Below are 60885 nucleotides of genomic sequence, written 5' to 3' on the forward strand. Positions count from 1 at the left end.
CATAGGATGTACAGTATACAGGCCAACTCAGCTACTGCTGCCATAGGATGTATAGTATACAGGCCAACTCAGCTACTGCTGTCATAGGATGTACAGTATACAGGCCAACTCAGCTACTGCTGCCATAAGATGTACAGTATACAGGCCAACTCAGCTACTGCTGCCATAGGATGTACAGTATACAGGCCAACTCAGCTACTGCTGCCATAGGATGTACAGTATACAGGCCAACTCAGCTACTGCTGCCATAGGATGTACAGTATACAGGCCAACTCAGCTACTGCTGCCATAGGATGTACAGTATACAGGCCAACTCAGCTACTGCTGCCATAGGATGTACAGTATACAGGCCAACTCAGCTACTGCTGCCATATGATGTACAGTATACAGGCCAACTCAGCTACTGCTGCCATAGGATGTACAGTATACAGGCCAACTCAGCTACTGCTGCCATAGGATGTACAGTATACAGGCCAACTCAGCTACTGCTGCCATAGGATGTACAGTATACAGGTCAACTCAGCTACTGCTGCCATAGGATGTACAGTATACAGGCCAACTCAGCTACTGCTGCCATAGGATGTACAGTATACAGGTCAACTCAGCTACTGCTGCCATAGGATGTACAGTATACAGGCCAACTCAGCTACTGCTGCCATAGGATGTACAGTATACAGGCCAACTCAGCTACTGCTGCCATAGGATGTACAGTATACAGGCCAACTCAGCTACTGCTGCCATAGGATGTACAGTATACAGGCCAACTCAGCTACTGCTGCCATAGGATGTACAGTATACAGGCCAACTCAGCTACTGCTGCCATAGAATGTACAGTATACAGGCCAACTCAGCTACTGCTGCCATAGGATGTACAGTATACAGGCCAACTCAGCTACTGCTGCCATATGATGTACAGTATACAGGCCAACTCAGCTACTGCTGCCATAGGATGTACAGTATACAGGCCAACTCAGCTACTGCTGCCATAGGATGTACAGTATACAGGCCAACTCAGCTACTGCTGACATAGGATGTACAGTATACAGGCCAACTAAGCTATTGCTGGCATAGGATGTACAGTATACAGGCCAACTCAGCTACTGCTGCCATATGATGTACAGTATACAGGCCAACTCAGCTACTGCTGCCATAGGATGTACAGTATACAGGCCAACTCAGCTACTGCTGCCATAGGATGTACAGTATACAGGCCAACTCAGCTACTGCTGCCATAGGATGTACAGTATACAGGCCAACTCAGCTACTGCTGCCATATGATGTACAGTATACAGGCCAACTCAGCTACTGCTGCCATAGGATGTACAGTATACAGGCCAACTCAGCTACTGCTGCCATAGGATGTACAGTATACAGGCCAACTCAGCTACTGCTGCCATAGGATGTACAGTATACAGGCCAACTCAGCTACTGCTGCCATAGGATGTACAGTATACAGGCCAACTCAGCTACTGCTGCCATAGGATGTACAGTATACAGGCCAACTCAGCTACTGCTGCCATAGGATGTACAGTATACAGGCCAACTCAGCTACTGCTGCCATAGGATGTACCGTATACAGGCCAACTCAGCTACTGCTGCCATAGGATGTACAGTATACAGGCCAACTCAGCTACTGCTGCCATAGGATGTACAGTATACAGGCCAACTCAGCTACTGCTGCCATAGGATGTACAGTATACAGGCCAACTCAGCTACTGCTGCCATAGGATGTACAGTATACAGGCCAACTCAGCTACTGCTGCCATAGGATGTACAGTATACAGGCCAACTCAGCTACTGCTGCCATAGGATGTACAGTATACAGGCCAACTCAGCTACTGCTGCCATAGGATGTACAGTATACAGGCCAACTCAGCTACTGCTGCCATAGGATGTACAGTATACAGGCCAACTCAGCTACTGCTGCCATAGGATGTACAGTATACAGGCCAACTCAGCTACTGCTGCCATAGGATGTACAGTATACAGGCCAACTCAGCTACTGCTGCCATAGGATGTACAGTATACAGGCCAACTCAGCTACTGCTGCCATAGGATGTACAGTATACAGGCCAACTCAGCTACTGCTGCCATAGGATGTACAGTATACAGGCCAACTCAGCTACTGCTGCCATAGGATGTACAGTATACAGGCCAACTCAGCTACTGCTGCCATAGGATGTACAGTATACAGGCCAACTCAGCTACTGCTGCCATAGGATGTACAGTATACAGGCCAACTCAGCTACTGCTGTCATAGGATGTACAGTATACAGGCCAACTCAGCTACTGCTGCCATAGGATGTACAGTATACAGGCCAACTCAGCTACTGCTGCCATAGGATGTACAGTATACAGGCCAACTCAGCTACTGCTGTCATAGAATGTACAGTATACAGGCCAACTCAGCTACTGCTGTCATAGGATGTACAGTATACAGGCCAACTCAGCTACTGCTGCCATAGGATGTACAGTCTACAGGCCAACTCAGCTACTGCTGTCATAGGATGTACAGTATACAGGCCAACTCAGCTACTGCTGCCATAGGATGTACAGTATACAGGCCAACTCAGCTACTGCTGCCATAGGATGTACAGTATACAGGCCAACTCAGCTACTGCTGCCATAGGATGTACAGTATACAGGCCAACTCAGCTACTGCTGCCATAGGATGTACAGTATACAGGCCAACTCAGCTACTGCTGCCATAGGATGTACAGTATACAGGCCAACTCAGCTACTGCTGCCATAGGATGTACAGTATACAGGCCAACTCAGCTACTGCTGCCATAGGATGTACAGTATACAGGCCAACTCAGCTACTGCTGCCATAGGATGTACAGTATACAGGCCAACTCAGCTACTGCTGCCATAGGATGTACAGTATACAGGCCAACTCAGCTACTGCTGCCATAGGATGTACAGTATACAGGCCAACTCAGCTACTGCTGCCATAGGATGTACAGTATACAGGCCAACTCAGCTACTGCTGCCATAGGATGTACAGTATACAGGCCAACTCAGCTACTGCTGCCATAGGATGTACAGTATACAGGCCAACTCAGCTACTGCTGCCATATGATGTACAGTATACAGGCCAACTCAGCTACTGCTGCCATAGGATGTACAGTATACAGGCCAACTCAGCTACTGCTGCCATATGATGTACAGTATACAGGCCAACTCAGCTACTGCTGCCATAGGATGTACAGTATACAGGCCAACTCAGCTACTGCTGCCATAGGATGTACAGTATACAGGCCAACTCAGCTACTGCTGCCATAGGATGTACAGTATACAGGCCATCTCAGCTACTGCTGCCATAGGATGTACAGTATACAGGCCAACTCAGCTACTGCTGCCATAGGATGTACAGTATACAGGCCAACTCAGCTACTGCTGCCATATGATGTACAGTATACAGGCCAACTCAGCTACTGCTGCCATAGGATGTACAGTATACAGGCCAACTCAGCTACTGCTGCCATAGGATGTACAGTATACAGGCCAACTCAGCTACTGCTGCCATAGGATGTACAGTATACAGGCCAACTCAGCTACTGCTGCCATAGAATGTACAGTATACAGGCCAACTCAGCTACTGCTGCCATAGGATGTACAGTATACAGGCCAACTCAGCTACTGCTGCCATAGAATGTACAGTATACAGGCCAACTCAGCTACTGCTGCCATAGGATGTACAGTATACAGGCCAACTCAGCTACTGCTGCCATAGGATGTACAGTATACAGGCCAACTCAGCTACTGCTGCCATAGGATGTACAGTATACAGGCCAACTCAGCTACTGCTGCCATAGGATGTACAGTATACAGGCCAACTCAACTACTGCTGCCATAGGATGTACAGTATACAGGCCAACTCAGCTACTGCTGCCATAGGATGTACAGTATACAGGCCAACTCAGCTACTGCTGCCATAGAATGTACAGTATACAGGCCAACTCAGCTACTGCTGCCATAGGATGTACAGTATACAGGCCATCTCAGCTACTGCTGCCATAGAATGTACAGTCTACAGGCCAACTCAGCTACTGCTGCCATAGAATGTACAGTATACAGGCCAACTCAGCTACTGCTGCCATAGGATGTACAGTATATAGGCCAACTCAGCTACTGCTGCCATAGAATGTACAGTATACAGGCCATCTCAGCTACTGCTGTCATAGAATGTACAGTATACAGGCCATCTCAGCTACTGCTGCCATTCTTTCCTTCATAATAACCCGTATAGCTCACATCCTGCCTGAGCCTTACAGCCAAACAATTCCAACACACCACTCATTCATTCTGTACTGATTGTAGGGACGAGGGAGGGATGGAAGGAGAAGGGGGGGATGGAAGGAGAAGGGGGGGTGGAAGGAGAAGGGGGGGTGGAAGGAGAAGGGGGGATGGAAGGAGAAGGGGGGGATGGAAGGAGAAGGGGGGGATGGAAGGAGAAGGGGGGATGGAAGGAGAAGGGAGGGATGGAAAGAGAAGGGGGAATGGAAGGAGAAGGGGGGATGGAAGGAGAAGGGGGGGATGGAAGGAGAAGGGGGGATGGAAGGAGAAGGGAGGAATGGAAACAGAAGAGGGGGATGGAAACAGAAGAGGGCGATGAAAACAGAAGGGGGATGGAAGGAGAAGGGATGAATGGAAGGAGAAGTGGGGGATGGACTGAGAAGGGGGGATGGAAGGAGAAGGGGGGGTGGAAAGAGAAAGGGGGATGAGTGAAGGAAGAAGTGTGGAATGTGAGGGATGTGAGGGAGGAGGACGGAAGAGGGAGATGAGAGAACGACGGAAGTGAGGGATACAGAGATGAAGAAAGGTTGTGTTGTTTTGATAAAACATGGTCCCCTAAGGAGAGAGAGGAGAGGAAGAAGTGGAAAGGATGAGGAAGAAGGCTTGGTGTGTGTGTGTGTTCAGGGAGTTGTTAAGAGGTTAAATTGGTGATCAGAGGAAAGGTTGATCACTGCTCACTGGGGAAATGGATACACACACACACACACAAGCAGAAGAAGAAGGGAGGGAGAGGAGAAAGAGGTGGAAGGAGAGAAGGGAGAAGTCATATCAGACTACATGTACCGACAAAGCCCCGCGGTGGTGCTGCGATGTCTGGGACCTACCACTGTTACTGGGGAGGGTCAAACATGCATCCCTGCCACGCTTAGATCCAGAGCACAGGGCTTTGATCCCAGAGCTTTGATCCCAGTAACGAGTGCCCGTCTCCCCCTTGTTGAACAGGTGGGTTGCCCCCCCTGGAGCCTTCTGTAGCTAAGAAATCTGATGGAGACTCATGCTGTCATAGGTTATTCAATAATTTGGCTAGGGAGGCATGGGATACATGGATGGGTGAAGTGGGGGGGGGGGGGGTTCTGTGTGTGTGTGTGAGAGAGAGAGAATGATAATAATAATAATAACGATGACTATCAGAAACAAACAAAAGGAATATCAATAGTCTAAATAAAGAGATCGATTAAAAATAAATGAGAGAATGAAAGTGAAGAGAGGATAGATGGAAGGAGGAAGGTGGGAGGGATGGGGGATGAGAGGAGAGGGGAGGGGATGGAGAGAAGGAGGGATGAGAAGAGCAGGAGAAGGGAGGCAGGGATGGGATAAGAGGGGGAAGAAAGGAAAAGAGCAGAGAAGGATGAAGGGAAGGAGATAAGGAGAAAGGAGGAGAGGAAAGGAGAGGTTGTTGACTGCAGACGGCTCACGGAGGGATAGCAGCAGTGATTCATTGGTCATGTGACTCCCCCCCCTCCCTCTGTCCTCCCTCTGTCCTCCATCCCTCCCTTCTCTCCTCTGCTGGGTGAGTCATCCTTCGCTCCTCCATCCTCATGCAGAACCACTGCAGAACCCTCAGGCAGCCACACACACACACAAAGTGCACACAGCATGCGCAGTCAGGCACACACTCACACAGAGACACATACATACTGCAGTCCACTGGTGTGCGTGGCCAAAGAGCTCTATTTTCACGTCATCTGACAATAGCGCCGATTCCAACCGAAGTGCCAATGCCGTTCACCAAACTCCAGGTGGCGGTGGTCAGAGCTCTTTGGCCACGCATTCCAGTGGTGGGTTTAGCGTTGTAAAACAGAAGCATATGCAGAAAACAACCTCACACCTACGGTAAAATATGGTGATGGATCTTTGATTTTATGGGGCTGTTTTGCTGACTGGTCCTGGGGCCCTTGTTACGGTCAAAGGGCGTCATGAACCTTAAGCAGTACCACAAAATCAACATTTTGCAACGGCCATCTCAGTCCCTGAACTTGAAGCCCATTGAAAACCTGTATTCTGAATTAAAGAGGACAGTCCATAAGCGCATATGAAGGATATCAAGGATCTGGAAAGATTCAGTATGGAGGAATGGTCTAAGACCCCTCCCAATGTGGTCTCCAATCTTATGAAATGTTTTGGTAAAAGGCGCAGTGTCATTATCCTTGCAAGGAGAGTGGGCTAGAGTAATGAAAACAGGGGAACCAATAATTGACCACTATCTTGTAAATGTTTTTTTTGGTATTACTTCTTAAACAAAATCTCTTCCTCTTACAATTGTATTAGTATAAAATAGAATTTCCTAATTTTTCCCTCAGTATTTGTATTATGTATTTTATGGTATTTTTTGCTGTAATGTAACAGAGTGGATCCGGTCCAGTCCAACCAGCTACAGATAGTTCATCTGGTATAACCAGCTACAGATAGTTCATCTGGTATAACCAGCTACAGATCGTTCATCTGGTATAACCAGCCACAGATAGTTCATCTGGTATAACCAGCCACAGATAGTTCATCTGGTATAACCAGTCACAGATAGTTCATCTGGTATAACCAGTCACAGATAGTTCATCTGGTATAACCAGCTACAGATAGTTCATCTGGTATAACCAGTCACAGATAGTTCATCTGGTATAACCAGCTACAGATAGTTCATCTGGTTTAACCAGTCACAGATAGTTCATCTGATATAAACAGCCACAGATAGTTCATCTGGTATAACCAGCTAGAGATAGTTCATCTGGTATAACCAGCTACAGATAGTTCATCTGGTATAACCAGCCACAGCCAGGCCATATTAGGACATGATACATACAAATGGAATACACACCCACATAATCAAAAACAGACCCATCTCTCTCTTTCTTTCCCTCTCATGTTTTTTTCTCCTTCAGTCCCTCTCTCTCTCTCTCTCACACACACACACACACACACACACACGGTGCACCCAACGACCTGCATTATTATGTGATATACTCCCAGTCATTTTCCATCTCTGTGTACTGATGATGTATTGATGGTGTGCATCCCAAATGGCACCCTGTTCCCTATGTAGTTCCCGCTAGAGTGCACTACTTTTGACCAGGGCCCATAGGTAAAAGTAGTGCACTATGTAGGGAATAGGGTGCCGTTTGGGACGTAATCAGAAGGAAAACAGAATGGAGCAGAATGTTAAAATGCTATGTTTATTTCAGGGCCCCATACCGTCACCAAGGATAATAGCTTTCTCAAAAAAGGTTTGGGCTAATCACTGCCATTTAGAAGAGAAGGATGGCGGGAGGGCGGGAATCTGCGAAAGAGGTGAGCGAGGAGAGGAAATGAGAAGAGGAAGATGAGGGGAGGTCAGGAGGAGGGGAAGTCAGGAGGAGGAGGGGAGAGTTCACCAACCTCAACATCATAGCAGGAACAGTCTGTGGGAATGCAGTACGACCTCAAATTATCAGCCCGTGTGTGTGTGTGTGGGGGGGGGGGGGGGGTACTGTATTTCCATTGCAAATCTGAGAGCCCTTTCCTGCCTACTCTGATACTAAGCCACCCACACCTTTGGAACTGACACACACACCCCTCTCTCTCCCTCACTAGCGCTCTCTCCAAGCCTTTGTCAGTGACTGTAATGTGGGCTTGCTGAAACAATACAGAGGGTTAGAGAGAGGTATCTGGCTGTGTGGGAACCGAGTAGGACCATGTGAGGTTTAGAGAGAGGTATCTGGCTATGTGGGAGCCCAGTAGGACCATGTGAGGGTTAGAGAGGGGTATCTGGCTGTGTGGGAGCCCAGTAGGACCATGTGAGGGTTAGAGGGGACAAGGGACTGTCCCAAATGTATTTAGGCATATTTTGTACTATTTTAGGAAGTATGCCAGGGAAGTGTGTTCATTGTATACTTGCAAGATCAATATTGATAGGTTGGCGTAGAGCCATATCTCCATCAGCTAGTCAGCCCAAAGCTACTGCTGCGTCCCCATGGTAGCTCAGAGACGGCCATGTCAGTTTGGTGCCAACATGATGCCCTGAATGCCCAATTCATCCTCGATACTTTGTGACTGCTCTGAAAACATTGAATAGTTTGTGGTGGGTTAGGTATTGCCTGAATAAATCCACCTGCACTCCCTGTACTCCTATTCTCTGCCCTTATTTACAGACAGACTGTCCTCCTTTATCTCATCCCTCCATCTCCCTCGGACTCGTGTCTCGCTCTCTCTCCGCTGTATGGCAAGGCTGAGCTTCACTCCAACACGGTCACAAAAGAACGGTGACTCATACACTTAGAGGCTCCATCTCTCTTTCCCCTTCCTTTCTCTCTCCCTATCTTACACAAACAGCTTGGCTTTGGATTCTCTCGGAATTTAAAACAGTAGCTACATCAACAGGTATGCATTTACACCTATAGGAGACTGACATTTCCCACTAACACATGCATCCACTTTAACATATGTCGACACAAAAACACTCCCTTATCTCCCACAAAACAGCTTCCGACACATGAAACGTCTTGAATTTCAAAACAGCAGCTACATCAACTGGTAGCTGTGCATTAAAATCTATAGACTGGGACTTCCTACTATCGGAACCCATTAAAAACATGCATGGGCATTCTGTAGTTAACACAAAATGCTTTAACAAACTATTACTAGCTACAGTTACATTTTACATTTAAAATAAGGACAGACGCTCTTATCCAGGCCGACTTACTGTCAGTACATTCAACTAAGGTAGGTAAAACATTTAAACAATTCAGAAGGCACAAATACACAATACTTTTAAAATGTGATTTTATTGTCATTATAAAATTACATTGCCACATGATTCCCTGTCTGAAAGCCATTGTAAATCGTCATTGCAAATAAGAATTTGTTAACTGACTTGCCTAGTTAAATAAACACATTCAGGGAAGAGGGCACCATGACTGGACCGTAGTTCAGTAGTTATTTATCAGACCTCCTACCCCTAATGCTGGATTACAAAAGGAATAAAACACCACAGAGTCCCTGAAAAACATCAACACCACTCAAAATATCTTCCAATTTCAGGTGCAGTTCCAATAATCCACACTAGACCACTAAGAAGCTCTGTCCCATTGCTCAGATCACTTCATCCCACTTTGAACAGAACACTATATAGGGCAGATGAGATGGAGGATTGAAAAGAAGATTGAGTATGACTTGATCTAATCCATCCTCACCATGAACGCTGTAGACCGGAGGCACTGGTGCTCTCTCCTAGAAGCCTTACGTTACTCCAGACACAAAGAGGATTGGGTAAGTAGGTAAGTAATATATTGGGCATGAATTCTAAGTGGTATGCCAGCGTGGATATTGGAACACAGCCTATGTATTGCTACTACTTGGAGTGAAGCAACGTATTTGGGAATGCACACTAGCAAGTAGTATGTTGGTATGAAGGTTGGAACGTACCTTGTTAAAAGCAAAGGGCTAAAGTCTGGTTACAAGAACACACATTTATAGTCTGAAGCTAAACTCTACTAGTTGCAGTTTCTTCCCTCTTGTTGCAGACAAACAGATGAGGACTCTTTGGAAAGTAGGTATTCCAGAGGCGGAAATTGGGGAGAAATGATCTGCCATGTGATATAGTACTGCATTTAGTGTGTGTGTGTGCGTGTGTGTGTGTGTATATAGGAATGGTAGCTAGGTCCATTTTTTTTGGTGTATTTCTCAAAAAAAAGTCACATGCATCTTAAAGTAGTTCACATTTTTATGCATTGCAGTTCAAAAACAAACTGACACTTTTTTGCCCTGTGTTCGTTTTAACTAAGTTGAATCATCATCATCTTCATCATATACCATCACGTTGCACCCTTTAAACACATTCATGTTAGCACATCCACACAAGGGCTAAAACGGCACAGACTTCTCCATAGGTTAGTTGCTCAACACAAGAGAGCAAGACAGAGAGATGGTCTGAAACAGTTCCGGAATAGAACACAGAACTAGAATTCTAAAGGAACTCTGGATGGAACTGGAATGTTGGGTAGAATCATTTTCAGATGGTTTCCCTTCCTCTTTATATGAATGTCAAGGTTACTTCTTTTTGTTCCCTGACAAGATCCTACTATAGGTTCAACAAAGCTCACCAACGCAGACAATCAATGTGTTCCCTTAAAAACAGCAAACGTATTATATTACTATTATTAATAATAATAATCTCATAACATGTGGTCCATATACAAAACATTTTAAAACAGCCATTTATTTAAAAGCAAATTCATGTCCCCCAAATGGCACCCTATTCCCTATGTAGTGCCCTACTTTTGACCAGAGCCCATATGCACTATATATAGGGAATAGGTTGCCATTTGGCAACGCAACCCTAGTCTGATCAAAAGTAACCTGTTCAGTGATGTTTTGATGTTTAATTGCATCCCCAGCTATAAAAAGGCTTGAGATGTGTTCTGACCTGCCTCTTTTGAGGGAAATGTCAAAGGTCAAATCAGACCTGGGTTCTAAAACCATTTCAAATACTTAAAGTCGAGCTTGATTAAACTTCCTGGCACAATGGAACCAATAGAATGGTCTCCAGGCAGGCCAAAGCAAACGCTGGAAGTACTTGAAGGATTTTCAGATACTATTTGAACCCAAATCTGGGTTACATTACAGTAGTAATAGATAAATCTTCCAGCCAAAAGTGGAATGATTTTCACAGAGCTAATATACATTACGGTTGCAATATTCCGGTAACTTCCCAAAAATTCCCAGGTTATCCTAAAATAGTTGTATAACCCCAGGAATCAGACAGGATTTAACAACAAATCCAGAATCCACCATACAGGATTTCTGGAAAACTTGAGAATTTTGGGAAAGTTCACTTTGCAACCTTAAACCATCATGATAATATACAATTAATGTCAGCAATGCTTTGAATTCAGTAGTACCAGAACGTCAAAGGTGTGAATCTCATCGGACCCCCCCGCTTAACCCAAACCCCTCCATTTACCCCCTCCCCATACACACCCACATCACAAACCCCCTTTCCTCCCCCCTGCACCTGGAACCCAAAGAGTCTTTGTCTGTAGCCTGATAAAGTGTTGTGAGCAGAGTACCCTGCTGTCACTATGCCAGACCCATCTCCTCTAGAACACTCCTGGGAGATTCATCCTCCTGTAGGGGGAGATAGAGAGAAGGGGAACAGCATAGCATTACATTTTACAAGTCTAGAATGTACATTATTACATTATGAGGGTCTATGACCTCATCCCCTCTTGTAATTTAGCAGTATCTCTGTGGAGAACAGATGCTCTGACAGGATAATGATTATCACCACCGTACAACATAAAAAACATAGATCATTCATTCTAAGGTAGAGTCCTAGCAAGTATGGTAGGGAGAACTCCAAAATACACCGATTGAGGTCGAGTGAGACCCAAACGTTGGTTAAAAACAGCCATTCAATAGTTTGAAGTATGAATAACACTGGTTAGCTGGAGTTTCACATTATTTTTAATAAGAGAGATCACTTCTTCTCCCTGTGGTGTGTGTGTGTGTACCTCCTGCAGTAGGTCGGCCTGTTCGATGGCCTTGAGTACACTCTTCTTGGACGTGTCCTGGATCTCTCCCCCGATCAGAAACTCATCCAGTATAAAGTAGGCCTTCTCAAAGTTAAAGATGATGTCCAGCTCACAAACCTGCCAGGGCGCACGCACACACGCAGGAAGGAATCAGAATCACCTTTATTTACTAAGTACACTTACATAAAAACACAGAATTTGAGGGGAGAGAGTGACCATACAGTCCATTCAGACCCCTTCACTCTTTCCCACATTTTTGTTACGTTACAGCCTTATTCTAAAATTGATGAAATACAAATCCTCAGCAATCTACACACAATACCCCATAATGATAAAGCAAAAACAGATTTAGAAATGTTTGCAAATTTATTACGAATAATATACAGAAATACCTTATTTACATACATATTCAGACCCTTTGCTATGAGACTCGAAATTGAGCTCAGGTGCATCCTGTTTTCATTGATCATCCTTGAGATGTTTCTACAACTTGGAGTCCAATTAAACTGATTGGACATGATTTGGAAAGGCACACACCAGTCTATATAAATTCCCACAGTTGACAGTGCATGTCAGAGCCAAAACCAAGCCATGAGGTCGAAGAAATTGTCCGTAGAGCTCCGAGACGGGATTATGTCGAGGCACAGATCTGGGGAAGGGTACCAACAAATGTCTGCAACATTGAAGGTTCCCAAGAACACAGTGGCCTCACTCATTCTTAAAAGGAAGAAGTTTGGAACCTTCCCAGAGCTGGCCACTCAGCCAAACTGAGCAATCGGGGGAGAATGGCCATGGTCAGGGAGGTCACTGACAGAGCTCTAGAGTTCCTCTGTGGAGATGGGAGAACCTTCCAGAAGGACAACCATCTCTGCAGCACTCCACCAATCAGTTCTTTATGGTAGAGTGGCCAGACAGAAGCCACTCGACAGTAAAAGGCAGATGACAACCCACTTGGAGTTTGTCAAAAGGCACCTAAATGACTCTCAGACCATGAAAAACAAGATTCTCAGGTCTGATGAAACCAAGATTGAACTCTTTAGCCTGAATGTCAAGCGTCACGTCTGGAGGAAACCTGGCACCATCCCTACGGTGAAGCATGGTGGTAGCAGCATCATGATGTGGGGATGTTTTTCAGCAGCAGGTACTGGGAGACTAGTCAGGATCGAGGCAAAGAAACAGAGCAAAGTACAGAGTTCCTTGATAAAAACCTGCCCAGAGCACTCAGGAACTCAGATGGAGGTGAAGGTTCACCTTCAAAACAGGACAACGACCCTAAACACACAGCCAAGACAACGCAGGAGTGGCATCAGGACAAGTCTCTGAATGTCCTTGAATGGCCCAGCCAGAGCCCGGACTTGAACTCGATCGAACAGCTCTGGACACACCTGAAAATAGCTGAGCAGTGACGCTCCCCATCCAACCTGGTAGAGCTTGAGAGGATCTGCAGAGAAGAATGGGGCAAACTCCCCAAGTACAGTGTGTTCCAAACTTGTAGCGTCATACGCAAGAAGACTCAAGTCTGTAATCACTGCAAAAGGCGCTTCAACAAAGTACTGAGTAAAGGGCCTGGATACTTATGTAAATGTGATATTGCCATTTTTTTTTGTGGAATAAATTGCAAAAAATTTGAGAAACCTCTTTTGATTTATCATTATGTGGTATTATTTGTAGATTGAGGGGGAGGGGCACAGAGCGAGGGGCACAGAGCGAGGAGAGGGGCACAGAGCCAGGAGATGGGCACAGAGCCAGGAGATGGGCACAGAGCCAGGAGAGGGGCACAGAGCCAGGAGAGACATTTGGCCACAGGAGTGAACAAAAAAAGCGAGAGGGTTGGCTACAGGAGAGGGGAATGAGAGAGAGTTGGCAATAGAATAAAAGATGGTGAAGGAGAGTGAGGGATGAGAAAGAGAGAGAAGAAAGAATAGGAAAATAGAGAGTGATAAAAATATAGAGTAGGAGTGAGAGAGCAAAAGAGAGGGTGGAGAAACAGCGTGAGGGTTGAGAGAGAGAGCTGGAGTGACTCACACTGCCGAAGTACTTATCCAGCAGCTCTACGAAGCGGTGGATGACCTCCAGAGTAATGAGCTCGTTGTCCTGCTCTTCCACCGCACAGCAGAAATACAGACTGGCATACCTGACACACACACCTGTTGTGTTACTGAAGATCAACACACCCAAACTTTAATCGTTGAGGTTAACTAAGGTGTTCCGCAGGAGGGAATAACCGGGGAATCTAGAACCCTCCAACCAGGACTTCTGGAAAACCTGGGAATTCAGGGAAAGTTAACAGAATTTTGCAAACCTAGGTTTAGCTGAGAATAAAAGGTCCTGGGGGAATCTCTGGAGCGCCAGTCCAGTCCGTAACCCAGGAAAACTAAGAACTACTGAAAGCGAATCTTGATATGCTGCTGTTAACCATGCCAATCTATGCAGTGTAGCAGCTAAATCCTCAGCCTTTCTACCAAAACAGTGGCGGGTGGCTCTTTGTTATTGTTTGAATGCAGATTGCCTCTTTAATGACTCAAGTCTATGCAGTGTAGTCAGACAATTCAAGGGGTGTGATATTCAAAATGGCATGTGCCAGTCTTATACACCATAGTGTGTGCATCTGTGGGTTAGAGCATTAGAGAAGTCAGCTCGTTGGCTCCCTCCCCTGGCCAGAAACAGGTACTGCACGACTGTAGCGCACAATGATTAGACGCTTCGACAGAATCACTGAGCGTCAAAGCATCACACACCAAGGATACTGACGGCCGAGAGATACTTAGTACATCTGTCCATTGTCGGCAGTAAATGTTTTGTTCACTCAAATCATTTGCCGTCTGCCTAGATAGCTTAAGAAAGCAACGCTGTTTGGCTTATGCCCACTTCTAAATATGTAGTTAGCTAATGTTGGCTAACTAGCAAGCTGCGCTAATGTTGATAGCTAGCTAAAATGTGTAGTAAGTCCTTGTTGTGGCCATCTGGCTCGTAACAACATTATCATTAAATCAAAGGATTTGTTCTTGCAAGTGCACATTATCAAACCTAACAAAAAAAAGATTTGTGCGCAAAACTCCTAAGCTAAATGTAAAAGACGTAAAAACTTGCTCTAGAAAAACAATTAAGCAGCATACTATCATTTATTTAAGTTAGTCCGGGCTCTCCAATTGGCTCAGCTAAATTGTCGACCACTGACAGGCACGTTCTTTGTTCTAGTAAAAGAAGGAACGGCCTACTACTGTGATAAGTACCTATCGACCCGTCAGGTCTCGGTGTGTCTAACCTCTAAGCTACTGTGGGATCCTATGGGCAGCTTTAACCAAGAGTGCTGTGTGTGGATGCCTTCTGCATGAGTGGTGGAATGAGTGTTAAAACAGAATCACAGAGCATCCGCTGTATTGAAACACACTGTACAATCTAAAACGCTGTCTGCTGTGAGACATCCGTGTTGGGAGAAAACGATACACATGCCTGAAAGACAGCCTGGAGCCTGGGCGATTCACTGTGATCACACACACAGTCATATCACGAGGTGACATTCTGTCTCTTTTAATCCACCCCCCCTCCCCCAGAACCACGTTTTAAGGGCAATTATTAACGTCCCCCCTGGAAACACATTTGAATGGCAATTATTACCAGTAAAGTGGGGCCAGATGTTTTGATGGGGGGGAATGATTAGAACGTAACACCAAACACTGAGTCACTGGTTGACTCATCATTCCAACCATGACAGCTCATTTTTGGAGACAGTTGCCATTTCAGAAGCTCATTCCACAATTAACACTTTCCAGAGGCCCCCTAGAGAGAGTGAGTATGCATCATTTCAGATACTAATGCACATATAGCTCACAGATAGCAGCCCATGGAGCACATGCTCAAGTGTGTGTGTGTGTGTGTGTGAGAACAGTGGGTAGCGCCTACCTGCTGTTCCACACAACCATGAAAACGTAGGTATACAACAAACAGCCTGTCCTTTTAGGGAAGTGTAGGATGTGGTACTGTACATGTAGGAGGTGATTATGTCATGAATATTATGAATGTATATCTACTGTGTGTGTTGAGACAGAGAGACAGAGATATTCCAGTACCTCTTGTAGACGATCTTGAGGTCCCTCCACTCCAGGAAGCTGCTCATTTTGGGTTTGCGGGCCAGGACCACCTGCATCAGTTCCCTGACCATCTTCTTCTTGTCCCTCTCAGCCGTGGCAGTGTACCACTTCTGGAGACGCAGCTTCCCCTGCCGACTGAACAGCAGCATGAAACGCATCTATACAGGGGGAGGAGATAGCAAGAAACTGAAATATATCGGTTGTCCAAGACTAGGTTTAATCTGTGTCTGGGAAACCAGGGAGCGTGGAGGAGGAAGCAGGGGGTATGATAGACAGAGGCTACCAGAAGGGAGATATAGGCATAATAAAGATAAATATTCAGTTGTTGGATCAATACTGGACACACACACCACACACAGTGAGTCTGATACATTAACAGCCTGCACTGGGATGATGGTAGAGCGCAGTGGGAGGGAGGGAGAGGAAGAAATGAGGGAGCGAGAGAGCAAGGTGGGAGGAAGAAATTAGGGAGAGAGGAAGACAGAGAGCAAGGTGGGAGGGAGAGGGAGGAAGAAATGAGGGAGAGAGGAAGACAGAGAGCAAGGTGGGAGGGAGAGAGGAAGACAGATGAGGAAAACCAATGGAGGAAGAGAGAGAGAGAGGAAGACAGACAGAGCCCTTACCTCATGACTCAAGTGCATTATTTTTTCAAAACATTTTCACAGGAGTCTACTGCAGGTATTTCTAAACTGGAGTAATGCTGTCAGTGGTACGCCAAATACAAATGTGATTTAAAAAAAAAAATCCGTTTAAGAAATCATATATTTATTTTTCCCCTTCCCATTTTCAAACAGTACATTTATATTTTCCAATGGGGCTATACATTTGGGTGAGGTTTCTCTCCCCCCCCACCCTCGTTTCACTGCCAAAAATGTAATTAAACCATCTAGTGTTCAGGTAAATAAAAACAATGTCAAATACAGGAAGCCTAGTCAAATAATTAACACCCAATCACATGAACCATTACTCTCTCACGGGAAACCTTCACTCTTGTGCAGACATTTATAAACGAAACATGACAATATGAAAAATAAGCCACGGGAGTTTGAGCGAGAATAAAGATGACTTTCGGGTAGCAAGACATGTATAAAAGCAACAGATACCATTAATAAGAAGGGGCTAGAAGAGTCTTATATGGTGAGCTACCGAGTGGCTTGGACAGGCAAGCCCCATACTATTGTAGAGGAATTAATTATTGCTGCTGCCACAGATATGGCTGGGACAATGTTGGGGGGGGGGATAGCCCCCCCTCCAAGAAAAAAAACTACTATACAAACAATGTCTTCATCAAATACTGTTTCATGACGTACAGCGACATGGCAGGAGATGTTTTTAAACAATTACTGCTTTGCATACAAGCCAGTGAATTCTATGCGTTACAGCTGGATGAGTCAACAGGGCCTGGCACAGCTCCTAGTATATGTCCGTTACGTTCATGGGGGGGTCAATTAAGGAAGACATCCTCTTCTGCAAACCACTGGAAACCAGGACAACAGGAGAGGATATTTTTAAAGTAGTGGACAGCTTTGTGACATCAAATGGACTTTGGTGGTCAAGATGTGTTGGTATCTGTACTGATGGCACAAAAGCCATGACAGGGAGACGTAGTGGAGTGGTAACACGCGTGCAAGCAGTTGCTCCCGACGCTACTTGGGTACACTGCAGCATCCACCGAGAGGCTCTTGCTGCCAAGGGAATGCCTGACAGCTTGAAAGACGTTTTGGACACTACAGTGAAAATTGTTAACTTTGTTAAAGCAAGGCCTCTGAACTCTTGTGTATTTTCTGCATTATGCAATGATATGGGCAGCGACCATGTAATGCTTTTACAACATACAGAAGTGCACTTGTTATCAAGGGGCAAAGTATTGATGTTTTTTTAATTGAGAGACGAGCTTAAAGTTCTTTACGGACCATCATTTTCACTTGTCTGACTGCTTGCATGATGACGAGTTTCTCACACGACTGGCCTGTCTGGGTGATGTTTTTTCCTCACCCAAATGATCTGAATCTAGGATTACAGGGACTCTCCGCAACTATTTCAATGTACGGGGGAAAAAAAATAATGCTATGATTAAGAAGTTGGAGCTCTTTTCTGTCTGCATTAACAAGGACAACTCACAGGTCTTTCCATTTGTATGATTTTGTGTGTGCAAATTAACTCAAGCTTACGGACAATATCAAATGTGATATCGCAAAGCACCTGAGTGAACTGGGTGCACAATTACGCAGGTACTTTCCCGAAATGGAAAATATCCCTTTCATGCCCTGCCTCCAGTCCATTTACCGATATCTGAACAAGAGAACTCATCGAAATTGCAACAAGCGGTTTGGTGAAAATTACATTTAAATCAGAAGCCACCGCCAGATTTCTGGATAGGGCTACGCTCAGAGTTTCTTGCATTGGCAAATAGCACTATTAAGACACTGATGCCCTTTGCAACCACGTACCTACAGTTGAACTCGCAGGTTTTCATACACTTAGGTTGGACTTTTCAAACACTCAACAAATTTCTTGTTAACAAACTATAGTTTTGGCAAGTCGGTTAGGACATCCACTTTGTGCATGGCAAGTCATTTTTCCAAAAACTGTTTACTGACAGATTATTTCAATATCACAAGTTCAGTGGGTCAGAAGTTTACATACACTAAGTTGACTGTGCCTTTAAACAGCTTGGAAAATTCCAGAAAATTATGCCATGGCTTCAGAAGCTTCTGATAAATGATGTCAATTGGAGGTGTACCTGTGGATGTATTTCAAGGCCTACCTTCAAACTCAGTGCCTCTTCGCTTGACATCATGAGAAAATCAAAAGAAATCAGCCAAGACCTCAGAATTTTTTTTTGTAGACCTCCACAAGACTGGTTCACCCTTGGGAGCAATTTCCAAATGCCTGAAGGTACCACGTTCATCTGAACAAACAATAGTAGCAAGTATAAACACCATGGGACCACGCAGCCGTCATACCGCTCAGGGAGAAGACTCGTTCTGTCTCATAGATATGAACGTACTTTGGTGCGAAAAGTGCAAATCAATCCCAGAACAACAGCAAAGGACCTTGTGAAGAGGCTGGAGGAAACAGGTACAAAAGCATCTATATCCACAGTAAAATAAGTACTATATCAACATAACCTGAATGGCCGCTCAGCAAGGAAGAAGCCACTGCTCCAAAACCGTCATAAAAAAGCTAGACTACGGTTTGCAACTGCACATGGGGACAAAGATTGTACTTTTTGGAAAAATGTCCTCTGGTCTGATGAAACAAAAATAGAACTGTTTGGCCATAATAACCATTGTTATGTTTGGAGGAAAAAGGGGGAAGGCTTGCAAGCCGAAGAACACCACCCCAACCGTGAAGCACAGGGGTGGCAGCATCATGTTGTGGGGGGTGCTTTGCTGCCGGGGGGAGAGATCATGAGGGAGGAAAATTATGTGGCTTCAATATATCCACATCTCAAGACATCAGTCAGGAGGTTAAAGCTTGGTCGCAAATGGGTCTTTCAAATGGACAATGACCCCAAGCATACTTCCAAAGTTTTGGCAAAATGGCTTAAGTAGAACAAAGTCAAGGTATTGGAGTGGCCATCACAAAGCCCTGACCTCAATCCTATAGAAGATTTGTGGGCAGAACTGAAAAAGTGTGTGTGAGCAAGGAGGCCTACAAACCTGACTCAGTTACACCAGCTCTGTCAGGAGGAATGGGCCAAAATTCCCCCAACTTATTGTGGGAAGCTTGTGGAAGGGTACCCGATACGATTGACCCAAGTTAAACAATTTAAAGGCAATGCTCCCAAATACAAATGGAGTGTATGCAAACTTCTGACCCACTGGGAATGTGATGAAAGAAATAAAAGCTAAAATAAATTATTCTCTAATATTATTCTGACATTTCACATTCTTAAAATAAAGTAGTGATCCTAACTGACCTAAGACAGGGAATTTTTACTAGGATTAAATGTCAGGAATTGTGAAAAACTGAGTTTAAATGTATTTTGCTAAGGTGTATGTAAACTTCAACTGTATGTGAGAGTGGATTCTCAGCATGCACTAGCATGAAAACTAAACACAGGCACAGACTGTGTGGGAAATGATTTAAGAGACTCTCTCCAATACAACCCAACATTGCAGAGTTATGTGCATCCTTTGAAGCACACCCTTCTCATTAAGCTGTGGTGAGTTATTCACAATTTTTGACGAACAAATAAGGTTTTACATGTAAAATGGCCAAATAAAGTAGAGGTCGGCCGATTAATTGGAATGGCCGATAACTTGAAATCGGCCCTAATTTTTCATAACAATCGGAAATCAGTATTATTGGATTTGGCCATTTTTTTTACACCTTTATTTAATATTTATTTAACTAGGCAAGTCAGTTAAGAACACATTCTTATTTTCAATGACGGCCTAGGAACGGTGGGTTAACTGCCTCGTTCAGCGGCAGATCGACAGATTTTAACCTTGTCAGCCCGGGGGATCCAATCTTGCAACCTTACAGTTAACTAGTCCAACGCTCTAACCACCTGCCTCTCGTTGCACTCCACAAGGAGACTGCCTGACAGACGAATGCAGTAGGCCAAGGTAAGTTGCTAGCTAGCATTAAACTTACCTTATAAAAAACTATCACTCATAATCACTAGTTAACTACACATGGTTGATGATATTACTAGTTTATCTAGCGTGTCCTGCGTTGCATATAATCTGACTGAGCATACAAGTATCTGACTGAGCGGTGGTAGGCAGCAGCAGGCTCGTAAGCATTCATTCAATAAGCACTTTCGTGCGTTTTGCCAGCAGCTCTTCATTGTGCGTCAAGCATTGCACTGTTTATGAGTTCAAGCCTATCAACTCCCGGGATGAGGCTGGTGTAACCGAAGTAAAATGGCTAGCTAGTTAGCGGGGTGCGCGCTAACAGCGTTTCAAACCTCACTCGCTCTGAGCCTTGGAGTGGTTGTTCCCCTTGCGCTGCATGGGTAACGCTGCTTCGAGGGTGGCTGTTGTCGTTGTGTTCCTGGTTCGAGCCCAGGGAGGACAGAAGCTATACTGTTACACTGGCAATACTAAAGTGCCTATAAGAACATCCAATAGTCAAAGGTTAATGAAATACAAATGGTATAGAGTAGAGGTCGACCGATTCTGATTTTTCAATGCCGATACCGATTATTGGAGGACAAAAAAAAGCCGATGCCGATTTAAAAAAAACTGTGTATATATACACACACTTTGTAATAATGACAATTGCAACAATACTGAATGAACAATGTAATTTTAACTTAATATAATACATAAATAAAATACATTTAGTCTCAAATAACATGAGAACATATGTTAAAACGAACCACCAGCTTTCATGGGTCTTCAATGTTCCCAGTTAAGAAGTTTTAGAACACAAAACACAGCTCTGAAGTGACAATGATACTGAAGAGTCTGCTTAGGAGACAAATACTGTCAACTGTTTGAATAAAAATAGAGTTTGAGTTACCTGTGATGAATGTTGAAAACAAAAACTGTAATTTCTATATGCAGGAAATCCTATTTTAATAATGGGCATGGTAAGAATTGACTACCAAAGTGCGAGTCATAATTCCCATGACACCTTCTATCAAAATATGAAAAGCGGTTCCTTCATTCATTTATTCCATAGGATATTTTTAGATTCACTTAAAATAAGGTCTGTGTTTCGTGTAGGCTTACACCACCGTGCCAATGTTATAACTGTGTAGATATCCATAGGACAAGGTAACTCTGATCAATATTGGCTAAATATAAGCGAAGATAAAAAAATTTGTAGAGTGGATTTATGAAAATATGTTGACAAACGTTACCTTTTCCTAGTGAGATTTACATGGGTATCAAAACACAGAGGCGGTTTAAGCCTGAACCCTAACCTGCACCCTAACCTGCACGAAACACAGACCTTATCTGAAGTAGATCAAGACATTCTCTATGGAAGACATGAACAGAGGTGGTTTAAGCCTGCACCCTAACCTGCACGAAACACAGACCTTATATGAAGTAGATCAAGACATTCTCTATGGAAGACATGAACAGAGGCGGTTTAAGTCTGAACCCTAACCTGCACTCTAACCTGCACCCTAACCTGCACGAAACACAGACCTTATCTGAAGTAGATCAAGACATTATCTATGGAAGACATGAACAGAGGCGGTTTAAGCCTGCACCCTAACCTGCACCCTAACCTGCACGAAACACAGACCTTATTTGAAGTAGATCAAGACATTCTCTATGGAAGACATGAACAGAGGCGGTTTAAGCCTGTACGAAACAGACCTTATTGGAAGTAGATCATGACATTCTCTATGGAAGACATGAACAGAGGCGGTTTAAACCTGAACGAAACACAGACCTTATTTGAAGTAGATCATGACATTCTCTATGGAAGACATGAACGGTAAAATAACGAAGGAACCCCTTTCAAGTTCAGCCACAAGTTATTACAGGAATTATAACGCGTTGACTATTTCTCTCTAAACCATGTACCTTTGACTATTACGAGCCTGCTGCTGCCTACCACCCCTCAGTCAGACTGCTCTATCAAATCAGACTTAACTACACTGCTCAAAAAAATAAAGGGAACACTTAAACAACACAATGTAACTCCAAGTCACTCACACTTCTGTGAAATCAAACTGTCCACTTAGGAAGCAAAACAGATTGACAATACATTTCACATGCTGTTGTGCAAATGGAATAGACAACAGGTGGAAATTATAGGCAATTAGCAAGACACCCCCAATAAAGGAGTGGTTCTGCAGGTGGTGACCACAGACCACTTCTCAGTTCCTATGCTTCCTGGCTGATGTTTTGGTCACTTTTGAATGCTGGCGGTGCTTTCACTCTAGTGGTAGCATGAGACGGAGTCTACAACCCACACAAGTGGCTCAGGTAGTGCAGCTCATCCAGGATGGCACATCAATGCGAGCTGTGGAAAAAAAGGTTTGCTGTGTCCAGAGCATGGAGGCGCTACCAGGAGACAGGCCAGTACATCAGGAGACGTGGAGGAGGCCGTAGGAGGGCAACAACCCAGCAGCAGGACCACTACCTCCGCCTTTGTGCAAGGAGGAGCAGGAGGAGCACTGCCAGAGCCCTGCAAAATGACCTCCAGCAGGCCACAAATGTGCATGTGTCTCCTCAAACGGTCAGAAACAGACTCCATGAGGGTGGTATGAGGGCCCGACGTCCACAGGTGGGGGTTGTGCTTACAGCCCAACACCGTGCAGGACGTTTTTCATTTGCCAGAGAACACCAAGATTGGCAAATTCGCCACTGGCGCCCTGTGCTCTTCACAGATGAAAGCAGGTTCACACTGAGCACGTGACAGACGTGACAGTCTGGAGATGCCGTGGAGAACGTTCTGCTGCCTGCAACATCTTCCAGCATGACCAGTTTGGCGGTTGGTCAGTCATGGAGTGGGGTGGCATTTCTTTGGGGGGGCCGCACAGCCCTCCATGTGCTCGCCAGAGGTAGCCTGACTGCCATTAGGTACTGAGATGAGATCCTCAGACCCCTTGTGAGACCATATGCTGGTGCGGTTGGCCCTGGGTTCCTCCTAACGCAAGACAATGCTAGACCTCATGTGGCTGGAGTGTGTCGTTGCACCACAGGCTGTCCAGGAGTTGGCGGATGCTTTAGTCCAGGTCTGGGAGGAGATCCCTCAGGAGACCATCCGCCACCTCATCAGGAGCATGCCCATGCGTTGTAAGGAGGTCATACAGGCACGTGGAGGCCACACACACTACTGAGCCTCATTTTGACTTGTTTTAAGGACATTACATCAAAGATGGATCAGCCTGTAGTGTGGTTTTCCACTTTTGTGACTCCAAATCCAGACCTCCATGGGTTGATAAATGTGATTTCCATTGATAAAATTTGTGTGATTTTGTTGTCAGCACATTCAACTATGCAAAGAAAAAAGTAGTTATTAAGAATATTTCATTCAGATCTAGGATGTGTTATTTTAGTGTTCCCTCTATTTTTTTGAGCAGCGTATAATAAACACACAGAAATACGTTCCGTATTTTATCTAAGTCTAAATATTCTTGTTACATTGCACAACCGTCAATGTTATGTCATAATTACATAAAATTCTGGCAAAATAGTTCGCAATGAGCCAGGCGGACCAAACCGTTGCATATACACTGACTCTGCGTGCAATGAACGCAAGAGGTGACAATTTCACCTGGTTAATATTGCCTGCTAACCTGGATTTCTTTTAGCTAAATATGCAGGTTTAAAAATATATACTTGTGTATTGATTTTAAGAAAAGGCATTGATGTTTATGGTTAAGTACACATTGGAGCAACGACAGTCGTTGATTGATTGTTTTTTTATAAGATAAGTTTAATGCTAGCTAGCAACTTACCTTGGCTTCTACTGCATTCGCGTAATAGGCAGGCTCCTCGTAGAGTGCAATGTAATGTAATCAGGTAGTTAGAGCGTTGGACTAGTTACCTGTAAGGTTGCAAGATTGGATCCCCCGAGCTGACAAGGTAAAAATCTGTCGTTCTGCTCCTGAACGAGGCAGAACGTTCCTAGGCCGTCATTGAAAATAAGAACGTGTTCTTAACTGACTTGCCTAGTTAAATAAAGTTGTAAAAAAATAATACTTGAAAAAAATAATAATCTGCGCCCAAAAATACCAATTTCCGATTGTTATGAAAACTTGAAATCGGCCCTAATTAAATCGGACAGAGGTCGACCTCTAGTATAGAGGGAAATAGTCCTATAATTCCTATAATAGCAACAACCTAAAACTTCTTACCTGGGAATATTGAAGACTCATGTTAAAAGGAACCACCAGCTTTCATATATTCTCATGTACTGAGCAAGGAACTTAAACGTTAGCTTTCTTACATGGCACATATTGCCCTTTTATTTTCTTCTCCAACACTTTGTTTTTGCATTATTTAAACCAAATTGAACATGTTTTATTATTTGAGGCTAAATTGATTTTATTGATGTATTATATTAAGTTAAAATAAGTGTTCATTCAGTATTGTTACAAAAAAATAAATATAGGTCTATTAAATCGGTACCGGCTTTTTTGGTCCTCCAATAATCGGCATCGGCGTTGAAAAATCATAATCAGTCGACCTCTAAAATAAAGAGCAAAATTATTGATGATTATTATGTGTGCCCTGGTCCTATAAGAGCTCTTTGTCACTTCCCACGAGCCGGGTTGTGACAAAAACTCACTCATTCTTATGTTTAATAAAATGTATCGATTAGTGTGTGTGGCAGGCTTACAAAGATGGCAAAAAAACAACATGCGCTAACCCTGGTGCTAGAAAGGGTACACAGCTGGAGGTTGAATGTTTGAAGGGGTACAGGACTATAAAAAGGTTGGGAACCACTGGTCTACTGTATGCCCACAGTGTTAATATTGAGGAGGAACAACTGTCCAGTAGCAGAGATTGCTATAGAACACTGGAACTCCCTGGCACCATGTGGCCTGACGGAGCGTCAATCTCCTCGATACTACTGTAGCACAAACATTAACCCCGGTAGCATATGGCCCAACTCACACCAACCATTCTCATTAACTCTGGCCCGGATCTCATTCTCAACTCTGTAATACAGCCTGCCTGCAACATTATCATATGTGAAAGTCACCTTCTAAAATTACTCCATAAACATATGTGCGTAGTGCATAATGCCTGCCTACCTGCGTGTGTGTGTGTGTGTGTGTGTGAGAAAAAGAGAGAGAAAACAAGAACAGTGAAGATGTGAGAACTAAACAGCGTGTCCTCAGAGACACTACAGAGCGAGAGAGGCATGTGATGCGGTAGAAGCGGCCATGTTGTGTACAAGAATAGAATTCTCTTTGGGAGTATTCTTAGTCTCATCCGTGTCAGATCCTAAAATATGATGTGATGTTGCAGCAGCAGTCATAAGTCTGTCAATGGACCCACAGTATTGTAGCCTGGGCCCAGATCTCCTATGGTCGTTGTCGCATTTGGCATGACAATGACCATATATGAGTTGGCAAGACAGTCTGGTTCCCGATCTGTTTGCGCTAACATTAAATTTAGCCGACTTAGCCGACTTAACAGACTTGACAGAGCTCTTCTGTGTACAATATGTCCATGTAAAACACAATTAGAACTCAGAGACCCATCACTCTTCAAGAAGCAATGACCAGACAACCATAAATATTAGTTAGTTTAGTAATCAAATATTATTGACAGCAACTGTAGGGATCATTAAAAGTTCAACTGAGGCTAAAGCAAACACAATATTAGATTGAAAGCTATACAGAGAACATCAGTAGTTAGTATCATCTCCCCTGTAACTATTCCGCAGGTCGTTGCTGTAAATGAGAACGTGTTCTCAGTCAACTTACCTGGTAATATAAGGGTTAAATAAAAAAAAAATAAAAAGTAGCCTGAGTGCCAGTCTGTCTGTGCCATCATGGCAACTCCTTGTCACTTAATGACAAACAAGGAGTTGCCATGATGGCACAAACAGACTGGCACTACAAATAGTTAGTTACCACGAAAAACACAGAAGCAAAGCTGAGCTACACATGATGTTAGGGACCAAAGGTTAAATACACAGAACTAGACGAACCGTACGAACTAGAGCTGGGTGATAGACAAAAATCCACTATAAATGAATTATCACGATAATTTGAACATTAAGTTTATCACAGTGTGTAGGTCTTTTTTTATATTACCATTAAAACTGTTACTGTTATAGCTATCAATTGTCCCATTAAAAATAACCCATATTAGCACATTTATTTCAGTTCAAACTTTACATTTCTCCAGTAGAGCCCTAGAGGTTATTTATCATAACGATATTAGCAAAAGATAAGTGTTTGGTTGGTGTCGATCATTTTTGGTTCATCGTCCCAGCTCTAGTACAAACTACTCACACCAATCAATAATACAGACTACTTGGGCTATACTAGTTCCACTTTACTTACAGTCAAACCCGCTCAGTGCTTTCTCTCTAGTAATAATCTGACAGAGAGAAGAGACACGGAAGGGGTGTTATGTCCTGTAGTAGGATACTGGTGACATTGAGACAGCATTTCCCATTTGTATTGGAGTGTACTGATGAAAGGAGTGTTTATGAAGTTTACAAAGGTGGACATGGTCTAACAGTCAACAGTTCATAATTCTGTCCACACTTGTACAATAAAAGGTATCAGGGCAGCAATACAATAGGTAGTTAGCCTAACTGACTGACAAACAGGTCCGCAACAGAGAAACTAGTGCCTGAATAGTTAGCTGCACATTTAAATCAACACACATTGTTCATTTGTATCATTGCAGGTATCTAGATAGATTTTTGTCTAATCCAATGACAATGGTCTAATCACTATAGTATCTGGCTAAGCAAATATCAAAGGTTAGTTTGAAGCCTCGAAGCTAACTTGCTAACTAATGAGCATACAGCTTGCTGGCGAAGTTAGAATTGATATTAGATACAATTCGAATGTACAGCCTGTCTATCAGCAAGCAGTTACCTGTATTTTAGCATTAACCACTTTACATTGCTAACTAGGTAACACAGTTCAACTGTCAGTTGGCCAACCGGCTTGGTTTACACTGCTTCCTGAAACCATACACTTTGCTAGCTAATGAGCTAGCAGGTTAGCTTTAGCTAGTCAACTATTTTTATGGCGATACTATCGCCGACAATACTTACCATTTTATCGGGTTCTCGACGCAAATATTAACGCGTATCTTCCTATATGAATGACTTGATTTGGTTTTAAACGCAGCAAGCGTCAACACTCCATCTCTGTTTCAGCAGAACAGTACGGCTAACGCGAACAACCCGTTCGGCCAGTCAACAAGCTAGTAGTAGGAAAGAATCCGGTGACTTACGTCAGCACGCTGAACATGCGCATTGCGCATTTTGAGGCAACCGTTTTGTAGCCAGGCCAACTCTCTGTATTTTTATTTTATTTTAATGTATTGCAACAATAATAACAATAATACACATCTATACAGGGACAATCCTGTGAATACAATGAAAAAATAAAATACTAAAACACCAGGCGAACCGCCCCCACCACACACATGCACAAAATGAATACCCTTGTCAAACCAAAGGCCTTTGAAAATGGATTTCCTGATCATTTTAATAACTCTATTATTCCCAATCAATGTTTTATGAGGGAAAAATCAAATTTACTGATGAAACTTAGACAATTTCACAGGTAATTATGGAGGTTCAAAATCACATTTCATTTCAAGTCCACCAAGTTAATTAAACAGACTGTTAGGGATATGATACCGCATAGCGGCAGGATTAGACAGACGTAATTTTAACAATTCATTCTAAAAGCACCCACTAACGACTCAAAATCAATAGCCTGTAAACCTCCACGATCATAGTCTTTCACTAATTGAGATTTCCGAATAGAATGCTTTTTGTTCCTCCAAACAAATCTAAGTATAACAGAATTTACTTTTTAAAATGTTATTAGAATAAATAAAAAGGGACTGACTTGGGTAAATGATTCTAGAAAAACCATCAGTCTTGGACAAAAGAATACAACCCAAAAATGTAGATATTGTCACATCTGCTCCTGCTACACCCTCTGGTGTTCATCCGGTGTCTTCTTGACCTGCAGTTACTCCCCCTGTACACACTCTCTCTCTCCCTCTCCCTCTCTGTGTGATTGTGTGGTTGGAGACAGGTGTGCTGGAGTCAGAGCAGATCCCTACCAGCTGCAACTCGTTCCATAATCAAGACCTCTACAAATACTCAGTCCTGCCGCTTCTACTCTGCCGGATTGTAATCTCTGCTCAGTCAGTTCATGATTCTAGCCATTTATGATTATGCAATATTCTGTTACGCTGCTGTGCCTGTTTCCTTGTCTGACACTGTTTATCCTCTCATTGCAGTTTACTACTCTGTCTTCTGTTCCACATCTCACCACCCAACTACTTTGCTCTTGATTTTACTCACCACCACTACCTTGAACACCCCTCTTGACCTGTTTACCCTCTACTACTCAGCTAACTTCAACCTCAGTCTCCACATCTGGTTTATCTGCAACTCATCTGAGCTTCCCTGAATCTGCACTCCATATCTCTCTGTAACAAACATTTTGGTTCATTCATCCCTGTTTCCTCATCTGAGTCTGCTCTTGGGTTCCCCTGTGTCGCCCCACTTTACAGATATCACGTTGCAGCCACTGACTTAATGAGCCTCTCGTGGAATTAATCCTGTTATTGATGTTCAACAATTCTCCATCTGAAAGGTTTTTGGTGATGACAATACCGAAATATTTAACTTTTTATTAGGTATGGTAGAAATGTTGATGGACTCACAGCAGTGAATTGGCATGAGATCACATTTGTTAAGGTTGAGAGTCAACCCAGAGGCCATGGACAATATCTTGATTCTGTCAATAGCCAAGGGAATAACAGCCTGATCCTTTATCTTCTGCAAATTGACTGATATTTATATCTTTACCAAAAAAATGCAGATCCCTTTTAAATGATCAGAATTGTTAAGAAATACGGCTAGTAAATCTGTGGCTTAAATAAAAGAGGGGAGATTGGACAACCCTGTCTAATTCCTCTAGCGCTAGAGAAATGTAGGGATGTGCCATTACTCATAACCACTCAACTGCTTGTATCATTCTACATCATTCCTTATCACTTTACAGAAATTCTCCCCGAACTCAAAAGTAGAGAGTTCGAAATAAAAGTTGTTTTAAAGTGGCAAAAGTCTTTAAATAAAACATATGAAGCCATCATCGTCTATGAATTCACTGTAATCTAAAATATTTAAAACCAATTGTACATGGTTATGAATACTCCTTTAAGGCTGATTGAGTTTCACTAATCTTATCATCAAGGCCTTGTTTCAGCTTATTGGCATAGACATGGGCTAGTAATTTGAAGTCAGTTGCCAATAACTTGACTGGTCTCCAATTGTCCAGGTAAAGAGTTCTTTGGTTTGGGTATAATAACTATTAGTCCCTGTCTCAACACGCTAGATCTAGGCCTAGTTCAAGCTATTACGTTAGTAAAACTAACTGTAGACATCAAGTGCTTTCATTTGCGTTCATGAGTAGCCTATATTTTGTAATAAATCTGATTTGTTGTGCATGATGAGTATTCTTGGGAGGATCAGGGGCATGACATGTGGAGTGTCTCTCGCACGAGTTCAGTATGTTCGGGTGGTGTTGCCATGACAAACAAGACAGTTGATGATGTGGTTTCCATGGAAATTGAGTTCTTACGAAATGATGGCCAAAATGTGTTAATTTAGTCAAAGAGAGATTTTTATAGATTTATACACGAGTTAAATTGGCGGTTTCATCAGAGGCTCTACATATTTCAGGCAATATTACATTTAGGCCTGCTCTGTTGCCTACATTTAGTGCAACCACAACATGCAGGCTGTACACAGTTTATGTCACACTGTGGGGCCTATTTTATTGTATTCAGAATCTGAATTAAAACCGATATTTCTGGATCCAACTACTCCAATTAAATAATTGATTTTCTAAGTCACTGTTCATGTTATGGACACAAGAGGTTGACACTAATGCGTAAACATTTTAAATTGTAAGCGTCAACACATTAGTTTTTTTTTTTAAGTTGTCATTTTAATAAATATATAAATACTATAAAAACACAACTTGTTGGAACAAGCAGAGCAATACAGAACAATACAAATACAATTCATACATCTTTTTTCCCCATTCAATCATTTTCCCTTCATATCAATTTCATTTTCAACCATACCAATTGCTCACATTACAATCAAAAAAATATATCCCATAAGAACAAATAACAGATATATAAACTTTCACTTATCAAAAAATATGCATTTTCCCCTTTCGGTAAGGTGGATATGTGTAATTAACTTGTAGTTAATGTCAAGGTCATAGATGTAACTATTCATGGTCGGTTTCAGTAGCAAGTTGATTGACAGGTATTCCTGCCAATGGAATGATAGGAATGTCCATGGTCATTGTGATCGAGTCTGTGTTTCAAGGGTTCCTATTGGTCACTAGTGTTGCTGGGGTTGGTTGACTTGACCCATGAACAAAACAGCACCTGGGATGGGAAAACAAATATATTTTATATTAGAGAAAGAACAAGTTAGGAAGTATGCCAATGTGTCAGAGGGACAAAGATAATTCCAACAAGATCATGCAGTATATGAATTTACTCGAACGTGTATGCACTTGTATAAAGAGGGCACAGCTACTGTAGCTAGACTTATGGTGAGTGGAGACAATGGATAACCAAGGCTAACATATATATATATATTTTTTTTACATAGATGGTGATGTAGCAACAGGAGGCTGGTCGCACCTTAATTGGGCAGGACGGGCTAGTGGTAATGACTGGAGTGGAATCAGCGGAATGGTATCAGATACATCAAACACGTGGTTTGCATGTGTTTTATGCCATTCCATTTGCTCCATTCCAGCCATTATTATGAGCCGTCTTCTCCTTAGCAGCCTCCACTGATGTAGGTATAGTAGGGGAAACTCACCTGTGGACTTGTGATGGATGAGGAAGAGGAAAGGTCTGTTCATTGTGATCTCCTCTACAGCCATACGAGAGAACAGGATGGCAGCTGGAAAGAGGCAAAGACAGGAGAGGAGACGATGCAGTCAAAACGCAACTCAGATACTATCATCAATTCATCTTTACGTGCCTCTCTATGATAGGCAATGCAGTCAAAACACAACTCTCTATTATTTATTATTGTAAAGTTAGCATCAATTGCTTCTGAATTACCATAGCATACATCCATATCACAGGAGGCTGCTGAGGGGAGGATGGCTCATAATCATGGCTGGAATGGACTGAATGGAATGGCATTGTATACCATCGTTGGATACCATTCCATCCATTCTGTTCCAGCCATTACTATGAGCCCGTCCTCCCTAATTAAGGCGCCACCAGCCGCCTGTGATCCATATAATAAATACTGAATTGAGTCTGTCATCAACATGTAGTCTATGGATCCTTTACCTGTGGCAGCTGAAGCCTTGGTTCCCTCCTCGTTCACCTCAATCTTGACTTTCTGCAGAACCTTGGACACACACAGAGGCTGCTCAGCTGAAAGAGAGCGAGAGAAAGAGAGGGAGGGAGGTTATATTATTTTATCTAAAAAGAATAAGAAAACATACAGTATATTTGTTGAACACTGATTATACAGAAGTGGAAGGCTAGTGTGGATATTGGAACGGAGCCCATCCTATTTCATAGGCCCTGAGTCGGGTCATAATAGTGCACTGTGTAGTAAACAGAGTGCCGTTTCAGACACCAAGCGCTAACTGATGAATAGTAATGGTAAGGTACTCACTGGTGATGCGTGTGAAGTCTGCCTTGGCCAGGTTGAACATATCCCCCAACCCCATCTGGATTAGAATAGACTTCAGTTCCACCTCAGAGTCCAGGGTGAACCTGGGCAGGACCAGTTGACGTTTAACGCTCCTCATCTCCTGTCTCCACTGCTGCAGCCGCTGGGTGGTCAGCTCGCTACTGAGGGAGCTCACTGGCGTCTCGGGCTCGAAGGGGGAGACCAGCAGCATGCTCAGGGACTCGCCTTCGTACGGAACCTCGATGACGTCGTAGTCCACGCCGTCGGGGGTCACAAACTCACCTGTAGAGGAGGAGAGGAGAGATGGAGGTTGGAATAGTTTTGTTTTGATTGGTGGAGGTAGCAGTCATGATTGGTTTAAACACTGTAGCTGCTGGCTTGGGGCTGACTTGTAGGAATGACTGTTAAAGAGTACATACCCTAAGAATCTTAACTGTAAAATGATGTCAATGGGAGATGTGAGTTACGCGCACAGATCTCATGTCCTGTGAGTGAGGTCTTCTTAAAGTAACACAAGTGTTTACACACAAAAAGGCTGGATTAAAAGGGAAACTCTAAAGTGTTTACAGTGCCGACGTGCTACCCACCGTATTTGAAGCGGTGTGTGAGCCTCATCATGGGTACGGGCACGGAGCTGCCGTTGGCACAGTGGAATAGCCTCTCCTCTGTCATCTTGGGGTCAAAGGGAACCTTCCATAGCCCCTGGAAGTGAAGGGCGTTCAGCAGGACCATACGGGTCTCATCGGTCAGAGCACCGGAAGACAGGAATGACGGGATGGTACCTGGGTGGAAAGAGAAGAGAGAGGTATGGAGGTTTGTTGAGACAGTGGGGTCAGTACTGACACAAATGTTTGATGCCATGGTAAAATTGACTAATGAAGTATATTCCATTCTGTTCTGTTCCATTCCATTCTATCATCATTCTGATGAATACTAAACTATCCTCCACTTTGTGTCATCTGTGTACTACTGTATCTCACCTGCAGTGTGGTCAGAGACCCAGGCGTTGATGATGTCCAGGGCCTGGTCTGGCCTGGAGAAGTCCAGTTGGTGAGGGGAGGCCTGGAAGGCTTTCCCCAGCCCCCTTCTGAAGCCTTTCTCCAGAGCCATCTTTCTCTCCACCATGACGCCGCTGGCCAGCTCCACTCCTTCCTCACTGGAGATGTCTCGCTGGAGAAGACGCTGCTGACGCGCCATCCCTCGCTCTGGAGGAGGACAGAAGGATTGATTGATTAATTGATTTGAATTTCTGGTTAAAGGTACAAAGGCTGGAGAGAGAGAGGAGGAGGAGGTAGAGGAGAGAGGAGAATGAATGAGTCACAATTGCATAGAGAGATGTTGAGATAGTAGGAATGAAATCTAATTTTATTCGTCACATGCTTCATGGACTAACAGTGAAATGCTTACTTACTGGCCCTTCCTAACAATGCAGGGAGAAAGAAAATAGAGAAATAATGGAAAAGTAAAACAATAACAAAACTAGTAATAGATAAATGATAACTGAGCTATATACAAGGGGTACCAGCACCGAGTCGAATGTTGCTCGTCACTAGAGTCTCTTTTTGTTATGAATATGTCAGCCTACGGTTATGTCATCGTCAAGGCCTCATTGTTAAGGTAAAGTCTACCATCTGTATCGCTTTGTAAATGTCCCCTGTGTTATCAGACACACAGCAGCCATTCTCCCTTGCCTTGTAGTGAGAAACCCAATTTGGCGTTCAGGGTCTTCAGGGTGTTGCCCCCAGCTCCCAGCTGAGCCATGGCCAGAATGGTGGCCACGCCGTAGGGGGAGAAGGCCAGGTTAGACCCCTTGGAGTTCTGGGCCACCTGGGAGAAGACCCGCATCCCAAAGTCTGTCTGTTTCTCCTGCAGGTTAGAGATGGCGGCTCCGGACAGGCCGAGGAAGAACCCCACGTACAGGCACAGCATCCTGGGGAGACATGGAGGAGATGGGGAGGAGAAGGTTAGAGGACTCTAACAACATTATATACAGGTAAAGCATTCAAAGGAGAGAGGGAGGAGAGGAGAGAGCTATTAGTGAAATGATCGAGAGATCTAACAATATTGTATAAAGGGAAATTAGGAGAGGAGAGGAGAGGAGAGGAGAGGAGAGGAGAGGAGAGGAGAGGAGAGGAAGATTAGTGAAATGATCGAAGGATCAAAGAAGAAAGATCAAATTTGAAAATATGTCAGATTCTTAGCTGTACAAGAGTGTTACCCGAGGGGTTACGTATAAAAATGTTAATACCATATGTTTTCTTGAAACACCCAGGTCAGTTTTTGAGTCAGCATAAAATACCTTGCAGTTGGCACACTTTCTGCTGGCTAGCTATTAGAATTCAGAACCCCTTTAAAAAGCATTTCACAGCTTGTTAATAGCTAAATCTGTTTGTAGTTGAGCTAACTTCTCATTCCACCAGACTAGTACAACCAGAGGTATGTTACAACACGTCTGGAGGAAGGATAGTAAATCAGAATAGTTCACATTCAGTCATATTCACAAGGCACAAACTGAAGGAAACGGACTAAAACTGGGAGGGACTATACCAGGACTTGTCCAATAAAAAATGTACATTTTACTGTTGGATTGCTATGGTGTGCACTAATTAATATGACCCTGGTTCTCAATGGAAAACCTTGGCACAGAGACACAGTGAACCTGGCATTGGATTCATGTGGGTACAGACAGACATGGGTGAGACAAAACAAGAGACAAGACACAGGTGCCAGCATTGAACATGCGGGTGTGAGACAGACAGAGGGGAAGAGAGAGAAGGAGAGAGAGTGAGAGAGAGAAGGGGGGGAGAGAGAGAGTGAGAGAGCGAAAGGGAGCGAGAGAGCGAGGGAGCAAGAGAGAGAGACAGGGAGAGAGAAAGAGAGACAGACAGAATGTGAGCATGTGTGAGAGAGAAAGAGACAGAAGTGTGTTAGAAAGTAGATAGGATGAATTTGAGCTGCTGAGCGCGGGGGGGTTAAGCACCCCAACCCTAAGTAACCCTAACACTCTAACCCATCAAAGACCATGGCTTGTGCAGAACACAGTCAGTACAAGACGTGTTTCTTGCGGTTCCTACACTAGTGTTGTCTACTACTCCTCTACTCAGGCTCCCCCAGTTCAAACGTAATGGTCTGCAGGTTCTGTTTGTCCAACTTGACTCACCTCTCGTCCTGTCAAAAGCTCTTTCACTGTGTGGTGACTGACCTAGTGACTGGACAACAGACAATAGCTGTGCGCCGGGACTTCTACAGAACAGTCTACTGAAGTATAGGGTTCAAATATTGACTCTTATACCATGGCATTGTTGAATACTCGTTTCTGATTGGCTTGAAGGGAAATAAAACTGTTACAACCTCTGAGATAGTTTATAGACACCCGCGGACAGACAGAAGGTAAATATATAAGTTTCCAGTTTTAGTGATTTGTTACATAATAATAACAACAAATTACATTTCTAAGAAGTTTGCATGAGGGGCATATTCCAAGATGTGATAAAACCTGTTCTAAAGAATAGAATAATCCAAACTCACTCTTAAATTGAAGTTGAAGTGTTGAAAGATGAACTAGTTGAAGATGATCTTGAGAGTTGCTTGAGAGTTGCTTGAGAGTTGCTTGAGAGTTGCTTGAGAGTCTCTGCAATAGTAGTGGGTCAGTCTTTTCCCTGCCAGTTAGAAGAGAAGCACCGGTTGAGTGTGAGTGTCTGAGTGAGAGTTCTACTGGTTTTTATAGCGTAGTCGTAGCGACATGCTTCCCCCTAGGCCACTCCCTCTTCCCTCCAGGCCCCGCCCATGTAGACACGCGCCGAGAGGAAGTTATTAGTGACTATGAGGTCATCATCCGTAACTGTCTGGACTGGCCTCACTCCTTAGTGAGGCTGTGGCACACACACATGTGCAAAACAACACACACACACACACAAACACACATTCGTACATAGACACACACTAGTGCACACTCTCTCTCTCTCTCTCTCTCTCTCTGACACACACACACTCTCTCTCTCTCTCTGACACACACACACTCACTTATGTTCTTTGTCACTCTCTTTATGTTTCTTTTTGCACTCGGAGAAAGAGTGAAGGAGTACGTCCAGTCATGCTGTTGGGAGTGCCCACTGTCTGGCAAAGGCTGCTGGGAAGAAAAAATCCCTACTCACCAACTGGCCGATGTCCAGTTCATGCTTACTAAACCAATGTAACCATTGTTATCTTTAGAAATGCCCTCACTGAGAGCAATGAGGCTCACTATTCATGTTTAAGAGAATTAACGTGTGTACGGCTTAAAATAGTGGTTTTATGAGAGTAGAGGAACTGAGACGGACGGACAGAGAGAGAGAGTTTTTATTGTTTATTTAATTTTTGTATACAAGTTTCCACCAAGGAATCCCACTGAGAAAGGAAGCTCTCTCACTGAAATGTTCTGCTTGTTCCACCTTGTACTGTGTCTACTCATTCATCATCGTCTCTCTCTCTCTCTCTCTCTCTCTCCCTCTCTCTCTCTCTCTCTCTCTCTCTCCCTCTCCCCCCTCTCTGTCGCCCTCTCTCTTTCCCTGACAACAACTCTTTCTCTCCCTTTCTCTTTCCCTCTCTCTCTCTCTCTCTCTCTCTCTCTCTCCCCCTGCCAACCCCTCTCTCTCTCCCACTTTCTCTCTCTGCCAACCCCTCTCTCTCTCTCTCTCTCTCTCTCTCTCTTTCTCTCCCTCTCCCCCCCTCTCTGTCGCCCTCTCTCTTTCCCTGACAACAACTCTTTCTCTCCCTTTCTCTTTCCCTCTCTCTTTCCCTCTCTCGCTCTCTCTCTCTCTCTCTCTCTCTCGCTCTCTCTCTCTCTCTCTCTCTCTCTCTCTCTCTCTCTCTCCCCCTGCAAATTCTTGCTTGGGGAGCGGACCCCAGACCTCACAACCATAAAGGGCAATGGTATCTATAACTGATTCAAGTATTTTTAGCCAGATCCTACTTGGTATGTCAAATTTTATGCTCCTTTTGATGGCATAGAAGGCCCTTCTTGCCTTGTCTCTCTGCTCGTTCACATCTTTGTGGAAGTTACCTGTGGCGCTGATGTTAAGGCCGAGGTATGTATAGTTTTTTGTGTGCTCTAGGGCAACGGTGTCTAGATGGAATTTGTATTTGTGGTCTTGGCAACACCATTATTTCTGTCTTACTGAGACTTACTGTCAGGGCCCAGGTCTGACAGAATCTGTGCAGAAGATCTAGGTGCTGCTGTAGGCCTTCCTTGGTTGAGGACATGAGCACCAGATCATCCACAAACAGTAGACGTTTGACTTCAGATTCTAGTAGGGTGAGGCCGGGTGCTGCAGACTGTTCTAGTGCCCTTGCCAATTCGTTGATAAATGTGTTGAAGAGGGTGGGGCTTAAGCTGCATCCCTGTCTCACCCCACGGCCCTGTGGAAAGAAATGTATGTGTTTTTTGCCAATGTTAAGCGCACATTTGTTATTTGTGTACATGGATTATATAATGTCATATGTACTTTCCATCAATTTGTATAGCAGACCCTCAGGCCAAATTGAGTCAAAAGCTTTTTTGAAATCAACAAAGTATGAGAAGACTTTGATTTTGTTTTGTTTGTCAATTAGGGTGTGCAGGGTTAATACGTGGTCTGTCATACTGTAATTTGGTAGACAGCCAATGTGACATTTGCTCAGTACATTGTTTTCACTGAGGAAATGAACTAGTCTGCTGTTAATGATAATGCAGGTTGCTATTGACGCATATCCCACGGTAGTTATTGGGATCAAATTTGTCTTCACTTTTGTGGATTGGGGTGATCAGTCCTTGGCTCCAAATATTGGGGAAGATGCCAGAGCCAAGGATGATGCTAAATAGCTTAAGTATAGCCAATTGGAATTTGTGGTCTGTATATTTTATCATTTCATTGAGGATGAAGCGGCAGGTAGGTAGTGGGAGGTAGCTACCAGGGTGGCAGGTAGCATAATGGTTAGAGCATTAGACAAGTAACCGAAAGGTTGCAAGATCGAATCCCCAAGCTGACAAGGTACACATCTGTTGTTCTACCCCTGAACAAAGCACTGTTCCTAGGCTGTCATTGAAAATAAGATTTTGTTCTTAACTGACTTGCCTAGTTAAATAAAATAAAAAGGATACAATCAACACCACAGTCTTTTTTGGGTTGGAGGGTTTGTATTTTGTCCTGTAGTTTATTCAATGTAATTGGAGAATCCAGTGGGTTCTGGTAGTCTTTAATATTTGAATCTAAGATGTGTATTTGATCATGTTTTAGCTGTTTGTTACAGGGCCAAAAAGATTGAAAAATCAGAGGGGGAGTGTTTTCCATGGAACCAACTAGTTTTCCCATCTGCAGTCTCTCTCTCTCTCCCTACCAACCCCCCCTCTCTCCCTACCAACCCCCCTCTCTCTCTCTCTATCCCTACCAACCCCTCTCTCACTCTCTTTCTCCATACCACCCCCCCCCCCCCTCTCCCTCTCTATCACCCTGCCAACCCCCTTCTCTCTCTCCTTCTCTCTCTCCCACAAGCTCCTCTCTCTCCCTATCTCTTTCCCCTCACTCTCCCTACCTACCCCCCCCTCTCTCTCTCTCTCCCACAAACCCCTGTCTCTCCCTATCGCTTTCCCTCTCACTCTCCCTGCCTACCACTCTCTCTCTCCCTATCTCTCTCTTCCTCTCTCTCTCTCTCCCTTTCTCTCCCTGCCAACCCCTCTCTCTCTCCCTGCCAAACCCCCCCCTCTCTCTCTCTCATTCTCTCTCTCCTACCAACCCTTCTCTCTCTCTCCCACCAACCTCTCTCTCTCTCTCCCTCTCTCTCGCCCACCAACCTTTCTCTCTCTTCCTCTCCCACCAACCTCTCTCTCTCTCTCCCTCTCTCTCGCCCACCAACCTTTCTCTCTCTTCCTCGCCCACCAACCTTTCTCTCTCTTCCTCTCCCACCAACCTCTCCCTTTCTCCCTTTCTCTCTCCCATCAACCTCTCTCTCTCTCTCCCTCTCTCCCACCAACCTCTCTCTCTCTTTCCCACCAACCACTCTCCCTCTCTCTCTCTTGCTCTCTCTCTCCCACCAACCTCTCTCTCTCTCCCACCAACCGCTCTCCCTCTCCCTCTCTCTCTCTCCCACCAACCGCTCTCCCTCTCCCTCTCTCTCTCTCTCTCCCACCAACCACTCTCCCTCTCCCTCTCTCTCTCTCCCACCAACCTCTCTCTCTCTCTCCCACCAACCGCTCTCCCTCTCCCTCTCTCTCTCTCCCACCAACTCCTCTCTCTCCATTGTTGAGGGATGACACACAGATCTGACACATCAGAATTCCAAATTTGGTTCTGTAGCTGCCAGCATTCCATGACCCCATACTCACAAAGTGTCTGCACGTTCACAGATGTGTGTGTTTGTGAGAAACAAACAGACAAACAGACAGTCAGACAGACAGACAGACAGACAAACACAACAGTGGAAGTGAGGTTACCATTTTCTAAATATCTCCCTGGTCTGGTATGAGGTCATTGTCACAGGGACTGTGGACAGAAAGCGAAGGGGACAATCCTGTTTGTTTGTTTGTTTGTGTGCGTGTGCGTGTGTGTGTGTGTGCGTGTGTGTGCGTGCGTGTGCGTGTGTGTATGCTTTGACATTTTGGACTGTACATAAGCATTTCGCTACACTCACAATAACATCTGCTAACCATGTGTATGTGACCAATGAAATCTGATTTGATTTGACATTTTCCAGTTCTGCAACAGGTATGTGTGTTTAAAACGTGTGAAAAGTCAAATGAACCGCCACTTCACCAGAAGCCCTAAGGCCAAAACACAACTAAAGGAAAACTTGTTCGGGTCAAGTTTGATTCCGGAATGCTGGACGATCTCACAGAATTCTAGTTCCTTTCCACTCTCCTTCAAAAATGGTACTGTAACTGTAACGGTCTCCACAGCAACTGGGAAGAAGGGGGTTGGGGTGAGCTTGAGGCAACACACTTGTGATGCCAAAGAAGACATTGTAGTAATTTTGACTCTACGATGTCATAGACTGTTAAGATTTTATTGTTGCTTTTTAAACAAGAAGTGTCATTGTTGTTGCTGTTGTTGCGTGTTCCCATGTGTTCATGCGCTTTACTGCCTGGTTACACACAACATGTTGAGAGTGTGTTGTAGATGTAAACACAACTGGTTTTCCCATCAAACAAATGAACTTCCAGTGTAGGGAAATTACACACAAACACAAATAAAACACAGCTCACAGCATTGTCCTAACATCATAGTCATCATTATTTATTTTTGTAGGACACTTAAAAATTGAATCTCTGTCATTGTCATATTTGTTTGTATAATGAGACTAAAAATACCACTTGTCTCAAACAGACATGCTGTCACCATCGAACCCACCACCCACCCACCCACACACACCCCTCGCCCCCCTTCATTTGGTACATTCCTTATTAGGTTGTCAATGGAAATCTGGTTTGACGGCCCACTCCATTTCCTTTGAAGAGGGATGAGATGAGCATGGGAATGGGAACTCACTCTGGAACATTGGTAGTCACGCACTGTTCTGTTACTACGGGCAACAGACCAGGGGTTCTCTGTAAAAGGAATTAGGCCTAACCCAAAACACATTTTGGATGAAAGACAAATAGCTTTTATGCAACATATAAACTCCCCTTTCTGAACCACTTTCCCCCCAAAATTTGTTGAACATTTGTTTCAATTCTACTTAGGTTAATCAGGCCTGAAGGTAAACCAAAAAGATGCGGTTTTAAGGAACCGTTTTAGGCCTACCGATTGAGCAATTGGGAAAGAGATGAAAGATAAACTGTCATATATTTGAAATATGTATTGAGAAATCATCAGTGAAATTTTGGGTGTTTCTACAATTCCACAGGGAAAGAGGAACCGGTAAGCTTCTGCGGTTTTAGGGAACAGTTTTAGGCCTACTCATGGAGCGATGTAGAAAGAGAGAAACATATGATATACACTGCATTGAGAAATCATTAGCGTCAGTACAACTGCACTCATGCAGTTTGACAAGATACATTGTTTGATCATCATATGATCATCACAGTCACACACATTTGTCACGCACATTTCATCACACATTCTTGGGCAGCCTTATCTGCAGTGGCTCATATTCGGTTCACTGGAACATTTTGGGGTGTAATTTTACATGATGGGGGTCTAATATAAATCAGGAGTGATCACAATCCATCTGTTATCACTATCAAACTCCACGTGAAATCAGTAGAGCTGGGCGATACGGACTAAATTGCCTGAATTGATGCTATAACGATAAATAGAATGATAAGTTTACAACATTGTGTATAATATTAATTTGCTTATTATGCTTTAAACTCCTACTACTATTTTGATAGTGGTAGCCATCAATTGTCCCATTAACAATCTTCCATATTAGCAAACTTCTTTCATTTCAAACTTCTCATTTCTCTAGTATAGACTACTTATCGTAATGAAAGATATCGGCAAAATGCCGGCAATAACTCGGTATGGTCGTTGTCGATCATTTTCAGTTTATCTTCCAAGCTCTAACATACAGTGCAACTCATAGACAGATAAACTGCTACATTAAAACTTAGCTCTCTCACTTTCACAGAAAAATGTATTCAACATGTGTTTAATTTCTACTGCATGATGTGTAGATACACACGACTGATATACTACCTACCATTTAGCAGACACTTTTATCCAGAATGACGTACAGTCATACATTTGAAGTACGGGTGGTCATGGGAATCAAACCTATTATCACGACCGTGCACCAAACATGCTCTACCAACTGAGCTATAGAGGTCAGCTCTAGACGGGATATTTTCGGCCCTGAGTCAGCTGGCCTGCAAATACTGCAATTATTTGTCGTCTCTATAAAATTATATATGTGCGCTGTGTATTACAACTCATAGACATCTGGTATGAATGTTTGAGTAGAGAATAAAATCTTGTTAAAGTCAGGTAGCCTAGCGGTTAAGGGTGTTGGGCCAGTAACCGAAAGGTTACTGGTTTGAATCCTGAGCCGACTAGGTGAAAAATCTGTCAATGTGCCCTTGAGCAAGGCACTTAACCCTAATTTCTCTGGATAAATCCTATTCTTAATGTAATCTCATAAAGCATGTTATTCTTAATGTAATCTAATAAGGCATGTTATTCTTAATGTAATCTCATAAGGCATGTTATTCTTAATGTAATCTCATAAGGCATGTTATTCTTAATGTAATCTCATAAGGCATGTTATTCTTAATGTAATCTAATAAGGCATGTTATTCTTAATGTAATCTCATAAGGCATGTTATTCTTAATGTAATCTCATAAGGCATGTTATTCTTAATGTAATCTCATAAGGCATGTTATTCTTAATGTAATCTCATAAGGCATGTTATTCTTAATGTAATCTCATAAGGCATGTTATTCTTAATGTAATCTCATAAGGCATGTTATTCTTAATGTAATCTAATAAGGCATGTTATTCTTAATGTAATCTAATAAGGCATGTTATTCTTAATGTAATCTCATAAGGCATGTTATTCTTAATGTAATCTAATAAGGCATGTTATTCTTAATGTAATCTAATAAGGCATGTTATTCTTAATGTAATCTCATAAGGCATGTTATTCTTAATGTAATCTCATAAGGCATGTTATTCTTAATGTAATCTCATAAGGCATGTTATTCTTAATGTAATCTAATAAGGCATGTTATTCTTAATGTAATCTAATAAGGCATGTTATTCTTAATGTAATCTAATAAGGCATGTTATTCTTAATGTAATCTAATAAGGCATGTTATTCTTAATGTAATCTCATAAGGCATGTTATTCTTAATGTAATCTAATAAGGCATGTTATTCTTAATGTAATCTCATAAGGCATGTTATTCTTAATGTAATCTAATAAGGCATGTTATTCTTAATGTAATCTAATAAGGCATGTTATTCTTAATGTAATCTAATAAGGCATGTTATTCTTAATGTAATCTCATAAGGCATGTTATTCTTAATGTAATCTCATAAGGCATGTTATTCTTAATGTAATCTAATAAGGCATGTTATTCTTAATGTAATCTAATAAGGCATGTTATTCTTAATGTAATCTCATAAGGCATGTTATTCTTAATGTAATCTCATAAGGCATGTTATTCTTAATGTAATCTCATAAAGCATGTTATTCTTAATGTAATCTAATAAGGCATGTTATTCTTAATGTAATCTAATAAGGCATGTTATTCTTAATGTAATCTCATAAGGCATGTTATTCTTAATGTAATCTCATAAGGCATGTTATTCTTAATGTAATCTCATAAGGCATGTTATTCTTAATGTAATCTCATAAGGCATGTTATTCTTAATGTAATCTCATAAAGCATGTTATTCTTAATGTAATCTCATAAGGCATGTTATTCTTAATGTAATCTAATAAGGCATGTTATTCTTAATGTAATCTCATAAGGCATGTTATTCTTAATGTAATCTAATAAGGCATGTTATTCTTAATGTAATCTAATAAGGCATGTTATTCTTAATGTAATCTAATAAGGCATGTTATTCTTAATGTAATCTCATAAGGCATGTTATTCTTAATGTAATCTAATAAGGCATGTTATTCTTAATGTAATCTCATAAGGCATGTTATTCTTAATGTAATCTCATAAGGCATGTTATTCTTAATGTAATCTAATAAGGCATGTTATTCTTAATGTAATCTCATAAGGCATGTTATTCTTAATGTAATCTAATAAGGCATGTTATTCTTAATGTAATCTCATAAGGCATGTTATTCTTAATGTAATCTAATAAGGCATGTTATTCTTAATGTAATCTAATAAGGCATGTTATTCTTAATGTAATCTAATAAGGCATGTTATTCTTAATGTAATCTAATAAGGCATGTTATTCTTAATGTAATCTCATAAGGCATGTTATTCTTAATGTAATCTCATAAGGCATGTTATTCTTAATGTAATCTCATAAGGCATGTTATTCTTAATGTAATCTCATAAGGCATGTTATTCTTAATGTAATCTCATAAGGCATGTTATTCTTAATGTAATCTAATAAGGCATGTTATTCTTAATGTAATCTCATAAGGCATGTTATTCTTAATGTAATCTCATAAGGCATGTTATTCCTAAAATTCAATTTGTTATCATCAAACTCCATACATAGGCCGTTCAAATCAAATCAAATGTTATTGGTCACAGACACATGGTTACCAGATGTTAATGCAAGTGTAGCGAAATGATTGTGCTTCTAGTTCCAACAGTGCAGTAATATCTAACAAGTAATCTAACAATTTCACAACAACTACCTTGTACACACAAATGTAAAGGGATGAATAAGAGTATGTACATATAAATATATGGATGAGTGATGGCCGTGCAGCATAGGTAAGATGCAGTAAATGGTATAGAGTATAGTATATACATATGAGATGAGTAATGTAGGGTATGTAAACATTATTAAAGTGGCATAGTTTAGGTGACTAGTGATACATTTATTATGTCCATTTATTTAAGTGGATAGAAATTTGAGTCTATATGATGGCAGTAGCCTCTATGTTAATGATGGCTGTTTAACAGTCTGATGGCCTTGAGATAGAAGCTGTTTTTCAGTCTCTCAGTCCCAGCTTTGATGCACCTGTACTGACCTCGCCTTCTGGATGATAGCGGGGTGAACAAGCAGTGGCTCGGTGGTTGTTGTCCTTGATGATCTTTTTGGCCTTCCTGTGACATTGGGTAGTGTGGGTGTCCTGGAGGGCAGGTAGTTTGCCCCCGGTAATGAGTTGTGCAGTTGCTGTACCAGGCGGTGATACAGCCCGACAGGATGCTCTCGATTGTGCATCTGTAAAAGTTTGTGAGTGTTTTAGGTGACAAGCCAAATTTCTTCAGCCTGCTGAGGTTGAAGAGGCGCTGTTGCACCTTCTTCACCACGCTGTCAGTGTGGGTGGAACATTTTAGCTTGTCCGTGATGTGTACGCCGAGGAACTTAAAACTTTCTACCTTCTCCCCTATTGTCCCGTCGATGTGGATAGGGCAGTGCTCCCTCTGCTGTTTCCTGAAGTCCACAATCATCTCCTTTGTTTTGTTGACGTTAAATGATAGGTTATTTTCCTGACACCACACTCCGAGGGCCCTCTCCTCCTCCCTGTAGACCTTCTCGTCTTTGTTGGTAATCAAGCCTACTACTGTTGTGTCGTCTTCAAACTTGATGATTGAGTTGGAAGCGTGCTTGGCCATGCAGTCATGGGTGAACAAGGAGTACAGGAGAGGGCTTAGAACGCACACTTGTGGGGCCCCAGTGTTGAGGATCAGCGGGGTGGAGATGTTGTTTCCTACCTTCACCAGCTGGGTACGGCCCGTCAGAAAATCCAGGACCCAGTTGCACAGGGCGGGGTCGAGACCCAGGGTCTCGAGCTTAATGACGAGTTTGGAGGGTAATATGGTGTTGAATGCTGAGCTGTAGTCAATGAACAGCATTCTTACATAGGTATTCCTCTTGTACAGATGGGATAGGGCAGTGTGCAGTGTGATGGAGATTGCATTGTCTTTGTATCCACTGGGGCGGTAAGCAAATGGAGGTGGACCTAGGGTGACAAGTAAGGTAGAGGTGATGTGATCCTTGACTAGTCTCTCAAAGCACTTCATGATGAGAGAAGTGAGTGCTACTAGGCGATAATCATTTAGTTCAGTTACTTCTGCTTTCTTGGGAACAGGAACAATGGTGGCCATCTTGAAGCATGTGGGGACAGCAGACTGGGAATGGGGAGAGATTTAATATGTCCTTAAACACTCCAGCCAGCTGGTCTGCGCATGCTCTGAGGACGTGGCTAGTGATGCAGTCTGGGCCAGCAGCCTTGCGAATGTTAACACGTTTTAATGTTTATACCATGTGTGTGTGAGGGATACTATTCCTATTAACTTCTATGCTCAACCTCATCCAATCAGCCCACTTCACCGTACTACTACAATGGAACTGCCAGGCCAGGATTCAAACTGGACCGTGGAAGACACTTTTTGTAGTGCCGTTGACATGTATAGATAATTTCCTATCGAGCAAACACCTGCAGTGTTTACATTGAATGCGATCTCCGTGACGACGCTAACATTGGCCATAAATGGTGCAGAGACGAAAAGGGTCGAATGGATTGAATCTAGGCCTTAATGTATTTCAATACATCAGCTCCTGAACCTTTACAGTGTCTCTCGAATAAGAAAATAAATAATGATAAATAAAGATAAATAAAGTTGGCAGTGGTATGTGAAAACAACATTGACTCAAGACTGTGGAGAAGAGCTAAGGCCATTTCCCTTCAGCATACTCTGAAGGGAAATGACAACACGGGATGTTTTTCTTCTTCTTCTCATCTTCCTGCTGTTATGATCCGTGTTTCAGTAGTTGACCTGTTCAAACTGTTTTCTGAATGTAGTGTTATATTGCGTTTGTGTTACTCTTGTCTGTAACTGTTCTGTACTGGGTCATGTGGTTGATGTTTTGTGTGGACCCCAGGAGCAGTAGCTGCTGCAGGATGAACAGCTTAATAAATAAACCAAATTAAACTGAACATACTTTACAGCCAAGGTATGAGAAAACCACAACCACGCAATGACTCAACACTCTATACAATAGTTCATCCAAATATAGACTAAAATAGACTACTGGTTCCTATTTCCTTCTCGGTGCTTATTTAGGCTAGTTGTCAAGATAACACATACACACTTAAAGTATTTTGCAATGTAACCAAGAGGACAGCTGGATACTATTATTATTATTGTGGTCGTGATAGCAAACAAATAGACAACTGTGAAAAAGAGGAGAAGAATGGAAAGATTGTGGGCGAAAGGTCATAGGTCGTGGGACCAGATGGTCTGGGAGAATGAGGGATGGAGGATGGAGGATGTGATGTGTGAGGGAGGAATAACTGGATGAGGGAAGGAGGGCAGGTAACATTAAAAGGGTGATGACAGAGGGCTGAGAGGGGAACACATGGTGAGTAGGTGGAAAAGGGATTCCCTGGAAGAGAGGCCAGCCCAGCCAGACATGCAGACCTCTGCAATTCCCTGACTCCCACTCAGCCTTCGTATTTGGCATTGAGTAAACAATGAGACGTTTTCCACCAGCAGTGAAGACATACCCAAACAGGCCAAAGGGCTTTTTACATTACTGAGCATAACCAAGCTGTTCTTAGCTGGCCTCGTTACGCGTCCATCGCAGTTAGGATGGTGCAGTATATCATCGTTGTGTTTATTCAGTCCACTAATAATGTTCTGGGGACTGGGGACTCCCTCACGGAGAGATCTGCTGAACCACATCTTCCTCATCTCTTACTGGTTGAGTAATACAGTAGATTAAGTTTTCCTTCCGCAGCGATGTGACCGAAGGTTGCAGTAGTACTAGACAGTAATATAATTGTGTTCACACACAATATCCTATGAATCGAAATGACAAAGAATGACCAACTGAGAGTGTTACTGAGCAGTATGTTAAAAATGAGAGTGATCTGTTCTAATATATGTTAAAGGTCATGGCGGGGGGGGGGAAAAGGTCAACTTGCTACGATGATCTGACCTCGCTACGTTAATTCTGCTTTTGAATGATGACCCTTTAATAACCCTTTAATGTAAAGTTCAAGGTTTTTCTGACGTTGTTATTTCTTTTTTGACGCATGTCTTGTCAGATAATGGCAGTTGGTTGCCCAACGAACAGTACTCAACAACAGGAAGTGAATAAGAAGGTGAAACAGTCAAGGGGGAAAACAACATTTCCTGAACACATCCCAGAGTGAGAATAGATATGATAAGTAATATCCTTTGACATTATTACTCGCACGCACGCACGCACGCACGCACACACACACACACACACACACACACACACACACACACACACACACACACACACACACACACACACAATCACACACACACACACACACACACACACACAATCACACACACACACACACACACACACACACACACACACACACACACACACACACACACACACACACACACACACACACACACAATAACTAGAAATTTGTGGAATTCTACAGGAGGGTCAACAAAGCATGAATGGTCATGCAGACACCATTGTCCGTTGGAGATTTCAAGCAAAGATGTCTCAGAACTACTGGAAGGGAACATGTTTTTCTAATCAATGGCTGAGACCCAAATGGGACTCTATTCCCTATATAGTGCTCTACTTTTGACCAAGCCGCTGTGTAGGGTATAGAGTGCCATTTGGGACTCAGCCAATGGTGATACAAAGAAGAGGAGGGAAGACATTGTTTTGATGCTGATAATTGTGGACTGCGGACAGAGTCTAACGCCTGAAGAATTCAGCGAGACAACGCACTCACTCTCAAAGAAAGTTCCAGACCAATGACTGGAATAATTTCTAAATGGTTGACGCCGTGCAATTAGCTCAATCATGGAGAAATACTAGGGCCCAGAGTTTCTTCTGAGCACATGACCAGACCAGGAAAACTCCAGGCCCTATTAAAGGCTACAACTCTATCAGTGTATATTACAGGCTGCAACTAGGACCCCACTTCATGTCTAGGTGCAGGCAAAATGGAGTAGAGGCTCAACTCGAACTGGTAGATTCAACATTTATTGTAATTTGCTTTGTCATATTTGGCCTGTCCCACATGAAAAAGTACTATACTATACTATGGTATAAATACTGTGGTATTGCTATATTTATTTACTATAGTATTTACTGTAGTATTTTAGCAGACATTACTGTATATACTGTAGAATTTACTATAGTGTTTTAGCAGACATTACTGTAGTATACTGTAGTGTTTTAGCAGACATTACTGTATATACTGTAGAATTTACTATAGTGTTTTAGCAGACATTACTGTAGTATACTGTAGTATTTACTGTAGTGTTTTAGCAGACATTACTGTATATACTGTAGAATTTACTATAGTGTTTTAGCAGACTTTACTGTAGTATACTGTAGTATTTACTGTAGTATTTTAGCAGACATTACTGTAGTATACTGTAGTATTTACTGTAGTGTTTTAGCAGAATTTACTGTAGTATTTACTGTAGTGTTTTAACAGACATTACTGTAGTATACTGTAGCATTTACTGTAGTGTTTTAGCAGAATTTACTGTAGTATTTACTGTAGTGTTTTAACAGACATTACTGTAGTATACTGTAGCATTTACTGTAGTGTTTTAGCGGACTTTACTTTAGTATACTGTAGTATTAACTAAACGTCCATAGTGTATTTTTAAATCACAATGACCACTTTCAGGATACACATGAGCATAAAATACTTTTGGGAATCAGTTTTTGTCATATCACATTATTGTTATTGATTATTTGTATTTAAAGATAGACTGTGGAAGTTTACGAACTCATGAAACTACCACATTTCTTGTTTGAGGCTAACATGATATGCTTTTTCTCATGAGTGTGATGTCATGTGCCCCTTTTTGTCCAATGAGGTCATTTGTTGACAATATTTTCTGCAGGTAAGAATAAGTTAAGGCTTTAATATAGGGAACACATCTTCACCCTCAAGCTACCAACATATTTCACATACAGTACATGGATTACAAACTATTGAAAAAGCAACAATCTCAGCAAAATATCAACTTAATTCTTATCAAAACACCATTAGACTTTTTTACCAAAATAGATTGTTAAATTACAGTTAATTTTTGAATTCTGTAAAATGAAAATGTACTTTTCCACATTTACCATTATTTTGGTTGTGGTATCATTTGGCTTTTAAAATGTTGAAGTACCCGGTAGATATTTTTTCTCTCCATGTAGTAAAAAATACTTCCTTTTAAATGAGTGGTACACCAACATTTGAAATATACTTAATTTTATTGACAAAAAGTGATTCATCCATTGACCCTGAGATGAAATGACCAAAAATACGGCTTAACTTTATTTACTCATTACCACGCTGCTAGTGAAACAAGGGAACGGTAGGGCCTATGGCAGGATGCTTAAAAAAGCATACCCAAATCCTCAAAGTCACTTCAAACCAAATGTTATAGCAACCAAAGTACCATAACAAGTTGCCCATATAGAATATTGGAGGGTATTATAGGAATTATGGTATTTATATAACATTTTCTGTAGAATAACTATTTTTAAGAGAATACACACCAATGCAGTACTATGGGTTCATTCAGACTGTAGCTGGTTTCTGTATTACAGTTCTGCCAAGTATTCATACCACTGACATATATCTAAGGCCATTTAGATTTTGTGCACGATCAAACCTAGTTATAACCGTTTATAACCATAGACGAGGTCAGGGTACTTCATCTCTGCAGGTGATCTGTCTATCAGGTCAGGATCACTTCAACAGGTCCACCTAAGGATATGAATATCTTCATATTATGCCTCCAGAGAGACCAGGATTCAAATAAATACAAGTTGTATATTTTCTTAGAAAATCGACTTATCGGAGATTACACACCAATACAGCTCTCTGTGTAGATTCAGTGTAGCTGAGTTCTTCTGTATTGCAGATCTATCAAGTATTTATATCACTGGCAGATATTTTATATGCACAAAAACAAGGTCATTTTGGTTTTGTACACAGTCATACGATATTTGGTACAGAAAAGTACAATCTCAGGTGAGTACATGGGGAGCTATATCCCTGCAGATGATCTGATGCAGGTTCACCTTCAACTCTCTGGTGGTGTGGATGTCTCCAGAGAAACCCGTATTCAAGTAAAGGTCCTATCTATCAAATTACTATACGTGGAATTTGGTGTGTTAGGCTGGGGTGAAAATGCTGATACAGAAACACTAAACAATGTTTTGGATTTGTTAAGAACGAGTTGATTGACAAAGTCATGCAACATTGGAAGAATTGAATGAACCACCTTTGGGCTGTGATAAAAAAAATGCCTCTGGGGTCTTTAGTTTGAGGGTTAAGTTACTATGCTTGTATTAGCTCTATTGAGACAGCATACTAAGAGTCTGTTTCTGGTCTAACTTGCTCTTTACTAAATTTATTTATTAGGACTAGGTTATTAAGGATTGGCCAGTAACACATAACTTTTAATGTCTGAATAACAAAACCCTTAAATAAGGCCCATCATATGGCGGCAGGGTAGCCTAGTGGTTAGAGCGTTGGACTAGTAACCGGAAGGTTGCAAGTTCAAATCCCCAAGCTGTCGTTCTGCCCCTGAACAGGCAGTTAACCCACTGTTCCTAGGCCGTCATTGAAAATACACATTTGTTCTTAACTGACTTTGCCTAGTAAAATGAATAAGACATAATATCTACTTGTATACATACTTATAAACTACAAGTTAGTACCTAATATGTGCATCTTAACATCAAGTGTTTTTCATAATATTAAACAGTAAGCACTTCACAATCAAGGGATCACTACAGTGATCTACAGTGATTCTACATTCTACAATATACTACACAATTCTATAGTAGGTGCTACAGGACCAAGGAATACAACATAAACCAATACATTGTATGTTATTCTACAGCAGGATTCCCCAAACTCGGTGAAGGAGTTCAACTAACATAAATCAGGATTGACTGAAGAATTGCAATATTTACCTGGAGCTAACTTCGCAGATAGCACTGCTGGGTGATTTGAAGTCATCAATCAATGTAATAATACTCTTAGCAAAAATGTTTATCTTTAATTTACAATCTGCAGAAACTATGAGAATAGAAAGGTTCCGAACTTTTGTGAAATCACAGAACAGTTGAAAAATATATGGCAAATAGAAATCAACACTGGATGGTGTTCAGAGATAGATGGGAGGAGTTGAGTGGAGCTGAAGGATGGGACTGGATGGTGTTCAGAGATAGATGGGAGGGGATGAGTGGAGCTGAAGGATGTAACTGGATGGTGTTCAGAGATAGATGGGAGGGGTTGAGTGGAGCTGAAGGATGGGACTGGATGGTGTTCAGAGATAGATGGGAGGGGATGAGTGGAGCTGAAGGATGGAACTGGATGGTGTTCAGAGATAGATGGGAGGAGTTGAGTGGAGCTGAAGGATGGGACTGGATGGTGTTCAGAGATAGATGGGAGGAGTTGAGTGGAGCTGAAGGATGGAACTGGATGGTGTGCAGAGATAGGTGGGAGGGGATGAGTGGAGCTGAAGGATGGAACTGGATGGTGTTCAGAGATAGATGGGAGGGGTTGAGTGGAGCTGAAGGATGGGACTGGATGGTGTTCAGAGATAGGTGGGAGGGGATGAGTGGAGCTGAAGATAACGATTGTAAAGTTGGCTGTGTCTGTAAAATGTATATAGTATGTATAAACTGGAAGTAGAAGCCTGTGTTGTTGTACATTACTTTACTCCAATTAGGGGAGGGGTGGTAGGGTTAGTTGAAAATAATTAAGGTAAATATATAATATTTATATATATATTTTTAAAAATATATATATGGGGGATTGGAAAATGATGTAGACAATTATATTGGTGGAAGCAACAATCTATCTGCAATATGATAGATGATCTACCCCCCCAAAATGTTGAAGTAATGATGCTGTCTCTACTTCCTCCTGAGAACGGGTGAAAAGAACATCCCCGCAGGGGATATTTTCATTGTGGACCACAGCTGGCAACAATTCAAGTGTTTATTTGCTAAATGAGTGGAAGAAAATGTTCTATTTGGTGGCTGGCTGACTTGTGTGAGCCTGCATGCTGGTTCTGGTGAGTTATTGGGAGAGGGTGTGGTGGTGATAACCATAACAAGCACAGACGGAGGACGAGTGATGTATTTTGCACACACAAACACACACACACACACACACACACACACACACACACACACACACACACACACACACACACACACACACACACACACACACTCACACTCACACTCACACACACACGGGATGGACGGAACACACCCACCCGGAACACACCCACTCTTACATAACGTGTCTAAGTCAAATCGGACATGACACACACACCTGGACACACACACCTAGGCGGGAGAAACAGTGGCCCTCATCAGTCTAGGACAGGGGCCTGGAAACCCCATACAGTCTGGGTCCTTGGTGACGACCACATTATACTGTATTCACCCACCCAACAGCAGACTCAGTCTAGACTTGCCCTGCTGAGATTCAGGAGATAGACTGGCATTAGAATGGTCCCCTGGCATTTCTAGTCAACACAACAAATGTTTTTTCCACAACATGAAACACGTGGGTGACTCTTCCAGTGGGTTTTGAGAAATGAAAGTGATGGTGAAGAGCTAAACCAATGGACCAGTGTGTGCCTCTGAGTTGTCCCACTGAGGGAAAACTTAAACAGTTTTTTAAATATTATTTTTCTACAAATCCCTTTATTCCCCTCTCCCTAACTCTCTCTGCCACCATCTCTCTCTCTCTCTCTCTCTCCCTAACTCTCTCTGCCACCATCTCTCTCTATCTATGTGTCTGTCTGTCTGCCTGTGTGTCTGTCTGTCTGTCCCCCTCTCCCTAACTCTCTCTGCCACCATCTCTCTCTCTTTCTCTCTCTCTCTCTCTCTCTCTCTCTCTCTCTCTCTCTCTCTCTCTCTCCCTCTCTCCCTAACTCTCTCTGCCACCATCTCTCTCTATCTATGTGTCTGTCTGTCCCCCTCTCCCTAACTCTCTCTGCCACCATCTCTCTCTATCTATGTGTCTGTCTGTCTGTGTGTCTGTCTCTCTCTCTCTCTCTCTCTCTCTCTCCCTCTCTCCCTAACTCTCTCTGCCACCATCTCTCTCTATCTATGTGTCTGTCTGTCTGTGTGTCTGTGTGTCTGTCTGTCTGTCTGTCTGTCTGTCTGTCTGTCTGTCTGTCTGTCTCTCTCTCTCTCTCTCAATCTCTCTCAATCTCTCTCTCCTTCACTCTCTCTCTCCTTCACTCTCTCTGCCACCATCTCTCTCTATCTATGTGTGTCTCTCTCTCTCTCTCCTTCCCTCTCTCTCTCCTTCACTCTCTCTCTGCTTCACTCTCTCTCTCTGCCACCATCTCTCTCTATCTATGTGTCTGTCTGTCTGTCTGTCTGTCTGTCTGTCTGTCTGTCTGTCTGTCTGTCTGTCTGTCTGTCTGTCTGTCTCTCCCTCTCTCTCTCTCTCTCTCTCTCTCTCAATCTCTCTCCCTAACTCTCTCCTTCACTCTCTCTCTGCCACCACCTATCTCTATCTATGTGTCTGTCTGTCTGTCTGTCTGTCTGTCTGTCTGTCTGTCTGTCTGTCTGTCTGTCTGTCTGTCTGTCTGTCTGTCTGTCTGTCTGTCTGTCTGTCTGTCTGTCTGTCTGTCTGTCTGTCTGTCTGTCTGTCTCTCCTTCACTCTCTCTCTCCTTCACTCTCTCTGCCACCATCTCTCTCTATCATTCTTTCCCTCTCACCCTCTCCCTCTCTCTCTCTCTTTCTCTCAATTCAATTATATTAAATTTAAGGGGCTTTATTGGCATGGGAAACAGATGTTTACATTGCCAAAGCAAGTGAAATAGATAATAAATAAAAGTGAAATAAACAATAAAAAATGAACAGTAAACATTACACATTACAAGTTATCTCTCTCTGTCTCTCTCCCTGTCTGTCTCCGATTAAGGGGTGTGTTTTGTGGGTACTACAAGTGTGAGTCAATAACCCTTTGACATTACACTACCCAGCAGGACTGCTGAGTCACAGTGTCCACGGGCGCGTGTGTGTATAAGCGTATCTTTCCACATGGTTTGTCCGTGCCGCCCATTTCATCTCTCAGCACCTCCATAAGGGTTTGGCAATCTCATGTTTGTAGGTCTGCAGGAAAACAACAGTCTGTCTGGACCAATAGAAAAAACACAAACACCATCCAACCAACAACGCCTCCCAGCACTCCATTAACCTTTGACTTAATCAAAGCATCCAATGGCAAGTAGCCATATGAATTATCATGTTTGAGACTGGAAGACATGGGCTGTAAAATGGGATGTAAAAACAATTATCCTCTTGGTCAATACAGTCTGTCTGTCTGTCTGCCTGTATGTCTGTCTTTCTGGATCTATCAGCCCTGACTGACAAACCCTGATCTCCTTCCCAACCCATAGCCAACCCATTCCCCAAAACAACATCACACATCCAGGTGACTCATTTATCGTACCTCTGTGCAAACGCGCGTCAGTCAACCTGAAGGCCCCTTAGCTCTGTACATTTCCAGGCAGTCATTCCGCAAAGTAACGTTTATTTATCTTTCCATCTGTCAAGACGAGCAAAAACACGACCTGCTGAAATGTTTCCTGTCACTTGTTTTACGTGCTCCTCTGAAAAAGCTATTAAAAAAAAACTCCACACTTCTACTGTTATGATACGCCTTTTACGACCAGATGAAAATTCCCAAAAGCTGCTTTAGTGTGCTGCTATAATTTTCTCCCAGACTCTTATTCGGTAACAGCTACAATATTCACATTACAGTAACTTACTGACAAGAAAAAAACTCCCCACCTTCAGCCAAATACCTCCTCCTTCTAAATCAAATAACATTTTATCAAATCTAATTGTATTTTCTACACTCGCCGAGTACAACAGGCCTAGACCTTACAGTGAAACGCTTACTCACGAGCTCTTTCCCAACAAAGTTAAATAGGAAAAAATGTAAAACACTTTCCACACTGCGAGCAGGCTAACTCAATCCTACACCCAACCCACTGCACTAAACTGATGTGATAGAGTGTGCTTCTTCTATTAGACCTAGTGTAATAGAGGAGAGACCTCAATCAATCATTCACACTGCAGTGCTGCATTCGTTTTTCCCATCTCTCCCCTCTCTCCTTTGAGGTACTCCCCAGGGAGTGTGTGTGTGTGTCTCCATGATTCAGAGAGGTGTGGGTTTGGATGTGTGTCAGAACGGAGACAGGGAGTTATAGTATCCCAGTGAGACCAGAGACCTTTGACCAATGAGTACACAGTCTCTCAGTCTGACTCAAACTCAATGGAGGCCTCACTACGGTTATAACTCTCCCCTCTCTCTCTCTCTTTCTCTTTCTCACTCTCTCCTTCTCACACTCTATCCCTCTCTCTCTCTCTTTCTCTTTTAAAACACTCTCTTTCTCACTCTCTCCTTCTCACACTCTATCCCTCTCTCTCTCTCTCTCTTTCGCTCACTCACTCTCTTTCTCTCACTCTCACTCTCCTTTTCTCACTCTCTCTCACTTTCTCTCTTTCTCTTTCTCTTTCTCTCTTTATATCTCTCTCTCTTTCATCTCACTTCCTTTCTCTCTCTCTCCTCACACTCATTCACTTTCTCCCACTTCTCCTTTCTCTTTCTCTCACTCTCTTTATCTCTCTCTCTCTCTCTGGCTCTCTTTCCAGCTCTCTCTCCCCATCTCTCTCTCTCTCTCTCTCTCTCTCTCTCTCTCTCTCTCAACCCATCTCACTCTCTCAATTCAATGACTGTCTATTAATTTCATTACAATGATCCAACTATCGATTGATACAACTGATCAAAATGATAAGTAACTTATTGCATTACTCTTAATGCATAGTTTTATGGAAACTGACAAACAATATTCCATGTTTAGATCATGAATGTTTCAGGATAACGAGATCCATTGACTCCAATTAGTGAAACATGAACCAATTGGACTACATTATCTATGGATGTAATATTTAATCATGATTCTTTATCAGACATTGTTTCTATGTCCCATGTATCACTTTTCCAGACCATGTTTTCAGATTTGACATTACTGTACACTCACCGGCCACTTTATTAGGTACACCTATCTAGTACTGGGTAGGACCCCTTTTGCCTCCACAACAGCCTGAATTATTCACGGTGTTGTACGTTAAGAGATGCCCATCTGCACACCACTGTTTTAAACAGCTGTTATTTGAGCATTTGTGGCCTTTCTGTTAGCTTGAATGAGCCTGGACATTCTCCTCTGACCCCTCTCATTAACAAGGTGTTTTTTCCCCACAGAACTGCCCCTGTTTTGTTTATCGCACCATTCTCTGTAAACTCTAGAGACTGTAGTGCGTAAAAATCCTAGGAAGGCAGCTGTTTCTGAGATGCTAGAATCACCATGTGTGGCATCAACAATCATACCACGCTCAAAGTTGCTTAGATTATGCATCTTGCCCATTCTAATATTTGGTCGAACACTATCTAAAGCTCTCTACTTTTATATACTCTATATATTGAGTTGTAGGCAGCCACATGATTCGCTGTTCGAATGCAACCTTCTTTGATGAGCTAAATCAGGTCTGTAGAGCTGATGGCATGACCTACGTCATTGTGTGGGATAATGTCAGGTTCCACCATGCTCAAATGGTGCAAGCATGGTTTCAGGCCCATCCACAATTTACCACCATGTACATACTCTCCTTTCCTTAACCCGATTGAGGATTTTTTCTTCACATGGAGGTGGAAGGTATATGATAGGCGCCCTCACGAACAAGCCACCCTTCTCCAGGCCATGGGTGACGCATGCAATGACATCACGGCAGACCAGTGTCTGGAAAACATCCATTGTGATGTGGATGAGTACCTGTGGCCATATCCACAAGACAGGGTTGATGGAAATATAGAAGTACAGTAATCAATCTTTTGTTTAGCTTTTTACAGGAAGCCAGGAGAGGAACACTGCAGTGATGTTTTACAGTAAGCCAGGAGGAACACTGCAGTGATGTTTTACAATAAGCCAGGTGAGGAACACTGCAGTGATGTTTTACAGGAAGCCAGGTGAGGAACACTGCAGTGATGTTTTACAGTAAGCCAGGTGAGGAACACTGCAGTGATGTTTTACAGTAAGCCAGGTGAGGAACACTGCAGTGATGTTTTACAGTAAGCCAGGAGAGGAACACTGCAGTGATGTTTTACAGTAAGCCATGAGAGGAACACTGCAGTGATGTTTTACAGTAAGCCAGGAGAGGAACACTGCAGTGATGTTTTACAGTAAGCTAGGAGAGGAACACTGCAGTGATGTTTTACAGTAAGCCAGGAGAGGAACACTGCAGTGATGTTTTACAGTAAGCCAGGTGAGGAACACTGCAGTGATGTTTTACAGTAAGCCATGAGAGGAACACTGCAGTGATGTTTTACAGTAAGCCAGGAGAGGAACACTGCAGTGATGTTTTACAGTAAGCTAGGAGAGGAACACTGCAGTGATGTTTTACAGTAAGCCATGAGAGGAACACTGCAGTGATGTTTTACAGTAAGCCATGAGAGGAACACTGCAGTGATGTTTTACAGTAAGCCATGAGAGGAACACTGCAGTGATGTTTTACAGTAAGCCATGAGAGGAACACTGCAGTGATGTTTTACAGTAAGCCATGAGAGGAACACTGCAGTGATGTTTTACAGTAAGCCATGAGAGGAACACTGCAGTGATGTTTTACAGTAAGCCATGAGAGGAACACTGCAGTGATGTTTTACAGTAAGCCATGAGAGGAACACTGCAGTGATGTTTTACAGTAAGCCATGAGAGGAACACTGCAGTGATGTTTTACAGTAAGCCATGAGAGGAACACTGCAGTGATGTTTTACAGTAAGCCATGAGAGGAACACTGCAGTGATGTTTTACAGTAAGCCATGAGAGGAACACTGCAGTGATGTTTTACAGTAAGCCATGAGAGGAACACTGCAGTGATGTTTTACAGTAAGCCATGAGAGGAACACTGCAGTGATGTTTTACAGTAAGCTAGGAGAGGAACACTGCAGTTGACCTTTAACAGTTTTTTCTTTTTTTGTAGCTAATTATTTTTGCTTTGATTCAAAGAAACCTATGTTCTGATTTATTGCATTTCATCAATACATTTCATTTTTTTTTTCACTGATTCCACTGTGTCTGAAGTATTCGCTCCACTAGTCCTTTTACAGTGATGTATTTACGTGTAGTAGCATAATGAAACATGTATCACATATTTTGTACTACAATATTTAATGATTGTATGAACAACTACACAGTGAAACTATCGGTATCTTGTGTGTGGGTGATCTAAACGAATGTTCAAATCTAATTTTATTTGTCACACACACATGGTTAGCAGATGTTATCGCCAGTGTAGCGAAATGCTTGTGCTTCTAGTTCCGACCTTGCAGCAATATCTAACAAGTAATCTAACCTAACAATTTCACAACAACTACCTTATACACACAAGTGTAAAGGAATGAATAAGAATATGTACATACAAATATATGAATGAGTGATGGCTGAACAGCATAGGCAAGATGCAGTAGATGGTATAGAGTACAGTATATACATATGAGATGAGTAATGTAGGGTATGTAAATATTATATAAAGTGGCATTGTTTAAAGTGGCTAGTGATACATTTATTACATCAAGATGGCAAGATGCAGTAGATGGTATAGAGGACAGGTTTCCCCCGGTGATGCGTTCTGCAGACCTCACTACCTTCTGGAGAGCCTTACGGTTATGGGCGGAGCAGTTGCCATACCAGGCGGTGATACAGCTCGACAGGATGCTCTCGATTGTGCTTCTGTAAAAGTTTGTGAGTGTTTTTGGTAACAAGCCAAATTTCTTCAGCCTCCTGAGGTTGAAGAGGTGCTGCTGCACCTTCTTCACCACACTGTCTGTGTGGGTGGACCATTTCAGTTAGTCCGTGATGTGTACGCTGAGGAACTTAAAACTTTCCACCCTCTCCACTACTGTCCCGTCGATGTGGATAGGGGGCTGCTCCCTCTGCTGTTTCCTTAAGTCCACAATCATCTCCTTTGTTTTATTGACATTGAGAGTGAGGTTATTTTCCTGACACCACACACCGAGGGCCCTCAGTTCCTCCCTGTAGGCCGTCTCGTCGTTGTTGGTAATCAAGCTTACCACTGAAGAGTCGTCTGCAAACTTGATAATTGAGTTGGAGGCGTGCATGGCCACGCAGCCGTGGGTGAACAGGGAGTACAGGAGATGGCTGAGAACGCACCCTTGTGGGGCCCCTGTGTTGAGGATCAGCGGGGCGGTAGTCATTTAGCTCAGTTACCTTAGCTTTCTTGGGAACAGGAACAATGGTGGCCCGCTTGAAGCATGTGGGAACAGCAGGCTGGGATAAGAATTGATTGAATATTTCCGTAAACACACCAGCCAGCTAGTCTGTGCATGCTCTGAGGAAGTGGCTGGGGATGCCGTCTGGGCCTGCAGCCTTGCGAGGGTTAACACGTTTAAATGTTTTACTCACGTTGGCTGCAGTGAAGGAGAGCCCGCAGGTTTTCATAGCGTCCTCAAAGCGAGAAAATAAGTTGTTTAGTCTGTCTGGGAGCAAGACATCGTGGTCCGCGACGGGGCAGGTTTTTATTTTGGAGTCCGTGATTGACTGTAGACCCTGCCATGTACCTCTCGTGTCTGAGCCGTTGAATAGCGACTCTACTTTTGTCTCTATACTGATGCTTAGCTTGTTTGATTGCCTTGCGAAGGGAACAGCTACACTGTTTGTATTTGGTCATGTTTCCGGTCACCTTGCCCTGATTAAAAGCAGTAGTTAGCGCTTTCAGTTTTGCGCAAATGCTGCCATCAATCCACAGTTTCTGGTTGGGGAATGTTTTAATAGACGCTGTGGGTACAAAATCGCCGATGCACTTGCTAATAAACTCGCTCACCGAATCAGCATATTCGTCAATGTTGTTGTTTGACGCTATGCGGAACATATCCCAGTCCACGTGATCGAAGCAGTCTTGAAGCATGGAATCCGATTTGTCGGACCAGTGTTGAACAGACCTGAACGTGGGTGCTTCCTGTTTTA

At 42.8% G+C, this 60885-nt stretch overlaps 2 protein-coding genes across 7 annotated transcripts; both read right to left on the bottom strand.

The window, feature by feature from the left end:
- Positions 1-9033: 9033 nt before the first annotated feature.
- Positions 9034-27753, bottom strand: LOC110531465 (AP-1 complex subunit sigma-1A). 6 transcript variants are annotated; one of them, XR_016483095.1, is made up of 6 exons: positions 27566-27740; positions 26838-26874; positions 15872-16050; positions 13827-14066; positions 11781-11918; positions 9034-11394 (listed from the first exon to the last, which is right to left on the bottom strand). XR_016483095.1 is itself a non-coding variant. In XM_036987357.2 (6 exons), exons 3-6 carry the CDS (start codon positions 16048-16050, stop codon positions 11347-11349), a joined length of 474 nt encoding a protein of 157 aa, XP_036843252.1. In that variant the 5' UTR covers positions 26838-26874; positions 27566-27737; the 3' UTR covers positions 9034-11346. The 6 variants fall into 6 exon arrangements, 2 of the variants coding, with proteins under 2 accessions (XP_036843252.1, XP_021470350.2); XM_036987357.2 differs by having other exon boundaries at positions 13827-13935; positions 27566-27737; XR_016483094.1 differs by lacking the exon at positions 26838-26874 and having other exon boundaries at positions 27566-27753.
- A 2716-nt stretch (positions 27754-30469) lies between these two features.
- Positions 30470-35925, bottom strand: serpine1 (serpin peptidase inhibitor, clade E (nexin, plasminogen activator inhibitor type 1), member 1). The gene is made up of 9 exons (XM_090183532.1): positions 35837-35925; positions 35756-35803; positions 33919-34157; positions 33208-33432; positions 32815-33009; positions 32210-32509; positions 31876-31962; positions 31391-31474; positions 30470-30945 (listed from the first exon to the last, which is right to left on the bottom strand). The coding sequence occupies exons 3-9, from the start codon at positions 34154-34156 to the stop codon at positions 30899-30901; spliced, it is 1176 nt and encodes a 391-aa protein (XP_090039658.1). The 5' UTR covers position 34157; positions 35756-35803; positions 35837-35925; the 3' UTR covers positions 30470-30898.
- Positions 35926-60885: the final 24960 nt, after the last annotated feature.

This window comes from Oncorhynchus mykiss, chromosome 9 (genome assembly GCF_057628025.1).
Source record: "Oncorhynchus mykiss isolate SJ-2025 chromosome 9, ASM5762802v1, whole genome shotgun sequence".
Taxonomy (NCBI): Eukaryota; Metazoa; Chordata; class Actinopteri; order Salmoniformes; family Salmonidae; genus Oncorhynchus; species Oncorhynchus mykiss.

Bases quoted from the DNA above. Each gene is read 5' to 3' on its own strand.
- LOC110531465 (XM_021614675.3), bottom strand. The intron at 13,936-15,871 runs GTACTGGAATAT...TGTGTGTGTCAG, and splicing joins CTCAAGATCGTCTACAAGAG to GTATGCCAGTCTGTATTTCT. The intron at 11,395-11,780 runs GTACACACACAC...CTCCCCCTACAG, and splicing joins AGGCCGACCTACTGCAGGAG to GAGGATGAATCTCCCAGGAG.
- serpine1 (XM_090183532.1), bottom strand. From the start codon at position 34,156: ATGCTGTGCCTGTACGTGGGGTTCTTCCTCGGCCTGTCCGGAGCCGCC. The intron at 33,433-33,918 runs GCAAGGGAGAAT...GTCCTCCTCCAG, and splicing joins ATTGGGTTTCTCACTACAAG to AGCGAGGGATGGCGCGTCAG. The intron at 33,010-33,207 runs GTGAGATACAGT...CTTTCCACCCAG, and splicing joins GGTCTCTGACCACACTGCAG to GTACCATCCCGTCATTCCTG.